At 37.6% G+C, this 57,896-nt stretch overlaps 3 protein-coding genes across 5 annotated transcripts; 2 read left to right on the top strand and 1 right to left on the bottom strand.

Annotated features, from left to right (window-relative positions):
* The first annotated feature begins 25,245 nt into the window (after window positions 1-25,245).
* Window positions 25,246-29,351, top strand: LOC147523446 (Pectin lyase-like superfamily protein). Its single transcript, XM_086598563.1, has 7 exons — window positions 25,246-25,722; window positions 26,395-26,526; window positions 26,709-26,939; window positions 27,036-27,080; window positions 27,169-27,376; window positions 28,241-28,431; window positions 28,753-29,351. The coding sequence occupies exons 1-7, from the start codon at window positions 25,366-25,368 to the stop codon at window positions 29,143-29,145; spliced, it is 1,557 nt and encodes a 518-aa protein (XP_086454689.1). The 5' UTR covers window positions 25,246-25,365; the 3' UTR covers window positions 29,146-29,351.
* Window positions 29,352-31,903: 2,552 nt separating this feature from the next.
* On the bottom strand, window positions 31,904-33,169 carry LOC147523445 (PRKR-interacting protein). The gene is made up of 2 exons (XM_086598580.1): window positions 32,430-33,169; window positions 31,904-32,039 (listed from the first exon to the last, which is right to left on the bottom strand). Exon 1 carries the CDS (start codon window positions 33,024-33,026, stop codon window positions 32,460-32,462), a length of 567 nt encoding a protein of 188 aa, XP_086454706.1. The 5' UTR covers window positions 33,027-33,169; the 3' UTR covers window positions 31,904-32,039; window positions 32,430-32,459.
* A 1,232-nt stretch (window positions 33,170-34,401) lies between these two features.
* ECHID (enoyl-CoA hydratase/isomerase D) lies at window positions 34,402-38,033 on the top strand. 3 transcript variants are annotated; one of them, XM_086598568.1, is made up of 9 exons: window positions 34,402-34,851; window positions 34,973-35,095; window positions 35,870-35,971; window positions 36,092-36,130; window positions 36,236-36,334; window positions 36,581-36,628; window positions 36,989-37,084; window positions 37,343-37,465; window positions 37,778-38,033. In XM_086598568.1, exons 1-9 carry the CDS (start codon window positions 34,591-34,593, stop codon window positions 37,892-37,894), a joined length of 1,008 nt encoding a protein of 335 aa, XP_086454694.1. In that variant the 5' UTR covers window positions 34,402-34,590; the 3' UTR covers window positions 37,895-38,033. The 3 variants fall into 3 exon arrangements, 2 of the variants coding, with proteins under 2 accessions (XP_086454694.1, XP_086454699.1); XR_015216057.1 differs by having other exon boundaries at window positions 34,458-34,851; window positions 37,181-37,465; XM_086598573.1 differs by lacking the exon at window positions 34,973-35,095 and having other exon boundaries at window positions 34,458-34,851.
* The last annotated feature ends 19,863 nt before the right edge of the window (window positions 38,034-57,896 follow it).

Below are 57,896 nucleotides of genomic sequence, written 5' to 3'. Positions count from 1 at the left end.
GTGTACATTCCCAAATTCACAATTTCAGTGGCACATATGGTGGAGTGGGGGACTACAGTCACCTGCTGGAACCACCTTGAAATTCATGGTAAAATTACCATATAATGTGGCCTAAGAGGATAAAAAGGGTTGACAGGGTCTTCAGTAGTAATCCAGAGCCTCAGCTAAATTCCTTGGGAGGAAAATAGTGCATTTTGATTAATGATTTACCTTACAAATTTCAATACACCATTCACAATGATTAAATCAGAAAGTTAACTTGGAGAGGAAAATAGTGCATTTTGATTAATGGTCATTCTCTCGGTTCGATCGTATGAAAGTCTCTTCAAAACTAAGGTTAAAAACCAATGAAATGAAAAAGAATTTCGACGAAAAAGATAATTCTGAACTCATAACTCTAAAGTCACTTTCATAATTTTGTACATGAAGTTAAATGGAATACTAGTTAGATGTTTCTCCATCAGTCGACTAAAATGCGAGATGGCAGGGTCACATGGATATATAGTTACATTCCTGTGCTGATCGATCATATAATTAGAGAAACGAAGAGAAGTTGATATCAAAAAACAAAAAGACCCTATCATACTGCAGATTGAATCGCCGCTCATTGTAGCGTACATATTATGCATTCTTTTTGTGATTTAATATAATAGTTATTATATATAATTCAAGTACACATATATTCTCATTCAATTGGGAAGAATTCTAGAGACATATTTTATCTTAACACGTAAACAAATTCAAAATCGTTAGGGCATTTATAAGTTTCGGATTGGACTAATATTTTGTAGATATGATCTCCTAACTATTCTAAACATTGTCACAAATAATCAAAAAATTCCAAACTTGTCAAATGTAATTAACAATTTACAAAATTTGGCTAATTGTAGACCGTTCATTTTCACCATTTTTTATACTATATTTGGTAAGTTTAGAAATTTTTGATTTTTTTATTATTTGTAACAATGTTTAGAATAGTTAGGATATCATACCTACAAAATATTAGCCTAATTCGAAACTTATAAATGTCCTAACGATTTTGAATTTGTTTACGTGTCAAGATAAAATATGTCCCTAGAACCCCCCCTATTCAATATTTCGATTACATTCACCATTCACCAGAGCAATTCTCAAGTATGGTACTACCTTGAGCTCATAATAAATTTCATCACAAGAATGACAAACAACTTTTTTTTTTTTTTTTTTTTGGTAATTAACATATAGATATATATAGATTGGAAATATTTACATGTCCAGGTTATAGACTTCTTTGAACCGATCCTTTCCGAGGATATCCATTAGTCAAGGTGGAGGAATTTCTAACCATTCCACATCCCTACCTATAGATTTTCCAAAACTTGCAATCTGGTGTGCTGCTACATTACCACTTCTATGCACCCAGTTGCATGACACTATCCCAACAGTAGACAATAAACTTTTTACATCATCTAATATTAACATTGAGTTCCAAGATAAACTGGTTTTGTGCTGCTTTAGATAGTTAACAACAGCTTTACAATCCACTTCTACTTCTAGTTCTTGGCATTCGAACTTTCTGCTCCATTCCAAGGCCTTGAGCAGTCCTTTGCATTCCGCTTCTTCTTCTGTACTTTTGGAATTCCCTTCAACTGTTCCTGCACCCAGAAAAAACCCTTTTGAGTATCTTAAAATATACCCAAAAAATGCTTTTGAGTCGGTTGTGTTATAGCTTGGATCCACATTCATTTTAAGACAGTGTCGTTTAGGCGGTTTCCATGCAATCTTTGTGGCAGATTTAATGATTTGAACCTGCAAGTCAGTGTTGCTCAGGCCTGCAAAGTAATCACTAACCACTTTTGTTAGTCTGAAAATATTTGGTTTTCTTTTTGTATGGTATATTTCACATCTTTCTAACCAAATTTCCCAATTAATCAATAGGCAGAAATGTTTCCAAGCATTTTTTTCAATCGGCCAATCTCTTGGTGGTTGAAACCACATATGAATCCAATGTTCCACCTTCATATTAGCAAAATGGGTTAGTCTGAAGTGCCAAGGCGTGGCATACCATAAAACCTGTGTAAAAGGACATACTAGCATAAGATGGTATATGGATTTAGTGTGCATGTTACATAGAAGACACTTTTTATCAGGAACAAAGAGAATATTAGCAAGGTGATCTCTAGTGGGTATCATATTATTATAACACTTCCAAGCAAAAAGTCCAGCTCTTGGATTGTTATCATTGTGCCAGAAAGCAAGATTAGTTCTTTTTGGATTCACTTGAGATCGAGTACTTAAAGCATTATACATAGATTTCACAGAGTGTGTGCCATTATCAGTGTGCATCCACATGATTTTATCATCCAAGTGTTTCCTAGACAAAAAGATATTTTCTATGTGTATACAAGTGTCAGGATCAAAGAGTTGTGATATAAGATTTGTTTTCCAAGTTCTAGTATTATGATCAATGAGGTCAGAGACAGTAGTGAAGGTAGTATTTACAATGTTGTTGTCCGGAACTTTTCCATTATTGAGGCCTGGTATCCATTGATCCTTCCATATGTTAATATGAAAGCCAAGACCTACTTTCCAAATAGAGTTGTCAATAATAGATTTCAAGCAATTTTGAAAGCTATACCAGAACCAAGAAGAACCCTGTTTATATATGGAATGCATGACAGAGGTTTTGTGGAAGTACTTACCTTTGAGTTGTTTAGCCAACAAGAAAGAAGGATTAGTTATAACTTGCCAGATAATCCTACTCAAGTGACCCTGATTGTTGATAGACATATCTCTTATACCTATCCCACCATATTTTTTTGACTGACATATGAACTTCCAACTTTTAAGATAAAGAGGGCGGGCTTTCCCTTTGGAGGTTCCCCACCAGAAATCTCTTTGCAAACCATTGATGGTGGAGGTGATATGAGTTGGTAACATGAAAGTGCTCATGTGAAAAGTAGGGATAACTGATGAAATGGATTTGATGAGGACATTTCTTGCTGCCTGTGAAAGTAATTTACTCTTCCAACTAGCTAATTTGTTGTTAACCTTAGTGATGATACCACTAAAAATCTCAGATTTTGGTTGTCCAAGAACAAGGGGGAACCAAGATATTTTTCACCAATTTTTATTGATCTCATGTTAAGGGTTTTCATGATGCATGATGCATGATGCAAGCTCAAGATGAATGTTATTACTAAAATGGATGCCAGACTTTTCAAAGTTTATCTCTTGACCAGTTATGTCACAGAAGGACCTAAGAGCTTATAAAAGCTCCTCAGCCTCAGTCATATTAGCTCTACAAAAAATAAAAGCATCACCTGCAAATAATAAGTGGGATATGGGTTTGCTATATCTTGGTATACTGATACCATGTATACTCTTATCATCAGTTTTCTTTTCGAGAATTCTAGAAAGAACTTTCATTGTAAGGATGAAAAGAATAGGAGACAAAGGGTCTCCTTGTCTCAATATCCTCTAGAGGATTTGAAGTAACCAAAAGGAGAACCATTAACCAAAATAGAGAAGTTGGGGGAGGATATGCATTGATGTACAAGATTAACAGAATGAGAATCTAACCCTATAGAACTAAGAATAGACAGAAGGGATTGCCAATTCACTTTATCAAAAGCTTTGGACATATCTAGCTTGATGGCCATGAGCTCAGATTTACCTTGTTTATGCTTCATGGTATGCATAATCTCATGAGCCAAAATAATATTGTCAGTTATCTGTCTTTTGGGGACAAAAGCACTTTGAAAAGGTGAAATACAAGGAGCAATGTATTCCTTTAGTCTGTTAGCTAAGAGTTTTGAAATTATTTTATAAGATATATTACTCAGACTAATAGGTTTATAATTAGAACAAGAAGTGGGATATATACATTTTGGAATAAGAACAATATTAGTGTGACCTATATTATCTAGAGAATGTGCATCAGTGAAGAACTTATTAACCATATTTACAATATCAGGACCAACAATGTCCCAATAGGAGTGGTAAAAGATAGCTGGGAAGCCATCAGGCCCAGGGGATTTCAGACCACCAATGCTGAAGGTAGTATTTTTAACATCTTCAGTGGACACAATTCTCGATATATCCAGATTATATTCAAAAGAGATGGATTTATGGAAGAGATTTTGAACATGTGTCAAACTAGCAGAGAAGGGATTGCAATTATTCTTATTTAATAGAGAGTCAAAATGAGAAACAAAGGATTGGCCAATGGCTTTATAAGAAGAAATCCACTTATCATTGTCAGTTTTTAGCCATTCAATTTTGTTGAACTTCCTATGTCTCAAAGTTTTGATGTGAAAATATTTTGTGTTCCTGTCTCCTGCAATGAGATCCTTATCTCTAGATTTTTGCTGCCATAATTTTTCTTCTTGAAGAAGAAGACTGTCAAGCTCAATAAGAATATTTTTTTCTAAGGCAACATTATTGCTAGTGGGTTGTAGATTATGAATATATAACAAATCCTTTTCTAAAAGATTAATCTTTTGAAAAACATTTCAAAACACATTTTTGTTCCAAAACTTCAGAGCTTTTTTTGTGGAAGTGAGATGAATTGGAATAAAGGTAGGCATCTTATGGGAATTCTGTATATTTTGATGGGTGTTTGATTTGTTCCAAGCCTAATGAATGATGTTGTGATAGTCTTGGTGTTCTATCCATATATGTCCGAACTTGAAAGGTTTAGGAAAATCCTGGGATTGTGGCTGGGTATTTAAGAGAATGGGTGAGTGATCAGATATAGTGGTAAGTGAGAAATCATAGTTTCTGGAAAAAGAAGGTTCCATTCAGAATTATTGAGTGCTCTGTCTAGTCTTTTTTGGATATTGTTAGGGGTAGTCCTCTTGTTGGACCAAGTAAAGGGGTATCCTTTAAAACCTGAGTCTAGCAGAGCCAAGTCTCTAATGATATCTACAGCAGGTTGGTAGTGTACAAAAGGTCTCCCACCCTTTTTTTCATCAGAAGAGAGGATAATATTTAGATCCCCAATAATAAGAATAGGTTTGATTTGCAAGATCTCTGATAGGATTCCAACTCAAGTTTCTGCAATTTTTGTATGGATTGCCATAAAAGATACAAAGTCCATGTAAGAAAAAGAGGTCCGAAGAGGATATTAGTTGTGATGTGATTTATGGAAGAATTTTGGATTGAGATATTTACACCATCTTTCCAAAAGATGCATAGTTCCCCTACAGTGTTATTGGGTTCTACTGCAAAGAAATGAGAATATGACAGATGATTTGAGATATATGACATGTGGTTAGAATTCGATTTTGTTTCAGAGAGAAACAAAATATCAGGGTTATGGGAGAGAAGGAGATTTTTCAGATGCCTAATGGTTGCAGGATTCCCACAACCTCTACAATTCCAGCTTAGGATCTTCATTTATTCACTACTAGTGTCTATTCTGGTACAGACACAAACCAAACTAACACCCTGTTATGCATTCATAATTGAACAAGAACCTTTGACTGTCTGATTATACCTTTTTATGAAATTTTGGGGTTCCTCCCACCCAAATAGAGCTTCTCCGGTGATATACTCTGAATTTTTTTGATAGATCCATTGTACCATATGAGTGAACCACAAACTATTTTTATTTGGTAAAATAATAATGATGTCATTATTTATATATGAAATGGTAATATTTTTACATAGTAATATATAAGACTTAACCAAAATAAAATCACCATGATGTACATACATATGTTCAGGAGAATTGCAAAGATATGGAGTAATCAAACTAGCTTTATATTTTGCAGAACAAGCCAGAGAAATGGTATATATGAATTCAAGAAACGAATTATAGATATGTATGAAGCAAGGTAAGAGCTCTAAATTAAAAAAGGGTGGATATGATACCTTTGTTGCTTGAATAGAAAGAACCTCCCTATGCAAGGCATAAGATGCAATTAAAGCTTGATTCATATCAGCATTAAGTTCAGCATTTAGTTCATCATTCAGCTGAAAAGGGACATTGGTTTGTGATGATTCAACTGTGATATCTCCAAAGGTATCACTTAGGATCTGGGATTGCTCCGTTATCTCCATCTGTAAGTTCCAGCTTTTCGTCTTCAAAGTTTGGGAGTTCAACCACCGAAGGAAGTGTTCCTGAGTTCAAGTTGATATCTCCCTAGAGGGAGTGCAAGACGACACCTTGGGAAAGTAAAATCTTATTTACAACCAGATTGGTGATCATATCCCAAACAAACTCCACATTAATATCAGCCACACGTATTTTTGAGGTAAAAGGTGCATTTTGTCCCAGATCTAATTTTCTTGGTAGATTAATTGATGGATTTTGAGGTGGAGGAGTTGGGATGTATGGATCTTCATTAGTGTTGAATGAAAGAGCTGGTTCATTGATTGAAAGCTGTATCTTTCTTTTCTTGGGTGGTTTTTAATCTTGCTCAATACACTTTCCTTTTCCCCTACTCTTGCGGTGTATAGCTTTTTGATTGACATTTCCAAATTGGATTTTTGTTTTTCCATCACATTCTGGTGATGAGATTTGGATGTAGGGTGGTGTTTCTTCAGTGATTTGTTTGGTTTGGATGGAGATGTCAGTGATATGGTTTGGTGGTGAGAGATTCTTGGTATGTGAGCTTATGGTTGGAATTATGATGTTGGTGTGGATTTGGGCCTGAAAGGAAAGAGGCTAGTGGTTGGATAAGATGACCCATAACAATAGCAGTTTCCATCGGTGTGGGTTCTTCAAAATGGATCAGCCCTTGTTCTATTTTGGATAAACCCCCTTCTTTTTTTGAGATACTTTTAGATGATGAGACCCCCACATTGAGAGTTAGGTTTTGTGGTTCATCCTTTGAAGTATAATTAACACATGGCTCAGCTCCTCCGAATAAGGGGGTGTGATGATTTCTAGCTTCCTCGGTCATGTTATTAGGTGTTGAGTTTTCAACCACTACAATTTGGGCATTTTGTAGTTGAGTATAATGTTTTAAGAGGAAAGGAGTGGGTTCAGTATGAGTTTCATGACCTGGTTCAGGAAGGTTGCAATAGTAGGTATCATGGCTGATTTTGAAGCATATTCTACAAGAGTAATATGGCATACCTATGAACACAAAGGAGATCTAGATTGTTCCTTGGCTGATTGTTTTAACCATAACTCCTTGGGTGATTGGGGCTTCGATATTAACTTCGACCCTAGCATAGTATCCAGCAGCATCTCTAGGTGTGTTGTCAGCGGGATCAACCTCTAGAACCCTTCCAGCAGCAGAAGCGATTCGTTCGATTACTATGGGGAGCTAATGTTTCAGTTTTAGACCCGTGAAGCTGATCCATATTGGTGTTGTGGTAAACCGTATCGTGGATGGTACGGTGTTTGGTGAAAATGCTTTCAAGACCATAAGATAACCTAATATTTGCCAAGGTTGATCCTTTATAATCTTTGCCTTATCAGCTTCCTTTTCAAATCGAAAAACGAAGAGATCTCCTCCAAGAACAATGATGTCCAGTTTCTTTTTCAAGTTCCATTTCGATCTCACAGCGCGTAAAATCTCATTTGGGTGATGTTCAACATCAGATATGAGTTTCCCAATGAGTGAGATTGTACAACGTGCTTGGGATTGGATTAACAAGTCTCTTGGAATGTCCATTATTTCATAAGGAAGTTTTTCTTCTTCAGTGTAAGCAAGAGTCAGTGAGTGGGATAAAGAGTGTGTTATGTGATCCATAATATATATACCCAGATCTGGATGCCGGAGATTTTGTTTAAATAATCAATCAAAGGTTGTGATGATAGGTTGTTGATTGTACCTAGATATTTTTAGGTTGGTTTGTATAGCGGGGTGATGGCTTGAAATGACAACTTGGTTTTTGGTGTGCTTAAAGACAAAAAAAGTGGGTCCAAGATTAGATGTTTCAGGGGGTTTAGAAAGTTTGGTATTGGCTATTTCTTTGTTGATACCGATTGGAAGAACGCTGAACTTTGAGGAAATGATGTACTTAATGCTGATAGTGGGCTTGTGGATCTTATGCCTCGTAAAGGAATGTTCTTGCAAGAGTGAAACAAAAAGAACAAGGAAGATATGTACATAACTAGTTAGAAAGTAAAGACTTCTAGTAATTAGCTTTAAATAGAAAGAGATGATGAGATCATGATAATGATTGGACTTAAAAGGATGAAGATGGAAACATTTAAAGAATAAAAAACACGTTTTTGATAGGGGGAGTAGTTTTCATATAAAATATGATGCTTATGAAAGAGATTTAAGACTTGGTATTGAAATGATTGTGCATCACTATCTGGTACAATGGATGTGGTTGAACTCAGATGATGCATTTTCTTTTCCCATACAACCTGATACAGCTGACCCTTCTTCATAACATGAATTGCAATGAAAAACTCTACTACCTTGACAGGGTTATCTTCTAAACAAATTTCATACTCCGACCAGATTCAGACCAAATTCAGACGAAGCTGATAAGCAACCTTAGTTATCAAGTTAAACATTTTTGATATACAAATATACTGAATGATGACTAGATTATCATTCTATTTAATTTGATGTCCATACAATCATAATCTGCTCAGCTGAGATCCTCAACTCTGATCAACTTCTATATATAACAAAAAAAAAATATCAACCAATAGGAGCACAGGACACAGTTGCATTAATTTGTTGGGGTATTTAGCTTTCAGGCCACATTATAAATGGATAATTTGCAGTTGGTCACCAATTGTTCATTTATTAACTATTGGGCCAAAATTGACGGTTGACTGTGTTGCCTTTGAGTTGACTGTGACTAAACTGTTGGTCTGAAAAATAGATTTTGTGTAATGCCTAAAACACCCCTTGCACGTGTCTATGATGTGAAATTTGAAATCAAACAAAAAATGGTAAAATTAAGAATTGATTCAACGGCCCCAATCAATATAGCTGTTAGAAGTTGTCTTATTCCACTCCATATATATATTTCGACCATGGGAGCCTACCTTCCCACAGAAGTAATTGAATCCTTTCAAACGACACACACTTAAAAAAATGGGTGGAAGTAAAATTGTGGTTGTCTCTCCTCCAAAGGCAAGTTTCTCTCACCTTGTCACCTATTCGACCTTTCTCTATAATGGCAATTCAGTTGGACCAAATGCAAAATAAACAATTTTAATTAGGACTAATCCCTAATGTGGTAGATTATTGTTGGCACTAATCCTTACTATGTGCTTTTTTTTCAGGTCTGCCAATTTTGCAAGGAAGAAGGGCATTATACCTCAACATGTACTTACATAGGTGTTCACTTCCCTAAAGCTTGGTGTTGTGGGTTTATGCGAGTGATTTTACAGTATAACGATGTTGGTACCCTAGAAACCAAGTTACTTAAGTGCTCATTCGAGGCTTGCAGTGTTGTGCAAGAGATCTACTCCAACAAAGAGGTGCTTCCAATTTGCCAATTATGCAAAGAAGAATTTCCTCTCTGCAAGAGCTGTCACTTGTGCCCACAATGTCATTTACCTACTACTACTTGTGAGTGGAGTGAGTGTGTACTTAGTGCAACATGAATAAACATGCTTTTCTAACAAAAATAGAGCTACTTATACACAATTGATAATTGATCATTATGCAAAAGTGAACTTTCATAATTTAGTATGCATAGGTTTAAAAGCATACAAAATAACAAAAAATATACTGATGCCCATAAACAGCCACGAAAGCAGCATTGCCTAATAAACAGAGTATCTCAAATAAATAGAGTATCCCAACTAAGCAAGACATCCAATACTGAGGTTGGGATTGAGTAAGAGACTCACTGAAAACAAGGCAAGGTGTAGATTGTCCTAGTGTCGAGGGTGGTTGTGAATCTTCACCCAACCACCAGCCTAAGCCTCTACCACCTCCTTTGCCTGTACCACTTCTTGTTCCATATCTCCTAACATTTGCAGTTTCAGCTCTTCCACCTCTCCTTGCTCTAGGTTCAGCTTTAACTTCAGGGACATCAATCACTGGCTGCAAATTCACATGTTGGCATGCACCTCTCCTACCACCAGCTCTACCAGCTCCTCCACCTCTTCTTGCTCTAGGGACATCATTTTACAGTTTCTCAACTTTAGGTTCAGGTTTAGCTTCAGGGACATCAATCACTGGTTGCATCACATTCACATTATTATCCCCACCTCTTATTCTACCACCACCTCTTCTACCACCTCTAGTTCTTGTAGGGTTATCATGCCCACCTTCTGCCACCACCTCTTCTGGCCGTTCCATATTTTGAAGTTCACCTTCATTGTTCTCTTCATTACCAACTTCAGGTTCAATGTCTTCAGCTTCATTGGCTTCATCTGCTTTTCTTGATTTATTTGACTTCTGATCTTTTCCTAATGGACATGTTCTCTTATTGTGCCCTGGTTCATGACATTTCTTACACTTTCTCTAACTTGTTGTCTTCTCTTCATCATCACCTCTTATCCTCTGTTTTTTAGGTCTATCTGGATGTCTCTCGAGTGGTGGAGGTTGTACAACATCTTCTGGTTTAACCTGTCATATAACAATACATAAGAATCCCAATGGAGAATTGAAAAAATATAACAATAATGATAAGACAAATCCAAAGTACCTTGCCTCAATCCTCTTCATTGTCAAATGGAAATATATAACCAACATAAGTTACTCTGAATGCATTCACATGATAAAATGGACTGCAATACCTGTTAACATTCAAATTTCAATTGGTATCTCACTTAAAATTCCATTAGCATATCAATATCTTACTAAATAGCAACTAAAAATATACCTTGCCCAACTTTTTTTTTTTTTTTTTTTTTTTTTTGTATCTTTCCTTTGTTTTGGACCCTTGCCCTTTATACCTTTGCCCTTATTTTTTTCCCATTTGATAGGTCTGTGAGACAACAACCAACAAGTGAACATTGTGTTACATTTTTTAAACATTGCCCAAAAGGTGCTATATTTTTTAAACAGTAAAATAATGTGACAACAAACTACTGTATAACTCTAATTTTAAAAATAAATATATTAAAAAAATATACCTATAGTATTCCAGATTACTTAAAATGCCCTAATTTTTTGTATTAAAAATTAGGTTTTGGGACCATCACTGTATTTAAGAATTGGGGCTTGGGACCACAACATAATAAAAAATTAAGGTTTAGGTCAATTTTTTAAAATCTCTTGAATTCTCTCTCTTATAAATTCTTAATAGTTTAGTTAGTTTAGTTTAGCATTAGAATCTACAATATCTATAATCATAGTTTTTAATCCCTCAAACCCCCTTTCCAATCCTGTCCTTCATATAAACATACACTTAAAAGTGGAACGATACCCTACTCATCCTTTACTTATTGAGAGATAATTAGGTTTTGATATGCTTCTATTTTGTTCAACGACCATCATCCATCTACCATTTTATCTCACACAAAAAAAGAGCGAGGTCAGCTCTCAGCAAGCAATACGCTTTCTTAAGCTAGCACACTCTCAATGAGCAATACCCTTTATTAAGCTAACACGCTTTCAGCAAGCACCACGCTTTCTTAAGCTACTACACTCTCGGTGAGCAACACGCTTTCTTAAGCTAGAACGCTCACTCGGGCTACCAGGCTTCATAGCCTATATAGTTCATACTAGGTGACGATTTACAAATCTAGGATCAACTAAATAGGAATGCTCTCTATGAGCAAAGAGCTTCCCTAAGCTAATTCTCAGACTTCTCGGTCACTACATGCCTTATTTATTGTGAACAAAATAATAGATACAAGCAGTTAAGCATAAGCAAAAGACACGCATTCCATAAACATCTATAATCGGAACTGCCTGAACAAACTCAGGAAACCAGTTCGCAAATCCACCGATCTGCTGGGACTACCCAGAAATCTAGATCGGTCTTCTTACAACTTTTGAAAAAAGCGAACTACCACTTACGTGGAAACCAATTCATATTGTAGCAAGGTAACTGTAAAGCAAGGCGAACTGCCCAGGCAAGTCTGAGAAACCAATTCTATTATTTCTACTCTCTTACAAAGAGATAAACAGACAAAACATTCAGTAAAATTTCACAACTTATATTCAAAAGACAAGTCCAACAATCATAGTCAAGAATCAGCAACAATGCGTTTATCATCAGTAGGCATAGTGGGAGCAGCACTGGTCGAGGGAACGTTCCTCGCATCTCTGGATACGACATGCATACCCGTACCCAAAGCCCCACGATCATATGTCTCCTTTAGCTGCAAGTATTTATCTTCTAGCTCTGCATACTCGCCGCATGCTCGGTCGTATGCACCTTGTGCCTTGCGTGCAACTCCCTGGTAATGCTTAGCGAACTCCGTCACAACCGCTAACTTTTCTTGCAAGTCCTTCATTGACCTAACCAACACCGACTTCTCGTCAACAACGTCCCGGTACTTTTTCGTCATCGCTTGAAATTTCTTCTTGTCTGCCCCCCATGCAGCTCACATGCAACCCAACTCGACCTTAGAACTGTCACAATTGTCAGCACGTTGAACACTATCTTTCAACTTATCATACCCAGCAAGAAACTACACATAAAACACCAAGGTTAGATTCACTCATCAGATAACAAGAAACCATACCAGATGTGGAGCTTACCAAACAACAAGCCATGTTCATAGTTCCTAATAGCTTCCCCACGTCTTCATCTTCAACTTCTGCTTTATCACCGTCCAGTACTATCCCTTCTAGAAGGCTAGTCGCTATGGGTGCCGAGTGGAAGCTACAGTCAGAACGTTTGACCATACGCTTCTTCCCCGTCCTCCCAACATAGAAGAACTCGCTCCCCACGTCACCAGCACATCGTGCCGAGCTGTCACCAACAGTATTGTGACTTTGGCCCAGGTCGCCATGTTCCTCAGCCGTTAAGTCGTCCCTATCCCTTCGACTGGGAGACCTGAACACTATACCGCCAGGTCGCTCACACGAACCAGCGGTACAGTGCCCCTCCACCTTGGAACGTTTGGCGTCCCTTGAACCAGAAGCAACAACCTTACGTTTGCCATGGTCACACCGGTGACGATCTATGAACTCAATCTCTTCCATCGTAAGGGGGGAGGTTTCCCTCGCCATCATCAGCAGCATTTCCACGTCGTTTGGCCATAATAGATTCTGCAAACAAACCAACATTTAACGAACTAACACAAAAGCAAAATTGTCTTGTTCAAAGAAGAACAGAACAATGAAAGACACTTACCTGAGATGTTCAACAAATTTGCACAAGAACTTTGGAGCAGCAGCATCAGGCAATGGTAGAACAAATACCCTTCAATTGATCACAACAGTTCTTTTATATTCAAGTAACGTACCTTCCCAAGGCGCATCATAATTACATCGAGATGCCAAACGTCAGGCCAGCTGGCAAGCATCGATGGATCTCCCTAACTGTTCATATTACTACACGTGTCATGCACGTGCTACGATCTCCTATCACTATAGCGCTCTATAAGGGAGAACATTTCATAAGAGCAGGACGATCACCCGACCTTTCACAATTCGAGCCCTACAACGCTAGGATTAAACAGCAGGATGCTCAATCAAGCTCACAGATTACTTAGTCTCACCCACTCTTACCAAGGGTCGTATACACAGCCAGACAATTACAACAATATCAGGAATGTCACATTCAAAGCATCAAGAAGTCAAGCAAAAATAAGAAACATGCATGTGATAAAAACAAAAGAACGAACTGAAAGCCAAACTCAAGCCCCAGTTCGTCTACTAGCCAAGCTACTGAGTCTACTCAGGAAATCTAGCTCGGCTTGCCACCAGTCATCATTTCTTGAACTCCCCAAAACAATCAGGGAGATCAGATCATCCAAGTACAACACAGAAAAACTACTCCTTAAAGCGAACTGCCCAGGTCCCCAAGAAACCAGCTCTATTGTTTCAAGCCAATGGCCACACAAAAACACAAACTTACACAAACATTTCTAAACAACATGTTCAAAGCTTTCAGTGATGAGCGATTCTAGCACTTGAGAAGAGCCAGGTTCTATGGATGCTGCCACAACTGAATCAGTAACGGTCATTTCTAGGTCTCCGATAACCTGAGGCAGGTCAGCCGGTACACCAATAGTAGAGGAAGGCAAGACATCAAGAACATTACTAGCATCTTCGGGCGCATTGTTCAATCGACCTCCTGAAGCACCACGTTCATGTTCTTCCTGCAGTTCCTCATATTTTCTTTCCAGCTCCTCTACTTCTAAACAAACGTCATCATATGCCTCCTTCGCCTGCAGCGTGACCTTTTTGCACTTCTCAGCGAAGTCATTCGCTATGGTCAACATTCTTTTCAGCTCCTCCACCTCGTTGACAGCCACCGTCTTCTCCAGAGTCACCGAAATGTGATGTACTTTCAAAGCATCTAGTTCCTTCTTCTCAGACTGCTGCACTTCTCGAAGAGACGATAGCTCATCCTTCAAGGACTCGACATCAGTCTTCTCCATCTCAGTGATCTAAGTCGCTATTTTCAATTTTTGGTACCCAGCAATGAATTGCATCAGTAAGATCACAACATAGCATCAGAACCAAGCAACAACATAAAATAGAACAAAGGACAACGAAATGAAACAAAAGAAGTACTTACCAAACAGCACGCCTTATCCATGGCCATCAAGTTCTTTTCCAGCTCCTTAGAATCTAAATTTTTCCTATCACCATCCAATGTCATCCCTTCCAGTAAGCAAGCCGCTATAGCCGCCGACTTGTAGCTACAATCCGACCTCTTAACAAGACATTTCTTACCAGACACCTCATCTACATACACCAAGTTGCGCTCCAGCTCATCTCTCCCTGTACCAGAATGACCCTTCCCAGTCTCCCTAACAATAGCCTTCCCTTTCATCTTACCAGCAGTATCTCCAGCTTTCCGGTCGGCACGACCTCAGTGTTCTCATCACCCAAAACACTAAAGTCGATCTGAGGCCTTGACCTAGAGCTACGAACTACCTTCCCACCGGATTCGCTGCGGTCGGATCCCAAGCTATCCCCAAGCACATGCCGCGCCGCCTTGACAACCTTAGCAGCGTCCTGCTCAACCATGTCAGCCTTCCTCTTTAGCAAGCTGCTACGCTCGTGAGGCTTGAAGCTGATAACCTCCAAGTCCAAGGGAGAGCTACTAGACCCCCCCCCCCCTTCAGGTCGCCTACTCATGACCCCCGAGGTACCAGCACCTCTGTTGGGTCGCTTAGGACCGACATGGCCTAGGTTCCTATCCTCCCTTGTCACCAGATCGCTTTTCCGCTTCTCCATCGCTACTCCACCAGAAGATTCACCAACAGCAAGGCCTCGAGCCCTTTCTTTCTGATTCCTCCTCTTCTCCCTGACCACGCGCCCTCCTCGCTCTACAAAATAATGCGCGACCTCCAGCAATTTCTCCCGCTTCTGAGCCTGAGTTAACTTAGCAAACTTCTCTATCACCTCTCGATTAGTTCGCTTCTTTATAACGAGCTCTACAAAAACAACACAAAACCATGTTAGTCAACATATCAACAATTCAAACATTGAAACAACAGAATAATTCACTCCTAACCACCAGAAAAATTGCAAACCCTAGTTTGCAAACTATATCCTCGGGCACAGAAGTTTCCCACTAACAACAACGACTTCCTCTCCCAAGCCTCATTGCTTACACCATCCAACACGCTAGATCTTCCAGTCACCATTTGCAAGCTAAAGTTAAAAGCACTAGATCACTTTACCAAGTAATGCTCAATAATGTCAGCGACCTCTATGCGGTATTCACCACTCGCATTCAACAGATCAAATACCTTAAACAGTCACCAGGTATTACCCACAAACTGGCAGGGTGCTTTCCAATAGAATGTCAAAAAGTCACAAGTCAGCTTCGAGAACGGTATCCTCATACCAGACCTCAGCTGCCCCTCGCAGACTATTATCCCGTAGTTCGGTGGCATGTACCTCTCACTGAACACCTTTACGTTCTTGTCCAATTCGTGAATCTCCAGGTCGCCCCCCGGGATACCGTACACTTCACGTAGATCAGCGAAAGCTTTCGTGGCACGTTTGTCTATAACCCTAGGGGAAACCCACTAGAAGATGACGACCTGAAATACTAGCTACAGCAGCAACAGATTCAGATTGTACTTCCTCCTCCACATCCTCACCCTCAAACTCTACTAATTCCTCCCTCTCCTTCTCCATTTCCTCACAACTCAATGATATTTTTCGAATCTCTTCTGATCGAGTATCGTCCGAATCAGACATTCCTTTTTTCTTAGTGATTACAAGTCCTAAACAAACAAGCTAAAGACGACCTAACAACTCAACAAAACTAACAAGAACACAATAAAAATGAGCAACAACAATCACTACACCATAACTACAATTTTGTGACAGAGGCTTTTGAGGCTTTGTGATGCCAAATTGGCGTCACAAATTTTGTGATGGCAATTAGGCGTCAATATTCAGTTTTTAGTGTCACAATAAATCAAAAGGTAATTTTTTTTTTAAAGAAAATTCTAAAAAAATTAGTGACGGCATATAGGCGTGATGTTATAAAGATTTTAGCTAATAAAAAATTGAACCAGCGCACGTGTTCGCATGTGCAGGTGTCAAACTCGAAAGCCATCGGGTTCTTCTCGATCTTAACTCTCTGAAAGAGTGGAACGAGAACCATTTCATAGTTTCTCCACCCAATTCGCATCATATTTAGAAACAATCGAGAACCATCTGTGTGAGAACCCCACTCTCTCTCTCTCGATCAAAACAGATCATCTAACCCCATCCTCTCCTCTCCTTCTCATATCTTCAACCCCATTTCTATAGCTCTTGCCATTTCGATGGAGTTTTAATAATTATTTCAACATAAATTAGCTCGATCTATTGAAGAAAGCCTGCTTTAACCAAGGTAACAAATAATTTGGGTTTCAATTTTTTGATATTAGGGTTTTGTGTAGGCATAAAAGTTTGGTTATTTATTATTAGTTATGTGAACCATTGGCAGATTGTAAAGCTTCTTTTGTAGCTAGGAGAGGACAAGGAGGAAAGTCCAGGTCTTGCAAGGTTGCGGAAGAGATGAGTATTAAAGGTGAGTTCGTTATTCAACACGTAAATGTCTTAAATGGTTCTTCTTGTGCTAGTGAAGAAACCAAAAATCCATACATAGTCTTAATATTGTGATCCCCCGTTAGACTTGATTGATCGATGTCGGTGTGCATATGTAAAGTAGCGGTAAATTTAGTTTGCTATAGGCTTTGTGACCAAGAACAACATTTTTTGTTCTTGTCATTGTTACTTTTTAATTCAAGCTATTCATCAACAACACTAGCACCAATAATTGTTACTGGATAATGGTGTTGTGCAATGGTAAACTCTACACAGTAATTATTTTGATTTATGAAACTGTTCAGCGTTTCATGTACTATCTATGTCAAACATTATGTTCTCCTGCCGATAACCACTACACTTTGTTGAGCTAAAACATGATTGCATGGTTTTTACTTTTTAGTTATGTGCTTGTTATAAAAATACAGTAGTCAGTGTTTAATAAAGAGGTAATGTACGAGGAAGTGTGGAACTAGTAATCAGCTTACTGTTTTCTCTTTGTGGCTTGGACTTGTTATGGTGCTAATTGCTTTTTGTTCGTTTTTTATCAGTATTTGAAATGAGATAAATTTTTTTTGGTATATGTTTAGATGTCACTATCTCAAGAAATTGTTGACCACATTGACTTAAGGGATTCATTTTTTTTTTTTTTTTTTTTTTGAGGGGATTCTGTTGGTTGTCTTCCGTGTAAATAGTTCTGAATGCTTATCAGTGAATTAATGAATAATTAAGAGTTTTTTGCTGCCTTCACAAAAAGAAAATGTTTTTTGCTGCCCCATTTAATATTAATAAAATCTGAGAGTTTTCAGAAAGGCTATGAGTATGAAACTATGAACACTCTACACTCTATCCATGATCAAAAGTAGGGATCAGAAGAGCATCATGTTCATAATAAGGAAAAAACATCATGTTCATAATTAGGACATTTAAAGCTTTTAGTGTTGACATTTCTTGAAATGCTTATGAGACCAATGCACTTGTAATCTAACATTCTGTTCTTTCTTGTTTCTCTTTACAGCTTTGCCAACAGCGTCCCTCTTTCTGTTTGTTTACTTCATGGTAAGAATAGATCGTTGCAAACTGAACCTTCATTTAAATGTTATTATCTATCAATTTGTTTTCATTGTAAATCCTCTCTTTGTATGTATGTAATGTTATCAATTTGATAGTGTAGAACTACGATAGAGCTGACCACTTACCTAACTAATCTATGTTGAATTGCAATTGATAGATTTTATTTCATTACAACTTGAGCTCACTTTATAAACAAGTCTCGTGGGAACTTTGTCGCCTGATCACTGTAGATGTTTGAGCACTGTTTTAACTTGTTAATTATTTTTACAGGGTTGTGTTCAACAGCTTGTTTTGCCTCAGTAGAAGCTTTTGGATGGCAATTGTTACAAGGTTTCTTCTTGGAACCATGAGTGGACTATTGGACTTCTTGGTACAGCGAAGGTACAACTTTTATTTGTTTGAGCGACCGAGCGTGTCTTCTCTCAAGGAAGAAAACCTATCGCATATTGAGTTTATGTGTCCTTGCATCATGCACTATTAATATTGCTTGCTGCTGTTGCTCCAGCCTTAAATTTTACTTATTACATTATGCACTTATCTATCTTCTGTATTGATAGGCTTATGTTTGCGAAGTTTGCCGAGAAGAACATCAAGCTCTTGGACTGTCACTAGTAAGAAACATTTCGATATTATTTGTCATCGTGGATGTAGTTTTTTGCCTCTGAGAATTTAATGGAACTGAGGATGCTCGCGCCTTGTTGGTTTGGAAGTACATTGGTAGTTTTGCGGCTTAAGTTCTCAAGAAGGCATTGGGATTCTGCACCATTCATGTAAATAACAATGACATCTTCTTCTTTGAATTTAAGCAGCATTTTCATTTTTTGGTTTTTAAGTATATGTTTTTTTACTGGTTTTGAAGGGTGGGTCCAATTAATATAGAATGAAGGAAAGGAAAGTTATGACTCGCGAAAACTTGGTTAGTGTGTGAGTGTGGTTTGGTCTTTGGAGTCCGGAAGCGGGCCGGGTGGAGTGTGTGTTGTGTGTTCTTTGTCATGGGATGGTACCGCGCACGCTTGCTCTTCGCTTGCTTCCATGGACTGGCTTGGTGCTTGGTGCTACCATGGACCTGCTGGTGCTTGCTGCAGCTAGTGGTGCTGCTGCTGGTGCCCTTGGTGTTTAGTTCTTCTGTGCAGGGCTAAGTATCAAAAGCTTTTGGTACTTAAGTCATGATGGCTTTTCTTGTCATTTTATAAGTCGTTGTCCACTGGTTCCTTATAAGTGTTAGAACTGGTTCTTTGTAAGTGTAGGCGTGTTAATACAATTGTTGAGTGAAATTTACTATGTGGGACTACGCATGTAGCAGGGTTATAATTATATTGTTTGTTGAGAATACAATGTTTATATATATTAAATATTTTTAATACAAGATTTCTTCTTTTATTTGTGTGGTAATCAGATGTGGATGGATGAATGCAAACAATTGTATAGTAGTGATTAGAGCACTTGCAGGTAGTTTCTAAATATATGGCAACGTGCATTATTATGTTTTTTTAAAAAGCAAAACGAAAATATTATTAGTGACGCCATAATGTCATCACAAATTCAAAATACCGTCACAAAATTACTGACGCCAAAATGCCGTCACAAATTCAAAATACCGTCACAAAATTACTGACGCCAAAATACCGTCGCAAAATTACTGACGCCAAAATGCAGTCACAAATTACTGATGCCAATATGCCGTCATAAATTTTTGTGATTTTAAATTGAGACCTTTAAACTGTAACGATTTATGGCGTCATTAATAATATTTGTGACGCCAAATAGGCGTCACAAAAAAGCTGTTTTGGTGTAGTGAATGGCGGAAGCACTAACCTAAAGAGTTCCCAAAAGCTGTTTTGCTGTTTTGGTGTAGTGAATGGTGCAGTCTCAGTAGTTCTGGAAACAAAACAAAAAATGACTTTTCGAATCTCCAAAAGTTGTTTTATACAACCGCCCCTCCAGTTCCCAATGCATCATGATTACAACCTAAGCCCTAGCCCGCACACGTCTACCAAGACCTGTCTTTTCAAAATTCCGGAAAAAGCAGCGACACATTTTCTCACCAACTGCCCAGATTCTGTCACGTGCCACCTATCACCCCACATCAGTTCGTCATACAACATGAACTGACTTCCATAGCACGGTGGGTATTTTCACGCCAGTTCACATCTTCACTCATGCTTAACACGCGCCACCGTTTTCTCTCAACATGTTGCTTCAATGAACAGGGCGCCCTACTGAGTGGGGGCTGTATGAGGGAGTGATATCCTCATTCAAGAATATCAAACACGTGTTCAGCATAGTGGAAATACCACACCGATCTCTGACCTAGTTCCCCAAACATCATCAACTCATATCTACGAGCTACGAGATCGTTCTAGAACAGATCGACTCACACATATTCACACAGAGCGTTCTATCTCATGACTCAGCCAATCTTCTAGAAACAATCATTGCCAAAATTGTACTTACACACTTCATCACCGCAAATTATGAACCACTGAACCACTGTAACCACTCCTCATCATTACAGAATTCCTACCACCACCATTTCAATACTCCTTCTCAATCTCGACCATATATTTGTGGTTGTCAATGCACGTGTTGGATAGAGATCCACATTCATCAGCTATAAATACCTCCCATATGAACTACGCCAGACATGATTCTTCTCTCCCCCCAAAATCGAGAGATAGATACGTAGGCAGTTTACTCAACAACGAACTCGGCCTTTCCCATTTCCAAATCCATTCTCCTCTCCTATCATATTTGTAAGGGATAACTAAAATGCTCCTTTACAGTGACCAACGACAAATTATCCATTTATAATGTGGCCTAAAAGCTAAATAACCCTAATTTGTTTGTTATAATTGTAATTAATTAAACTAATAAGACTGCCGACAGCTAGACTGTCTTCTTATGGACACCTTCATTGTCTACTAAAATAATACTTGCCGGCACCTCACTCAGTTTATGGGGATGAAAGGAATGACACAGGAGTACAGGACACAGTTGTTGCATTAATTAATTTGTTTGTTATTAATTAATAAAACTAATAAGACTGACTACTTAAACTAATTAGGTAGGCTGCATACTCAAGCACGGACATCTTCTGTTTTGTGGAAGCAATGAAGCATTGTTAGCAATCATTAGAATAAATAATTATCTACGAAATAATACTTGCGGTCGCCTCATTCTGTTTTCTGTTATAAGCATTGTTAGCATTCTATTTGCATATAGCATATCCATATACCGTTATCAGAAAAATTGCATCACACAAGAAGTTGTGTGTGTCTGTAAGTTTCGATCTACTGCGACAAATCGTGTCCATGGATAAGCTGGTGGTCATGGAACTGCAGTGTGCACATGGAAATGGCAAATTAAATGGGGGCCTTCAATTTTGTTGCAATAGAAGCCAAACAGTAAGAAAGACTTAACAGAACAAAGTCCGTTCAGAGCGTGTTTTCTCTCAACAATTTCGAGACTTTTAGAAACCTTCAGAGTAAGATCCGTGACTTCTAAGACTTGAGATTTGTAGGCCATGTAGCGATCGAGACAAAATTTGAAACAAAAAGGTAGCAGCGCTTGTCTTTCATAATTTAAGTCCAAGAAGCAGCACGAGTCATAAGACATAGGGAAGTAACAAAGCTCTGAATTCTCAGCACATCTCAAAGATCACATGCATTAACACCCAAACCACTAGAAAAGTAAAAAATCAAATCAACAAAAGATCCTATATAAGTACATATATGCCCAACATTGATATATATATATATATATATATATATATATATATATAAAAGACGCATTCACGCATTATACCAAGACAGTGATTGGAGAATTGCAAGCAAGGGTTGTCTTTAGCGGCTGACTACCCAGAATTTGCTATGTGGCGTGGCATTATTTCAGGACATTTTATCCATGCACATGTGTATGCTTGGTCATGGCCCATATTTGGCTAATCACCAAAGACACGTCACATTCCAGAATCAATGTGAGTGTATGATCGACCTTGTGTTTCAATGAAGAACAAAATGCCGTTCAAATTTTCTATTTTCTGTTTTCTGAACAAGTTCAGCGAGACTGCGAGAGAAACCAAATTTTCAGTGAAGAGAGGATTTCAGTGAAGAGAGGAAACTGGAAAGCCAATCTCTAGTTAAATGACATCTTTTGCATGCAAAAATGCGTAGTTTCAATAGTATCAAAATGACAGGGACAAGAGATTTGTTTTTGAAAAGAATCAAGTCATGCTTTTATTTTATTTTTAATTATTATTATTATTATTAGGGTAAATAAGGGTTTGTTAGACTTACCTCTCATTACTAGTTGCAATTAGTGTTACTTTTATTTTCAAAAATATTAATAATATCCTTCCAATAAAAAGATGACCGTTGGATCTTACAAATAGAAGATATCATTAATATTTTTGAAAAAAAAAAAAATAACACTAATTCCAACTAATAGGGGGAAGTCTAACTAACTCTTATTATCATTTTGTTTTTGATATAGAGCATCACTTGAAAGTTGAAACTGCCCTGCTGGGGTTCAGCTCTGATCCAAATATTTTAAGTAGAACACTATGGAAATCAGTGTACCTTCTTAAATATCTCAAGTTTTTCCTTCACTCTTCGACTATGTGAGAATATATTTAATTCAGGTAGAGTAGTAATCACGGGATCCCAGTAATCAGGTTCCTGTGTTCATAGTGTATTTCAAATTGCGCAGTCTTGTGGACTTTGTAACTCAAAGTTATCAGTTTTTTTTTTTTTTTGGTAAACTGCATTTATTTATGTGATCATTAAAAAGTTATCAGATTTTAATATGATTGCCAATCACTATTTTGACAATTTGACAAGATGAGATCTTCAAATCATAGATTCATAGTCTAACAAAGATTGTTTACTTGATTCTGAAGATACAAATCATTCCTTGATCAGACTATTAGCTGATGATACATGGAATACAGGAAAACCGACAATTTTTTTATTGTAACCCATGGATTCATGCGTATGGTAGAGTTAACAAAAGAAACTAATTAATGTAAAACAAAGGAACAAGAGCAACTCCAATCATCTAGACGTGAAGTTCATGAGGGCCCAAAAGATCACGAGCATGTGAGAACAAAAGGACTGCTAAGAAAGTTGTCTTCGATGTCTTTAAAGTCCATATCACATTCATTTATATATGTCGCTCACTTACTCGCTCATCACTACCATATAAAATCTGTGTAGATAATTGCACAAAAGTTGAATGTGCCTAGCTTTTATTTCTTCAGGTACACATATGGTCCATAAGTGACACGAATACCGTTTTGTATGTGATAAGAAGTTAACGGCCAGCATGCATTATCAAACATTATTAATTTAGAATGACAGTACTACAAATTTGTGTTCTGTTGTATAAAAATGTATGGTTTGGCATTATTTTTTGCAATATGTAACTTCAGCAGGTCCAATTGGGTGTTATATGGCCTTTAGCACTCCAAAAACCAAATAATCATTCTAATGGGGCTGTTAAAAGAGTTCTAAATTTGGTAACTAAATTTGTAGTCTTGTTTAGCAGTTATCAAATTTATGTTCGGGGAGATGGACGACACAATTGATGCCGTCTATGCGTTAAATTTCAACAGACCGTAGAAATTGTGCCGTCTCTCCAATAAAATTCGACTTAAACTTGCAAATCTAGAGTCTCTACGCCTTTACCACTTCAAAATAATAAACCACTATTGAAAAGGTTTTTGTGCTTTGCGATTGCCAAATTTTACACTCAAGGCCAAAAAAACACTCACGTGACATCCTTTAACAAGTTCTCATTGGACTTGCTCTTAGCGGGTACGTAATGGAATGAATGTGCATTTGTAGTTCACACATCTAAAAAGAGTCCATTATATTATCATAGAATGCAAGTTCATTTGTTGGAGAGTATCGTGGAAAAATACAAGTATATACTTCTCATTTTTTTTCAATGATGAAGTATGTACTTCTCATAAGACCATAGTTCTAACATGGGTGTATTTATATATGGTTAATGCGAAAACTGGGCAAATAAAGGTCTGGAAGAATCGATCAATAATGTAATTCTTCAGAATTTTGGAAAAAGCAGAAGCTAGCAATTTCAACGCTTGCGAATTTTTCAACAATAAAAGAATGTTTACTGTATGCAATATATATACATCTGTTGCACCTTGCAAAGAGGTGCTTAAGATTTTAAGAAGTTGTTCTTTAGAAATATCATAAGATGTTTTCAAAGATTTCCCACTTCTGATGCCACTTTTGGTGGATTTACAGATCAGTAGAGTGTTGATCTGGCATTGAAGTCCCTAACATATTATTACCAGGAGGACAATGTGTTCTATAAGTATTCTTCTTTGCAAGTGTTTTCTAATTTAATATTGCATAACATAGAAAATCCATCCAACTCACTTTACCCAATACTGTTACTAACATTTCTATTAGTGAACACAAGACCACATCTATATGAACTCTTAAGCGTTCCTGTCTTTTTCCATTCTTCTAAGCATTATATTGAACTTCACTTGTTGTTCAAAAAAAATAAAAATAAAAATTGAAAACTTCGCCTTATAAAAAAGAAAATGAGCGTGAGTGAGATGGAGAGAGGACTACCTTCAAATTTGGAATGCGTTGCTGGTTGATAATTGAGTAGACAAAAGTGCAAAACTTTAACCCGTGACCATTGCATGTGAAACTTCAAAAGACTTGTTATACTCGGTGTTACACTTGTCTACTACAAAGGAATTTTAAATAAGAAAATAAAAACAGAAAATGAAACCAAAAGAAATGTGGATCAGTTGAACTTTTGACAGCAATTTATAGCTTGATATCACTATATCAGTAAACCAAGATAATGTATACCACCAATTATGTACAAGTTATATTTGCATATGTTGGTTGCTTTGCCATTGCAGACAAGGTGGACCAAAATTTTACAAGTACTTGCATGAGGATATTCACATGCTAATAACCAATTCACAATGGTCCCCATAATAAGGGTTAAATAGTTCTCAACCAATTGTCACACAAAGATTAGAAAATGAAAAAATAAAAGGAAAAAGAAAGAAAGTAGAATGAAACAATCAATTTCTAGCATTATCAAACTATACTGCTTAGGTATGCATTGAGTGATTTGAGTCATAAGCTTTTGAGGTTCTCCCTCTATATAAAGCCAAGCATTGGTTGTCTTCCTCTCATCAATATATACAACATATACACTTCTCTGTTTTAAACAACCAATTACAAAGAGAAGAACAATGAACTGCTATAGTCTAAGAAACTTCACACTACTTATTCTAGTTACCCTTCTAGTATGGTCATCAACCTTAGAACCTTGCAATGCTAGAAAAGGCAAGCACTGGAGGCAAAGCAGAGCAACCTCTGCTTCTCTATATAAGAAAAGTAAGAGTCATGGTAACAGTCATAAACACCAAAGCAAAGGCAGCAATGGGTCCAAACAGAAACCACCATCACCACCGCCTAGTCAAGAACCTACCATACCAAAAGTAGCTCCACCACCACCACCAGTGAAAGGAAACGACGATGGGAATGCCCCCATGTTGAATGTGTTAGATTTTGGTGCTAAAGGAGATGGATATACTGATGACACAAAGGTGATCAATTCTTTTCTTTCTTATTCTCATTCACCTCTCCTATATCTTTGATAACCAACAACCTGGAGCAGAATGTGGTAAACAGAGAATGATGACTATTTAAGTGATTAGCATATTGATTTAAGTTATTCTCAGTCACCTCTCCTATATCTTTGAGAACCAACACACTTCTAGATGATCATGTATCAGCTGCATGAAACATGCATAAAGTGAGAAAAAAGCTCCATCTTTAGTTCCAGTTAAGGCTTTATAAATCTGTAGCTTAGCTACTTAGCAAGTTGTGAGTTTTACCGTGAGGAAGGACGAAGGAGGGCATCACATTGTTCATGAAGCTAACGAGTTCATCTGTTCTTTTTGCCAAAAAGAGGATTGGTCAGTCCATTTGTCATGTTTCTTCATTTGGCTGAAATTTCAATATTAACGAGAACATTCGTAAATAGACTAAAATATTCTTAAGAAAACAACAGGGGCATCTTAGTGGGTCCTACTCGATAATGATGATTCTAGTTACAACTGTTCGGTCAGTTCTCCAACACTAACTGTCTAACGCTCTATATTCAAACTACCACCCACACCACGCTATGTGGATTTAGATAGGGATACCTTCCAATAATACTATTTGTATTAAATAATAAACGTAACTATCTCTCATTTATTTCGGTTATAGCGCAGGCATTCCAAGCTGCATGGGCGGCTGCTTGCAAGGTGGAGGCTTCGACAATCGTGGTACCATCAGAATATGTATTTCTGATTGGACCAATTTCATTCTCAGGGCCATACTGTGAATCCAACATTGTATTTCAGGTGAAATTTACACCATTTTCTGCTGAAACAAGGAGCACATTTCTGATTGATTCATCAGCACTAGTTTAGATAATAAGATCGAAACCTAAAAACATCTTCCCATTATAGCAGTTCTTTTAATGATGAAAAATCTATGGCATTGGTTATTACTTAATTGATGGATGCAATGGAATCTCCTGCAGTTGGATGGGACAATAATTGCCCCTACAAGTGCCAGAGCTTGGGGTTCAGGACTATTGCAATGGATAGAGTTCACTAAACTGAGAGGAATTACAATTCAGGGTAAAGGTATAATTGATGGCCGGGGATCAGTCTGGTGGCAGAATTCAGTGTCAAACAATCCAATTGATGATGAAACACAATTGGTCATACCAATAGCTGATAACGCTGACGATGAAGGATTAAACACTCCAGTAAATATATTGCCTGTCTCCCTATCTGTTACAATTATCAAAAGTCCTCCCTAGTCCTCAACATACTAAAAACTTTCTGGTGACAAACTTTTGCAGATAGGCAGTGAGCTTAGCTGGAAAATGCCAGGCACCAAGCCTACTGTAAGAGCAGTAATCAAACTATTAAGAAGTTGAAACTTTCTAAACGATATACTGATCAAACAAATACTATTAATATTTTCATGAGCAGGCGCTCAGATTCTATGGAAGCTTTGATGTGACCGTTACAGGAATAACCATTCAAAACAGCCCCCAGTGCCACCTCAAGTTTGACAATTGCATCGGCGTCCAGGCATTCAACATAAACATCTCTTCCCCCGGTGACAGCCTCAACACAGACGGGATCCATCTCCAGAACTCCCGAGATGTGCTTATTTACAGCACCAGCCTCGCTTGTGGTAAATTCTGTCTCTTATATGGGTTAGTTTGCCTTTTTATATACCACCTGTACAGCAGCTGCAGCTGGAGACATGTCTAGTCCTAAAAATAATGGTTAGGAGATCCAAAGCCTAAAAGAGACAAACCTAGTCAAAATAAAATAATAAGTACGAGGATAGTAATACATCTACTTCTCGACCTTTCACTATAACATTACCAGATCAAACTTGACCAATGAAACTAGTCACAACACCAAGCTCTATTCTCCACACATTTGATACTCCAAATCATCATCTTCATCCATCATCCCATATAAAATAGCTTCTCAGGATCCATGGATACAACATCAAGCTCATTTGTTGTACTACTTTCTAGTTTCCCTTGTGTTCTTCAGCTCAAGAACCTGAACTCTCTTGCAACTCCTTGACTTCATCCATGAAAACGAAACAGAGCATTCACATATAACACTACTGTCATTGCCTTATTGGTGAAGAGCCATTCTTTTCCATCTTCATCCTCGCTTTAGAAGGGCAAGCAAACCTAAAGAATCTACTTTATTCAAGGGCTGGTGTACTTCAGTGACAAGAATGAAACACGTATCCTGTCCAAAAGTGCACTTTGAAGCGGTTTACAAACCTTCAAAGTGAAATATTAATCGGTCTATAGAGAGCACCATGGATCATGTCTACGGTAGAATATGATCCTAGAATATGCATGCATACAAGAAACAGACAACACAAAATAACAACAATAATGCTCTGACATTGAGAGTCCCAAAACCAACTAGCGAAGTGTTCTCGCACCATGCACCCCACAGAATGCCTGACACACTATATGAATGGGTAATGAGTAAACTCTCTGCTAACCTACGAACCATCCTGCAGGTGATGACTGCATATCAATACAAACTGGATGCTCAAATGTGTACATACATAATGTCAACTGTGGGCCAGGACATGGAATCAGCATTGGAGGGCTAGGAAAAGATAACACCAAAGCTTGTGTTTCAAACATTACTGTCCGCGACGTCATGATGCATAACACGATGAATGGTGTCCGAATAAAGACATGGCAGGTATATACGTAGATCTGTTTTTTCATTTCCCTACATAAATGATGTTTTTCAGTATCATGATCAATGGTAGCTGAGTAGCTCAGTACTTCCAACCTGAAAACATGGAAAAAGTAGAAGAGCGAAAGAAGGAGAAAGGTTTTAAAACAAAGTTGTCTCAAACTGGGAACAAAACTTGGGGATAAAGGAGACGACAACTTTTAAAACTTTCCCATATACCAGCTTAATACTTTTAGTCCACTCTGAGTTTTTGCTTTCTATCGATGCTTACTACTTTATACCACTACATTTACATGTTACTGATGAAAAACCTTACTACTATAGGGTGGTTTGGGTTCTGTTCAAGGAGTCCTCTTCTCAAACATTCAGGTTTCCGAAGTTGAATTTCCTATTGTGATTGACCAATATTACTGCGACAAAAGCACATGCAAGAACCAAACAGCAGCAGTGGCTTTATCAGGAATTACCTATGAAAAAATAAGAGGGACATACACAGTAAAACCTGTGCATCTGGCATGCAGTGAAAGTTTCCCTTGTGTGGATGTCACTCTGAACAACATAGAACTAACACCTCTGCAAGAACGCTACCACTTATATGACCCCTTCTGTTGGGCGGCATTTGGTCAGCTGAGTACTCCCAGTGTCCCTCCAATTAATTGCTTGGAAATTGGCAAGCCATCAGGCAGCCGAATTCAGTCGGATTATGATTCGTGTTGAAACATTGCTACTTGCTAGGATATAATGGTGTATTCATTGTGTGGTTGTGATTATCGCCCCTCTGCCTACACTGTAAATATGTAGGCAATACTGTTGTAAAAGGACTGTGTTTACTAGGGTAATGCTTCCCAGTTCAAGAAAGTGTAGGAGTATTCTAGTGTTCTAGTTATGTATAATTTTTCTAGTCTACAGGTATACTTGATACCTAGGTTTCAGTGAGTAAATATTACTACATCAATCACCATTAGACATGCATGATCATCCGTATCATGTAAAGATCGCAGAGCAATTTTGTTTTGATCCTTTCCCTGTGACCTACTTATGTGCAAGAAATGGTAATATACAGCTTTATTTGGTAAGAGACATGTGAAGGTTCAATTGAATGTCATGGAAAACTGAAATGTATATAATTGTTCCACTATTTACACCAGCTTCAAAATAAAAATAATAGATTCACAGCAGCATCCACATGTGCAAATACACGATAAAAATACCCTTCCCACTAAAAACACAAAACACATAAGCTGTAAGCACAGACAGATTATCATATAGAAAGCATGGCCTACTTTTAACAGAAAGATTTAGTGCGAAAAATCCAATATAAGAATACTTAGCAGTTGGTGCTATGCAATCTTTGCTCGAAAACTTCCACAGTTGATAATGTGTCCTATTTAAAAAAAAATGTGCGAAAAACCTCTATTTAAATTTCAGGAACTACTCTGAGGCAGAAACTTCAACCATTTTCTCTGATATGATCATATGATTACCACAATGCTACTTTGACAGATCTGTTTACTAGACAAACCAGTTATAAGAATAGTCAGACTTTGTTCAGTTTGGTGGTATGCAATAGTTGCCCTAAATTTCCACATTTCATATCTTCTTCCTTCTCATATCCAAAGTGTAAACACAAAATGTCAAAAAACACATCTGTTTAAAGTCTGTGCATGTGTGTGTTGGATATGTTGATATATTTTCCTTCCCAAACAGATGCTAGATATTTTCTTAACGCCCTTAAAGTGCTTTCCACAATCTGGTTCTTTGATTGAGTATATGTCAAGTTTTCTTGTTGTTCAATCATAACATATAAAACACTAAGAAGTGCCTAGAACATATGCTATTTAATGAGTCGATTCCAAATGCTTATACAGATTCCTTAGTTCAAAACTTCCCATACTACTCCTCCCTAATTCCTTATACAAATTACATTTCTATAAATATAGACGATATATTATATATAAGGGGAGGGATAGAGCCACTCCCAAGCCACCCCATCGACTTGCAAATTGAATTAAGACCCCATTTTTTGTGGATATGATATTCTCACAATGGATAGCATGCCCACAAAATTTCGTTCTATTTGGATATGTCTAACGTTGCAAAAACTAGTATTCAATTTTGAACGTTTATCGAACGGTCCAGAATTTTCCGATTTCATAATAACATTTGATTAGGTTAGACATATTTGAATGAGCCGAAATTTGGTGGGCATGTTATTCATGGTGGGGAGATCATATCTACAAAATATCAGCCCTTCATTCAACTGGTAGGATGAGATATGGTTTTATACGTTTTGGAAGTGGCTCTATCCCTCCCCATTATATAATTAATTAAATACAAGTTGTGGGATGAGATCCAACAGTAAGAGGATACAAACCAAACCAAAGCCAAGAAGACAGCAAAAACAAGTCAACAACAACTAAAACATGCAAGTGAGCTCCAGCCTACATAGTTCTACCCAAGAGTCTCATCTGAATACAGAACTACCAAAAAAGTATCCCTCTACTCCTCCCATCTCTTCAACCAAAGGAAGATAAAACCTTTGATCAAGATAATGGTTTCCTCAAGCTCTACTCTCAGTTTGTCTCTTGTTCCTCTCCTTAGGTCTGCCTCATAAAATCATATTCCACAGCTATCCATAGGAAAAATAATATGAGCTTTTCAAAACTGCTCATTTTCTAGAACACTGCTCAGAAATAAATGTCTCCCAATTCCAAGTAGCTTTTTAAATAACAAAGTTTCATTTTCATTTTTAGTAGATCACCTCAATAAAAGCTTAAGTTCTTTCACGTCTTAAATATTTCACATTTTGGAAGTTGAAATTGTCAGTCAACCAAAGCCATTCTTGTGTTGGAATTTACTCCAACTAACAATCTTGGATGTGAATTTCAACATAAAACACACACAAAGCATCAAGTACTTGCAAGCACAGCACAAAGATTTAGGTGGAGATCCCAAACATACAGAATTTTCATGTAGCTGCCAACGGGTAATCAGTACATGTGGCCCACTATCTTGAAAGCTATCCACTTTCTAGGGTCTTGACAATCACAAAATTTTATTGAGGCTGCCTCATATCAACATCAGCATAGAACGTCTAGGGAGAAGGAAATGACTGAAAATAGTCCTTATGAGCAATGATATAAGAAGTACAGAATATCTGTTCTAAAAAGGGGTTCTCACAAAGAACATGTACGCTAAAATTTACCAGTCGTCTTTGCTATTTTGTTGATTTTTCTCTTCCACTACCATTTCCCTGCTTAATATCTCTGAAACGCTTGAAGCTTACTTCAAAAGTAAGGGCAGTTATCAATAAGTAGGTTCATGATTTAAACACAAAAACTGATAAAAACTAAAAGGAAACAATAGAAGATTGCATTTAAGCTTGTTTAGCACTTACAACGTCTGCACATTCTTTGAGGGAAGAACAATAGCTGCATGCATTTTTTCAACTTAGACACCTAATACACCTAATGTCCTAATCATCTCTCTTGATCACTATATTCTATCCAATATACTATTTCCCTCCTCTCTTGTTTCCCATGGACTAAGGAATATGAACCACACAGGCGTAAATTACGACTTCCTTTGTGAACCATCGTGCACATTCCAACCTGTCAATAAGTGAGTGGTAGAATTCATGAATTCAAAACAGGCATGGAAATACCACAATTATACAATCGGAGGATTGGGCTTTTACGGTTTGTAAGCTAAGTCACCTGAGCACAAACATCTTATTAGCCACAAAGTAAAGTCTACTTTAACAGAAAGACACATTGTAAACACTCCAATCATAAGAATATACACAGCAATACACAACCTTTGCTACAAGACTTCCACAGTTAAAGTACTCTAAATATTCAAATACAAAACTAAAACAAAAATGTCAAAAAAAAACACACACACATCTATTAAATTTCATAAAATACTCAGTCACAGACATCCAAACATTTTTGCTTTCTAAATCAATCCCACATTGGTATAACAATAATCAAAAACAAAACCTGAAAGCAAATTCTGCCGACAAGCTCCATTCACTTTCTCCACACCCCATCGTCCGAATGCCCATCCCCATCCGAACCTCCACCATCCTCACTCTCGTCCTTGGACTTCTCCTCCCCACCACCACTACTAACTTTACATCTCTTCCCTTTCTTCTTCATCTTCTTCTTCTGTCTCTTCAACCTCTTCCTCGCCGTCCTGTCCTCCGCATCTCTCAACCTCTCATCTCTCCTCAAATTAAACTCCTCAACTTCTTTAACCTTCTCATAATGTGCATCCATTCTAGCTAACCTATCTTGTTCTTTCCTTCTCATTTGTCTATACTGATGAAAATCACCTGACCCAGAACCAGCCGAACTACCGGAAGTATTGTTTACTCGTACTGGAACATTATCTATAATTCTTCTTAATTTTATTTCTAAATCTTCCTCTTCTTTTACCGGTTTGGATGTATATTCTACTAATGCAGTTGATGGTGTGGGGTTTTTAGCTATAGGTAGTGGTGGTAGTGACGATGAAAATGATTGTGTGCGTTTTGGGACTGGGACTAGTTGTGAGTCTCCTTCAATAATAACAGTTTTGGAATTTGTTGAAGACATTTTTTTTTATATAAATAATAAATAAAGTGATGGAATGGAATTATAATAAGTAGGAGGGAACAGGGAACTTACTCGTGCATGAAATTAAACCATGTGAATTTAGGCTGAAATTTGGAGAAGAAAGAAGAAGCGTTTTGAGTACTGCCCTCAATTTTGTAGAGTGGAGTGTTGGGTCTGCTTTTGTTTATCGGATTTGGGCTTTTAAATTGGGCTTTTCTCAGAATCCAAACACTAATTACAACTACTATACTATCTAGCAGTGGGGCGTCAGCAGAGAACTGGAGACGAAGAGTTGGAGAGGGAGAAGAAGAGTGGAGAGTGGAGAGAGAGACGAAGAAAAGAAAAATGAGGACAGACATTCATAAACCAACCAAATCATTTTTTTGGCCACTTACCTCCCTCGGCCTACAACGTTCGCTCCGCTCACTTGACTATAATACCAATAATCGGTGGGCTGAACAAAGTAGAAAGAAAGAAAATGAAGAGAGAGGTGGAAGAAGAATAATGGAGGGGGGTGTTACGAGTGTATACTAAGTAATTTTAAGCGTCCTAGCCCAAAAACTCACTTCGTTCTCACCAAATTCGGTTACGGGTGAGAATTTTCATAGTGCAAATTATCAAACACATCAAATCAAATTAATAATTTTAAATTATTTTATTGCGAGAGTTTTGGTCAGGGCAATATATTTAGTAGTTTTACATTTTTAAAAGTTCACTGCCATAATCAATTTTGTCACTAAAGTTCGAAGTTCGGTAACCCTAAAAAAATGAATGTAAATATTCTCACCATCAATCAACTGTGATAACAAATAAATTGTAGTGACTTTGCTCTAGTAGCGTAGACTGCACCATCAGTTCTAGCAATTTGTCAATTTTTTGTCGTGAGAACAATTCTTTATCGGTTCATATAGGGATCCAATAAAACTCAAATTCATTCTAGCAATTCTTTATCAATTCATATAGGGATTTTGATGGTGTTGTCATTTGCAAAGGCCACAAAATTAATATTGTTTGAACTTTAAATCCCCAACTTTCCAGTATTTATATACGTTATAGTGCTTCTACTCTTGCCTCGCTGCTTGGATAATGTTGAGTCGTTGAATTCCATTGAATATCGCTTATCTCCATTCAAACCAACAATCCAGTTGGAGCTCTTGGTCTTGAAAACAAGCTGAGGAGGGCACCTAGAAACCTACTACAAGTTCCTTAATTAAGTCGGAGAGACCTACACAAGGATCTCCCTGAATGTACATGTAACATTGTTTCATTTTTGCTTAATACAATTAACCTTTTAGCAAAAAAAAAAAAATAAAAAAAAATAGACCACAACAAATTACCTATCCTTATAACTAACGGTCAACTGTACAGTTAATTTGGTTAGAGAAAAGAATAAACATTTTGAAGAACTTAGCAGCTTCCTCATCTTATCCAAAATCCAGATTCCACTCTACCAAATCCAAAATGCACCTTAAACCAATAACCAGAAAACGTGACAACCCCCTCTTATCAACCATTCTTTTCTGCATGAACCGAACCCATACTCGAAACTCTTCAAGTTTTTTAAATGGAGAAGATTGCAGATAAGGACCTTAAAACTATGACTAGAAGAGTAGAATCAGTACTTAACCACCTCAATCCACTTCACTTGATGAACTCCAAGTCAACTTCAGCTCAAGTCTGTACCACTTCCATGAATGATAGGTACCATCAAGTACATGGTGAAGTACCAACTCATGAAGCTGAGTGGAGAGTAGCTGTTGATGAATCAGGGAAAGAGTTTACTGATATTATCTATGAAAAAGCCGTTGGTGAAGCAATTGCAAAGGTAGTTCTTGCTCTTTACATAGTGCGAAAAGTCCAAAAACGTTACATTTTCAATTGAATTACTGCATGTGGATTGTGATAATTCTGAATATATTTGTTATTTATTTGGTTTGCTTATATAGGTTACTATAAATCGTCCGGAGAAACGGAATGCTTTTAGGCCACATACTATTAAAGAGCTCATACGGGCGTTTAATGACGCGAGGGATGATAGTACTATTGGAGTCATCATCCTTACTGGGAAGGTGCTACTCTGGGTTGTTTTGCTATTTCCTGCCAATACTAGTATTACGAAGTTTTAATACCATTATAAATGTGTGCGAGATTTCAGTTCTTTGGTTCTTAGTATAAAATCACATTTCCAGTTAACGTCAAAATTAGTATTGGTCATCCCAGTGCGCTCAAGGAACACTCAGTAAGAGTTAGTGCACCTTGGTGTAGTTTTTTTTTTTTGAAAAAGGATAATAGGGTTAGGCAGACCCTTACCTGCATTATAATCTTATATATGAATCTTCCCTCTTACATCATCAGCAACTAGATCTGACAGAGTGCTATCTAAAGGAGGACTACTACATATAAAATTTTCATCTACAGTTTCAGACAGTTAGCCAAATAATCTGCGCTTCTGTTGGCTTCCCTGTAAACATGAGTATAACTAACTTCTTGTAGTTGAGCTTCTGTATACTTGATCGTTGCCACTAGGTTAGTGCATGCCAAGGTGCACTTTCTAATCCTTGTAAGATTTTTACTGTTCTTTGAGAATCAGAGCACACAGAAATCCTAGTGAGATTTTGTTGTAAACAAATTTGAATCCCCACTGCTCTAGCCTTGATTCTAATGTATCTTCTCAAAATAGGAGTTACTAAGTCTGACCTCATTAATCCAATATTGAATTGGTCTGTACCTGTAGAGTAGGATTCCAATGTTTGGACAAGCCAATGCATCTCTATTTTTTATTCTTTTATTCTTCCGAAGCTTGTACTTTCAGTTGACGAGGTTGGAGGTTCTTTTTGATATAGGGAACCAAGGCATTTTGCAGTGGTGGCGATCAATCATTGAGAAGCACGGATGGCTATGCTGATTTTGAAAGTTTTGGTCGTCTTAATGTGTTAGATCTACAGGTGTACACAGCCACTCTAACAAAACCATTTCTTTGCATCTTAATTTTTGAGTCTTTAACATCAACAGATGACTTATCCCCTTTTCATAACTGTCTAATTTTCTATTGCAATCTTACACAGGTACAAATTCGTCGGCTCCCCAAACCCGTAATAGCAATGGTGTGTTCTTTGTTATCCTACCTTGTGTCTTTGTGTTCTCTTCTCCTTCCCTTTGATTTAGATTACAACATTGAAACAACTTTACCTTATCTATCTTACTACTAGGTTGCAGGTTATGCTGTTGGGGGTGGACACATTCTGCACATGGTTTGCGATCTAACAATTGCTGCTGATAATGCTATTTTTGGCCAGACAGGTCCAAAGGTGCTGTACCTCCACAGAAAGAATGTTTCGATTAATACTTTCATCTGTGCTTCCCTTTAATTCTTCAGCTGTTGCCAATTCACCATACATATTAACCAGAGCTTTAGGTTCATGTTTACTTCCATGCTGACATCCATAATTTTACAGAGCTTCACATATGGATAGGGTATATTATTTGGATGATGTGTCCAAGATAAGTTGGCTTTTATAAAATAACCATAAATTTTTTTCTGTTGTTATATTCAGGTTGGAAGCTTTGATGCTGGTTATGGAAGTTCTATCATGTCCCGTCTGGTAACTTTTGCAGTAACTATTCATTCAGAACCTAAATTTCCTTTTCCATGTTACGATTTCCAAATTACTGACATCCTCGGTTATAGTGCTCTGTGATATCACCTCTGGCATGATAAACTAGTATAAATACACAATCCAAAGAATTAGCACTATTTCCCTTGCTTCCTTTGATGCAAAATTCTGTCGTTGCATGTTTCCTCTCCTTATACTGTTTGAGGATTTAGGTCTGAATCTTCTATATAGCGGCTGACTAAGATACATACTTTGCATCTATATCTGGACTGTAAATATTGATATGTGATGAATGATAATGCGTACTTTAACTACTTTTGGATCTCTTGACTCTTTCTTGTTAACCAGGTTGGTCCTAAAAAGGCTCGTGAAATGTGGTTCCTGGCACGATTTTATACTGCTCCTGAAGCAGAGAAAATGGGACTGGTGAACACTGTAGTGCCAGTGAGTTTTTGAATATAATTTCATACATTTCAAGGCTATATATGCACATATAAGTCCACAAAGCATACCTGGAAGAGTTAAAAAGTTTTTTGTTAGTCTCAGGAATATAAATTGAGCACTCCACCTCTCACATAAGAAGTGGTAAAGGGCAAGTTGTTGTCATCAAAAGGAAGACCTATGATTTCATCATATTTACTTGCTTCAGTTATGATCTTTATCCTGTGGAGGGGCTTTCTTATATTTCTTGCTTATGAACAGCTGGATAAATTAGAACAAGAAACACTGAAATGGTGTAGGGAGATTCTGAGAAACAGCCCAACAGCAATTCGAGTACTCAAATCTGCTCTAAATGCTGTAGATGATGGTCATGCTGGCCTCCAGGTAACTTCAGGCTTGATTTCTAAATAGTCTCAGCACACAACTTGGTTGTTTGCAATAGTCTCAGCACACAATATTAACTTTTTACAGTGGGATAAAACATCAAACATCTCAAAAGTGTTACTCCATACCTGCTGTGACCCTAGCAATCTGCTAGTATACTTTCGACAGAAGGTTCAGATGCACTCTGGATACTTGATCAGTATATTGGAATAACACTTTATTATGGTTGATAATGAGGCAATCAAACATACTTTTAATATTCCTAGCTATATGCCTATATCCTAATTAACTTATGCTTAATCCTAACTACAGGAGATGGGTGGAAATGCCACACTCATGTTTTATGGTACAGAGGAGGGTAATGAAGGAAAAAGAGCATACATGGAGCGGAGACCACCGGATTTCTCAAAATTTCCACGAAAACCTTAGTGTTACTGGATTGTCTACAACAAATATATAACTCATTTGATTTGTCTGGCTAACTTGCTTCAATTCATTCGGCATTGTAATAGACCCTCTCACTGTCAATTTGTGAATAAAGGAAACACCATGGATGTAGTTGTTATTAGCTCTATTTGTCTCTAACATGGTGTCGGTTAGTAGTTCGAAATACATGCCCTCACTTATTAGGCAATCTCTATGACGCCTGAGACGCGGTCTTGAATCGGTCACGGGAAAGAAAATTCAAATGAGAGCCAAATGAATTGGGATCAATAGTTTTTAGCACAGAGTTTCAAATTATTATCCATTCTTGGACAAACAAAGGAATTCAAGAAACTCTCTCTAGTAACCATTCGCTGAACCTAATTCACAGTTGGCCTTGGTACCTGCCTTTGTTAAATCAACTAGTTGGTCAAAAAGAAGGAAGCAACAACATACGTACATACACAACACTTAACAGTCTATATATGAATTGAAGCTACGAATTATATAAAGAAAAATAATTAAATTGTAATGGCACGCTGAAGAACAATAAAAGAAAAACAAAATTTTCTCAGTAATCCATGGATGTTCATCCACTTTCCTACATGGGATCTTCTCCAACAGCAATCTCACACTTGTGTGTAAACTCATTCACAATTTTTTGTTCTTCATAGCGTTGACGAGCATCTTGAACACCTTTACGAACTACATCAAGTTTGAGAGTAGTGAAAGAACGTTCGACGTTAAGAAGTTGGACATAAGCACTAGGATCTCTAGGATGATTTTCTATAAGTTTAAAGTTATAAGCTCTGTGAAGTTGGGTTAATGTTAACTTGGTTCCTTGTGTTAATGTTAACCCCAAAGTTTTACAATGCTCCTCTATCTCATCCGCCCCTAAATGCCTCATGCTTACAAAATCTTTCTCACTTACACTCCCCAAAATAGGATCAAACAACTCGTCCTCCATATCTGTCCTCACTTGCACCAATACAGACTTCACTCCCTTCATCGTACAAGTTTTTTTTTTTTTTTCCGACTTCCGACGATGCCTCATTCTATATAGAGGCTGAAGTCAGTTTGGAAACAGAGGCTACGGGTTTGGGTTTGGGTTTGGGTCTGGGTGTTGTTAACCCGCAAACCATCCTATTCCCAAGCGTAAGACCGAACTAATACAACCCGAATTGCCAACTACTTTGGGCAGTTTGGGGTGAGCAATAAAACCGACCAAATCGAACCAAGCATTTTCGGTCATTTCGGTTTCAAAAAATTGGAAACCACCATTTTTTGTTGGGTCTTTTGCATTTTGGTCCTACTATTAATAGCGAATTTAGGGTTTGGTCCACAATTAATCGTTTATTGCAGTTTGGTCCCAAATCGACATAGGTCCGTCTATACTTTCTTAATACCCAAATTAACCTAACACGTGTACTGCACGTGAAACTAATCAACAGTCATCACTTAACTGGTATTTTGCAGTTTGGTCCTAGTGATAATAGTGATATTAGGGTTTGGTCCTAGTGATAATAGTGATATTAGGATTTGGTCCACAATTAATCGTTTATTATATTTTGGTCTCGTCAATCCATCTAAAATTTTATAATACCATATTTACCCTTAAAATAATTAGTCATCATTTAATCATTTGATTTTAATCAACGACTCGTCTTATACCATGTGTATCTCAACTAACCGAGTCCCAAACTTACATTTTATATTCTTCATATCTTACCACCATAACCACTACCACCTTCTTCTCCACTACTCAATTATCACCTCATTCATCACCATTCCACAATCACCGCCATCTAGCTTTCTCAACTTTATACAAAGATAAAAATCATTTGTCCCAGTGTAGTCAAGGCGCAAGGCGCGGAGAGGCATTTTTGTGCCTCACAAAAATTGACGTGTATACTAACATGAGGCGTGCGCTTTTCACGCTTTTGTGTGCTTTTAATTGAGGCACAAGGCGCGCGCCTTATTAACTTTTACAATTTTTTCATTTTTTTTTTACAATTTTTGCTATTTGTGACACATTTACACTCAATCCAATTGTTGTATGGTTCAAGAAATTTTACAAATTTAGTAAGTTTTATTCTGGAGTACACTTTCGGAACTTAATTTTGACTAGTTTTTGTTGTTGTATGGATTGAAAGAAAACACAAAGATGAATTAAATGAAGTTTTACGGGATTCTAAAATTTGAATCGCGTGTTCTATTTCATAAAGAACTCATTTGGCTTAATTGGATTGGTTCATTATTTTAGTTTATTGAAGTTGAGCTAGATTGTTTTGAGAGATACGAATTTTATTTTACTTTTTACTTATTGCTTAAGATTTTTCTTTTAAATGACTACAATGGTTTCATGTTTACAATCACATAAAATTAATTTTAAAGTTTGGCTAAGTAATTTAGTGATAATTTATGTCATATTTTATTTTTATTTTATTTTTATTTGATTTATCTATTTTTATTACTACGCCTCACTTCAATCAGCAAGTATACCAGCGTCAAGCCTTTCTAAGGCACATGAGAGAGTATTAGCCTTTAGGTGCTTTTAACGCCTTGACTATACTTGATTTGTCCTATTGAACTTAAAATACTATAAGACTACAAAGAATTAAAAAATAAAATAAAAATAAAATAAAAAAAAGATTTATTTAAGGCTTTTAGTCGATGAGCATTGACTTTGAAACGAGTCCTTCTCTTTATGTCTTCTACTTCAATAGCTCCAAAAGGGTGACATATCTTACTATTAGCGGTCCGAATCCATCTAGATCTCGACTTTCCAGTGGAAAATTTCTAGGCGAGAAGTTGTAGACCCAGAACCTTTCGGCCGTGTTCAAATTCTCTCTTAGAATTCTCTCGTCATGTAATGCTTTAGTCTTATCCTTGTAAATCCTCGACTTATCATAAGCATCACTTTCAATTCCTCTAATTCAGCGATATGAAGCTTCCTCCTTTCTCCGCTTGATCTAGGTTGAAATTAATCTCTTTCACTGCCCAATAGGCTTTATGTTCTAACTCAGCGTGTAGATGACACACTTTTCCATATACCAGCGATAGAGGCGACATCCCTATGGGTGTTTTGAATCCGCTCGTATGCCCATAGTGTATCTTGGAGTCTAAGAGACCGGTCTTTTCCTAGTTGGATTTGTCTTCTCCGAATACTCTTGATTTCCCTATTTGAAACTTCTCGCTTGACCATTAGTCCGAGGGATGATATGGTAAAGCTAGCTTGTGAATTACTCCATACTTTGCCATAAGATTTCCAAATACACGGTTTCTGAAGTGAGAGAACCGTTATCACCGATGATGGCTCCGGTGTTCCAAATCTTGGTAGAATGTTCTTCTTGAAAAGTCCATTTACGACTTTATGATCGGGCGGTCTTCAGTAGGAACTGCTTCAATCCATTTTGAAACATAGTCCACAGCAAGTAGAATGTAGGTGTAACCAAAATAAGGAGGAAATGGTCTCATGAAATTTATACCCCATACATCAAAGATTTTCGAGATAAGGATCGGTTGTTGAGGCCACTCGAACTTTTCGAGGTCTTACCCAAAAATTGGCATCTCGGACATGCTTTGCAATAAATATTTGCATCTTTAAAAGAGTAGGCCAATAGAATCTAGCTTGTAATACCTTTGTCGATGCGTTGTGGGCCAAAGTGTCCTCCTCGCAAGGTTGATCGTGATGTAATGATAGAATGGATTCTTGTTCCGACTCGATGCATCTTGAATAATCGATCGAACACTTCTTAAATAAGTATGGATCATCCCAAAAATAATATCTGGCCTTTGAGTAGAATAAATCTTTTTCTTGCTTGCTCCAATGTGATGGTACCTTGTCGATCACAAGATAATTTGCAATGTGGCTATACCATGGCATTTCTAATATCTTGAACAACAACCTGCTCATCGAAAAGTCTCACCGTGATTTGTAAATTGTCTTCCGTGATTCTCCACTAGCAATCTAGAAAGGTGATTAGCAATGACATTCTCTGTTCCTTTCTTATCACGATCTCCAAATCAAATTCTTGTAAAAGTAGTATCCATCGGATCAATCTTGGTTTGGCATCCCGCTTAGCTTAGTAAATGACCTTAAAGCGGCATGGTCAAGAGATAGACAATCACCTTTGATCCTATTAAATATTGTTTAAATTTGTCAAGAGAATAGACGACGGCTAAGAGTTCCTTCTCAGTGGTAGAATAGTTCATCTGTGCTCCATTTAGAGTCTTGCTAGCATAATAGATTGCGTACGGCACTTTCTTGTCTCTTTGTCCTAGAACGGCTCCTATAGCATAATCGGATGCATCACACATGATTTCAAATGGCGGGTTGGTTCAATCGCATACTAATGATTGGTGCTGAAGTGAGTGCTTCCTTTAACTTCATAAAAGCTTCAACACATGATGTATCAAAATCAAAGATAATATCTTTCCCTAACAGATGTGACAGTGGTCTTGCAATTCTGCTGAAATCCTTGATAAATCGACGGTAGAATCTCGCGTGACCTAGGAAGGCACGGATATCTTTTACAGTTCTCGGTTTGGGTAGATCCTTTATAATATCAATCTTAAATTTCGATCTACTAGAATTCCTTCCTTTGAAACTTGGTGACCTAGCACTATTCCTTCCTTTACCATGAAGTGACACTTTTCCATTCCGTAACTAAGTTGGTATCGAACAACGTTTAAGGACTAAGGAGAGATGGTGTAGGCAATCCTCAAAAGATGATCCAAAACAGAAAAATCGTCCATAAAACTTCCATGTATTTCTCCACTATGTCGTCAAAAATACTCATCATGCATTTGAAAAAGTGGTGCATTGCATAGACCAAAAGGCATACGACGGTAGGCTTAATGTTCAACGGACATGTGAATATGGTTTCTCTTGGTCCTCCGGGTGAATATGGATTTGAAAATATCCCGAGTAACCATCAAGAAAGCAAGAGTAAGCTTGTCCAAATTAATCTTTCTAACATCCGATCAATAAATGGCAATGGAAAATGGTATTTCCTTGATCGCTTATTCAAACTTCCTATAATTGATGCAAACTCTCCATCCAAATTCGAATCCTGGTTGGAATCAACTCATTGTTCTCGTTCTCGATCACCGTGGTTCCGGACTTCTTTGGCACAACTTGAACTGGACTAACCCATTGACTATCGAAATAGGGTGGTAGATAATGCCAAGGCCAAGGAGTTTGACGACCTCTTCTCTAACTACTTCCTTCATTTTCGGATTAAGCCTCCTCGGTGGTTGCTTAGAAGTCTTAGAATCCTCTTCCGGATGAATCCTATGTTGAACTATCATAGGGCTGATCCCTTGATATCATTAATTGTCCAACCTATACCGACTTGTGTTCCTTTAAAAGTGCTACTAACACGGATTCCCGCTCCAGATTAAATCTGATGCAATGATTATTGGGTAGGTTCCCAAATCTCCCAAGAAAAAACATACTTGAGTGTAGGCGGTAAAGGCTTCAATTCTAGCTTAGGTGGCTCTTCTTAAGCTCTTTAGGTGGTCCATCAAGCATAGGCGATTCAAGCTTTCTTTGAACTTGATGTCATCCATGACAGTGATGAATCCAAAATCGCATTGATTGACTCAACACTAAGTTCCTCACAACTGAAATCGCCGAGCTTTCAATAACTCATCGGCCGGGATATGAATGAGTCGATAATCCCGTGGTTAATGCTTCAATCATACAAACCTCATTCACGACATACCTCCCCGTGGGTTGCCGTAACATATGGAAAACATTGGTCTCGACTTTCATATTACCAAAGGATAACGCCATATTACCGTTTCGACGGTTGATGAGTGCATTTGCAGTGGCAAAAGAATGGTGCGCCTAGAATGATTGGTATCCGCCTACCGGATGTAGGTTCCGCGGTCGAAGTACTATGAAATCAACCGGATAATAGAAATCTTCGATCTTGACTATGACGTCTTCAATTAGTCCTCTAGGTATCTTTATCGATCTATCTCAAACAAAAGTAACATCACCGGTTTTAGATCCTTCAAGCCCAACCGTGAGGCTAAATATGGTAGAAGATTCACACCGGCACCCAAATCTAATAAAGCTTGTTCCTCCAAAGAGTCTCGGTCCTGCATGTAACAGTTGGACTTCGGGATTCTTCGCCACAACCGATAGATTCTCAGTAGTAATGCGATGAACATCTTTGAGCCGATAAAAGCTTCTTCGGAAATTGGTCTTCTTCTTTACACTAGATCTTTAGTGAACTTGGCATATGAGGGAACTTGCTTGATGGGCAAATGAAATGGGATATTAATCAGAATTCTGAAATACATCGCAAATCTCCTTTCAGATGGTCATCATTTCTCTTGGTATTCACTAGTTTCAAGGAAACGGTCTTTGTGGATTCTTCAATATCGGTTCTCTTCTTTCGCTTCGATTGGTTTGGTAACAAATAGTGGAGTGACAAGTGGAGTCACTCATGATGGCTTCTTCTTACTTAATTCCACAGTGGTTCCTTCAACTTCTTTTGCAATGCTTTTCCAAAGGTTGCACAACACTAGATATATATCGGAATGTTAGAACCGGGTGGGATGGTGGGGACATAAGTTACCTTAGGCTCCGAGAATCTTTTCCTGGTTCATAGACAATCCTGTTATCAACTTTCTTGCCTGACCTCAGAGTGGAGACAGAATTAACTTGGGCATTCGACTGAGTAATTTCTAGGTTATCCACCTGCAAGACACCTCTTCCTTTCGGATTTGGCTCTACGGTGGCTTTGTAATGCTCCTTTTGATCTCTCTGTCAAGGCGCAGCGATTTGCCCTATTTGGCCTTGAATGACACTAAAGTTATTCTCCAACCGGGTTCTTTGATTTTGTGCGGTTTTTACTCATTGACAATGGTGGTGATAGCTTCTTCCGGATGTGGGATAACCGCTTTGCTTTCGACGAGGCGTAGGGGCAATATATCCACTCATAAGATCTGGTACTAACTCTCGTTTGTGTTAGCTTGGTATTGTTGGTTCCGTATGACTGTTGATTTTCGTATGGTGGTTGGCGGTTTTGGAACGATCTTGGTTATTCGAGGCCGATTTGACTGATTTTGGAATCCTGGAGGGAAATTCCTCTGATTTGTATTTTGTGGTTTCCAATAATTTTGTCCCTGATTGAACTGGTTATTTCTTCCTAAAGAGTTGATACTACATGCCCTTGCATTAGTATCCAGATAGTCTTTTAACACTATTCAAATGGTGTGGCCTTCATCAGAACATAGCTCACAAATTACATAACAAGGCTTAGATGGCTGAGGTTTAGCTTGGAAATTGTTTGGTTTTGGAGGATTCATGGAGAACTGATCAAACTTCTTGTTTAGATTTTCAAGTCGTTGATAGGCTTGCCATAATTGATAGCATTGCTTGATTTGGGTCTTCTTGAATTTGGTTGCCAAATTTCTTCTAAGACTCTCCACTCTAGCTACGTCCTGGTTGCTAGTACTCCATCATTGTTGAAAGTGTCTTCAACTAAATTCTCGAGAAAGTTGTAGGCTTCCTCTCCATCCAATGATGTAAACTTACCTTGATGCATTGATCGTATCATTTGCTTGTTCATAGTAGAAAGTCCTCGAAGAAAAAATGAGCGGTGTGCTCTTATCATAACCATGATGTGGACATGAGACTAGCAGATTATTGAATTTCTCCCGGCTTTGATGATATTCTTGACCACCTTCCCTTTGAAATCAGTTGATGGCTTGCTGCATGGCATCTGCCTTCTAGGGTGGGTAGAACTTGTTCATAAACTTTGTTCTCAACTTCTCCCGTTGTTGATTGAATTGATCGGTTGTGCAGTTAACCATTTGGATGTTTTTACCTTCCTGAGGGAAAGTGGAAAAAGAATTAACTTGATACTCTCATCCCTGATATTCTGGTTCTTGAAAGTTCTGAGGACTGATAGAAATTTGTTCATGTGAACATAAGGTTGAACATTGTCTGAACCATTGACCTTTGGAAGCATAGAGATTACTGATGCTCTAAGTTCAAACTGATTAGCTTCTATCTCTGGAAAAACAATACTGCTAGGTGGGTCTCCAATGATTGGCGAATAGAAATCGCTCAGCTTCTTCCTCTGTTGTGCTTGCATGGGTGGGATAGCTTCAGGATTATTGGTGTCCAAAACACCTCTATCATCGTTAATTGGCCATTGTATCAATCTCGTCTAGTATTCTTGTGAGTCGGTTGTTAAACCTTGTCCACTGTTGTGTTCTTACTGGACGATGATATGGACGACGGGGAATACACTAGAAAATTCTATGCGAAAATAACAATAAACTATCCTACTATGCAACTATTCTAAATTATACTAGAATGTAAAACTACTTTTCTTCAACTGGGTTGGGCTTTGCAGCTAGTATCTCGCCCGTTGTCTAAAGCTGTCTCTTCTAGGGTTATGGTGAATCACTTGGATTGCTTAAGTACCACTGCCCACAGACGATAGTCCGTTTGTCAAGATTCAGACAAGAAACACTAGAGTTTGATGTTTCGCTGTGTTGGCTTACAACTTCAATTGTTGAAAAAGTCCTTAATGCAATTATACTAGAAAGCAATAAAACTAAACTATGATGCAACTATAATAAGAAAAAAATAAAAACAATGAAGATTTGACTAACCTGGATGGTAGATCTTGTCTTCAAGATGTCCTTCAAGCTTCTTTCTTTTTTAAAAGGATGGATGATGCGGCTAAAATTACCTCAAGATCTAAAATTCTAATCTTGAAAGAAAATGTTAAACATAAACAACTTAAAACGGCAGCGGCGCCATTTGACCTGCCTCTTTTTTGTATGTTAGATGTGTTATAGTCTTTGAACAAAAGAGAAGCGTATCAAAACCTAATTATCCCTCAATAAGTAAAGGATGAGTAGGGTATCGTTCCACTTTTAAGTGTATGTTATGTGAAGAACAGGACTGGAAAGGGGGTTTGAGGGATTAAAAACTAATATAGTAAAGATTGTAGATTCTAATGCTAAACTAAGCTAAACTAACTAAACTATTGAGAATTTATAAGAGAGAGAATTCAAGAGATTAGAATCCACCAATACTTTTAATCTATGACCTTCTGGCTTCATGGTTGTTCTTACAAGTAGACTACAATTAGGCAATCGAAATGGAGTGCGATGCCCTCTGGGCCGAAACATCGTTAACATTAATTCTACTTAAGGTTGTTCCTATGTTTATGCTATTAATATATTCTTTCCTTTTATAAGCTCGGGCAGCCATTCAATGTATTACCAAGAGCAACATCAAGGAGTACTTCCTAATAGGCTGACCCATTCAATGAATCACCACTTAAGGCAAACACAAAGAATACTTCCCCTAGGCAACTACCCCTTCTAAGGCAACACAAAGAATACTTCCCTAACTTTTAAAGAATTACACTACTAGAAGAAAAGTAAAGAACACTAGCATGATATTAATATTGCAAAACATAAACCCTATTCTATACTTCCATCCCGGTGTGGGCAATGGAACTAATAACTACAAACATAAAGAACTAACCCGATTGAAGAACACCATGAATCGGAAGAATCATTAAACCTTAAATCGGCTTCATCTCCTCCCTTGAAGGAGAAGATTAGCCTTCCATATAGAAGGAAGAACAAGAAGAAGAAGAGTTGAAAAACATAAGACTAGAAAAGACTAATTTATTAAGACTCAACTAGTTAAAACCGATCTTTTATTATTAATCTCTCTACGCCTCAAGTTTCGAGACAAGAATATAAGTGAATTGGCCCATTACATGAGGCACTTAGGTCCTCTATTTATAGGGGTTACAATGAGCTCTAGAAGCATTCCAAACCGTCATTTGTTTCCTAATACAAATAGACTTCTTCGAGTCCGACTTCGCCTTCAAACCGAGAAGGAATTGCTTACGATTAATGTCGATTCATGCGTCACGGACGCATTATTCATGCGTCCCGGACTTAATCAATGCATCGGACGGATTTCGATCTATCGTCCCGGACTTAATCAATGCATCCGGCCTTCGATCCATGGCCCCGGGACGCATAAGACGATTTCTCTCTTACGCTTCTATCCTTCTATCCTCTTTTGCGGGCTTTGGTCCAAGCAACGAATCCTTTGGCCTTGGGCTTCCAAATAGACTTTAATATAGGTCCAAGTCGCATCTTTAACAGCTCCAATTCCTTGGCCTTCTCCATGATTGTCCACGGGCCTCCCATGTGATCCTTAATGCTCCAAATTGCTTCGTTTTACCCCATTTTCTCTAATATTCTACAAAACTCTCTTTTTTACCTGTAGAATCTTAAAACACAACTTAAAAACACTATTAGTCCACTAAGATGGCTAAACAAGAGGCATAATCGAGGGTTAAATAGCACTTTTTGAGCACTTATCAGCAGACAAGCTCAAAGGGAAGCAAGCACAAAGCGAACCTGGAGAAAAAGTCAATTTGGGCACAAATAATGACACAAAGTTTGTTTATGTAGGGGTTGACTTAGATCCCAAGCTCAAGGAGCAACTTGTCAAATTTCTATCTCTTAATAAAGACATTTTTGCTTGGTTATATATCGATATACCAGGAATCGACCCTCAGGTCACTTGCCACAAATTGAATGTAGATCCAACTGTCAAACCTATCAAACAACGACCTAGGAAGCTAGCACTCAAGTTTCAAAAGGCCATCAATGAGGAGATAGAAAGCTAAAAAATGTGGTATTCATCAAAGAAGTCGAATACCCGACCTGGCTAGCTAACATTGCAGCCGTTTTAAGAAACGGCGAATACGACTATCATCGACTTCACCAACGCGTCAACAAGCGCCTAAAGGACAACTTCCCCTACCAAGGATTGATATTCTGGTAGATCAAACTTGCGTACATGAACTTCTATCATTTATGGACGCATATAGTGGGTACAATCAGATACAACTGGTAGAAGAAGACCAGGAAAAGGCGTCCTTCATAACCGAGCAAGGAATGTTCTGCTACAATGTCCTACCATTCGGCTTAAAGAACGCAGGTGCAACCTACCAAAGAATGGTCACTAAGATGTTCAAAGACTTGCTAGGAGACACTATGGAAGTCTACATAGATGACATGGTAGTCAAAAGCAAGAAGGCGGGTGATCACATCTCTCACCTACAAGAAGCCTTTGAAAGGTTACACCAAAACAAGATGAAACTCAACCCATCCAAATGAGTATTCAGAGTAGCCTCAAGAAAGTTCTTAGGTTACCTCGTTTCACAAAGACGCATCGAAGCAAACCTAGAGCAGATACGAGCTCTCCTAGAAATGCCAGAGCCAACTACAAAGCAACAAATCCACAAATTATCTGGTATGGTTTTAGCCCTCAACAGATTCATCTCACGAGCATCCGACAAATGCAGACCATTCCTGCAAATACTCAAAAAAGGCGCAATATTCACATGGACAGATGAATGCCAAAAAGCCTTCAACGACCTGAAAGCTTATTTGTCAACTCCACCCGTCCTATCCAAACCAGAAGAAGGAGAAACGCTTGGGCTTTATCTTGCAACTACCGACTTTGCCATCATCTCGGTCGTTTTTCGTGAAGACGAGGGAATCAAAAAGCCAGTCTACTTCACGAGCAAGACATTGGCAGATGCAGAGAAGCATTACTCGGCAATGGAGAAAACAATGTTGTCTCTGTTATACTCAGCTCAAAAATTCTGACCTTACTTTCAGGCTCACAGCATCAATGTAATAACCGATGTACCTATCAAGCAAGTTTTGAGTTCCAACAACAAAACCGCTCGAATGGTCAAGTGGGTTGAAGAGCTCAAAGAGGCCACATCGAGTTCGTTCCTAGAACGTCTCACAAAGGACAGGTCATTGCTGATTTCCTTGCGGACTTCCCCGTCAAAGACATCAACTGGGAACCCGAGCCCATCACTTCACTCCATCAACCAGCCACCCCAGACACATGACACCTCTACTTAGATGGAGCGTGCAACAACAACGGCAGTGGACTGGGGGTTGTGTTAACTTCACCAGAAGGCACCCAGCTACAAAAATCAATCAAGATTGATTTCGCAACGTCCAACAACAAAGCGGAGTACGAAGCATTGATCACAGGCCTCCGCATGGCACAACAACTACAAGTCCCAAAGCTTAAAGCTTACAGCGACTCCCAGCTCAAACAAACAAAGCTTTTTATAGCTCCGGTCTTAGTACGACCACAAATAGCAACCTCTGCAAAAACAAAATAAATAAGTCAGAACGTCCAAAGTATTAGCCTTACAAATAGTACGACCTAAAACAAATGACCTACCATCCAATTGTACAACACGAGTGTTCAACTCCCAACGAGATGGACAATATCTACCCACAACCAACAACAGCCTATGCCCCCATTCCTCCTTACTCACCCCCACAATAACAGGAGATTTCCCCTTACCGACCTGAAAACTGAAGTTCAGAATGGCCGACCTCCTCACAACAAAATGCTCCAACACATCTGATAAGCAGATGTTATAACCCCTCTCATTCAACAAATCCAACACATGGAAAATCCTCCAACTATTGCCTATGAACTGGAAAAGAGCTTTTCCCAAAAAATTCAACACCTCAACAGTAAGACGAGAAAACGACAACCTCATCCTAGCCTTGAACTGCCTATAACAAACCATTACTCCCCCACCCCAAGGAACGTAGTCATTACTATACAAATTCCTCTCCCCATGTAGGTCGTACATGGCCAGGTTGGCCTTTACCCAACCAAACTCCTCCCTCAAAGCAGCATAACAATCCTCCGACCTAGGCCTCCTCGCATCCTCAGCCACCATCTCCAACGATGAAGACGATGAAGCCTCATCACTACTACAAACCCTATCCTCAACTTCTTCACCACTTACTGTTCTCTCTCTCCACTCATCTATCTCAACTTCACCACTTTGACTATCACTAGTCATAGACATTGCAAAAACAAAAGAAGAAAAAGATCAAATTTTTAAAAGTTCAAAAACACGCACCTGATAACAAAGGATGAAAAAGTTTGTTTTTGTTGTTGTTGTTGTTGTTTTTTTTTTTTTTTTTTCACTCTATTTTTTTTTCCTTTGATTGAGGAATGAAGAGACGAAAACCTTTTACAAACCCAAAAACCCTTACCTGCCCACACCTCGAAATCTGACAAAACCTTTTTGTATTCCCACAACAACAATGATAACTCGCCCACAAACCACTGTGATTTTGGGCCCATGAATCCAACCCAACAGTTCTCGCACATTTTTCAAAACCCAATTAAAACAACCAGCTATCTGTCACGTGTTATAAAGCTTTATTTTAACCTTTCCTTTGTCACAACACAGCTGTCCAAAGAACGGAAAAAATAAAGGGGGCTGTGTAAGTACCCTCCGTTCTGCACTACAGTACACGTGTCCACACACCAAGTCGTACTCCATCAGCTCGTACCCATCCATCATAGTGTACCAACGACCCAAACCTAGGTTGTCCCCAACATCAGTTACAACCATTTATGGAAGCAAATCAACTAGCGCAATCTTGGAGCTCAGTTAACGCAACAATCAAGGAGACATTAACTTTGTAACATCAGAGTAATGGCGAATCATCAAGATAGCACACAATGTGGATCTACACTCCATAACGGCCTGGAGCAAATAAGGAAAGTCAGCTCAAACATCTATAAGTAGAGAGAGATGAACTACGTAAGACTTGATTCAAGTTTAGCCCGAGAAACTTGATACGTAGGCAACTTTTATCCCAAGGAGAGTGCATCCATTCCCTATTACACAAAGCATCAGGTCGTTGTCCAGTAAACACCAAACATCTACAGTCATCAACATATAGAACGTACTAAAAAAATAAACTTACTCCCACTGATCTTCAGGTATATACATTGATCAATAATGTTTTTAGTAAACCCAAAGGAACTAATGGTACCATGAAACTTTTTGTACCATTGTTGGGAAGCTTGTTTAAGTCCATATATTGATTTCTTTAACCTACAGACCATATTTTCCTTTCCTTCTTTTATGAAGCCTTTGGTTGAATCATATAGACTTCCTCGTCTAAACTCCCATTCAAAAAAGTTGTTTTCACATCCATTTGATGTAGCTTTAAGTAAAAATGAGCTACCAATGCCATAATGATTCTCAAAGAGTCCTTCTTTGAAACTGGAGAGAAGGTCTCATTGTAATCAATGCCTTCTTGTTGAGTGAAACCTTTGGCTACAAGTGTAGCTTTATGTTTGTCGATTTTACCTTGAGAGTCGTATTTGGTCTTAAAGAGCCATTTGTTTTTTACTGTTTTTTGTTCTTTAGGTAAATCAACTAACTCCCAGACATCATTAAGTTCCATAGATTTCATCTCGTCATTCATGGCATCAATCCATTTAGTAGAATTGCTGCATTTAATGGCTTATGAATATGTGACCGGATCTTTAGTAATCTCGATGTTAAATTCTGATTCTTGTAGTAAATACACCACATAATCATTTGAAATAGCTAATCTTTGTGGTCTTTGAGATCTTCTTAATGTTACTTCTTGTGGTGTATTAACTGGTTGTTCAATGGCGACAACTTCATTATGGAGTTATTGATCATTCATATGTTGCTCTTCATTATTGATAGGGTCAACAAGAGGAGGAACAACAATTTCATTAGTAATTCGTGGTATGGGAAATTGTACTCGAATTTCTTGAATGACAACTTCTTTAATTCTGACACTCCTACTGACTTTGCCATTCTTAATAAATTTAGCATTTTCGGTTTCAACTATTCTTGTAGTATGATTAGGACAATAAAACTAATACCCTTTGGACTTTTTGGATAACCAATGAAGAAACCACTAATGGTTTTTGGATCCAATTTCCTTTCTTGTGGGTTACTTCTGCTGGGCATCCCCAAATGTGTAAATGTCTTAAACTGGGTTTCCATCCTTTCCACAGTTTAAAAGGAGTCTTTGGAATTGCCTTACTAGGGACCCTATTCAAGATATACATTGCATTTTTAAGAGCATGGATCCACAATGATATAGGTAAGTTAGAATTACTCATCATACTCCTAACCATGTCCATAAGAGTTCTATTGAGTCTTTCAGCTACACCATTTTGCCAAGGAGAACCTGCCATTGTGTACTGAGCACATATTCCAAGACGCTCAAGGAGTTTAGCAAAAGTACCAGGACGTTATCCTGTCTCATCATACCTTCCATAAAATTCGCCACCTCTATCATATCTAATAATTTTCACCTTTTTATCTAATTGCCTCTCAACCTCAGTTATGAATATTTTAACAACATTCACAAATTGAGATTTATCATGCAAAAGATAAAGATAACAATATCGTAAAAAATCATCTATAAAGGTAATAAAATACTTTTCACCACCAAAAGATGGAATATCGAAAGGTCCACATATGTCTGTATGAATTATTTCAAGAAGAAGTGTACTTCTTGTGGCTCCTTTCTTTGTGTGTTTGGTTTGCTTACCCTTAATGCAATCCACACACACACACCAAAATTAGTAAAATCAAGATTCAAGAGAACCTTTTTTTTTACCAATCTTTTAACTCTTTCTCTGGACATGTGACCCAGTGTTTTATGCCACAAAAAGGACAGACTTTCATTCGTTAAGCTACGCTTAGTTCCAACATTATGATGCAGGGTAAGAAGGGATTTAGAAAAGGAGTGCTCAAGGTTGAGTTGGTATAAGCCATTAACAAGAAATCCCAAACTAATAAACTTGTCATTCTTTATTAAATTGAAGCAACCAGATCCTACTTGTAATGAAAAACCATCGCTATCAAGTTTGGATAAGGAAATTAAATTTCGGGAAACAAAAGGAACATAAAGGGTTTGTTCTTAATCTAAGTGGTAGCCAGAATCTAACACTAAATGAAAAGTCCCAATGGCTTCAACTGGTGCTTTTACCCTATTTCCCATGAAAAGATAGGCTTCATTTGGACTTGTGGTCCGGGTTGAAAGGAATCCCTGCATCAAGTTCGAAACGTGAATGTTAGAACCAGAATAAAGCCACCAAGTGTTAGAAGGAACTTTAATTAAATTTGATTCGAAACATATGAAAGCCAATGGCTGACCCTTCTTTTCGAACCAAACTCTGTGTTTCATGCAGTCTTTCTGAAAGTGTCCACTCTTTTTACAGGCATGACACTTGTCTTCCTTCCATCCTTTCTTTGGTGCGGGTTGATTAGGTTTGTTTTGACTGGATGGCCCACTGATAAGATCCCAAAACTGTAGTTTTAACCACTTAATAATATTATGTTTAGACCAATTATATTGATAATAAATATGAGTTAGTACTATTTACGTGCTTTTGTGTATTTCAGGTCTTGGAGTCAAATATGTGAAGAAATATATAACTTTTGTAAGAAAAAGGAGCAAAGGTTGGTTGCTAAAAAGTTCTATAGTTAAAGCCCAAGTTTCAAAGGGAAAAAGCCTTTTTAAAGCCTAGTCAAAGATGAAAAGTCAAAGTCAACGTGGGCAGAAATAAAATATAAAAGTCAACATAACTTCCGCAGGCCATATCTTTGGACGCAGACCTCGGAATTGGGCCTACTATATGTCAAAATGACCGTCTCGGAAAGAGCTTTATAATGGTTAAGGCCTTGATCTAATCAGAGGAGCAAAAGTAGATGAAAAGGCTGTTGTAGTAATTTCCAGCAGAAAAACACTTTTTGGACTTAAGTAATTAGGTTTTGGGTTTGATTTATTGGCCAAAAACATGGCTCCAAAGCCCATGCACCAAATTGTAAACCTAGACCTCTCCTATATAAAGAAGACTAAGGCCAAACTCTAAACTCTCTCCTTTTCCATTAGTTAGATAGCTCTCTAGAATCCCTTAATTAATTAGCATTCTCTTAAATTAGCTCCCTCTCTCTCTCTCTCTCTTTCTAGTAAAACCTAAATTATGTTTTATTAAACCTAGCCTCCATTAATAAATCCAAGTTCTTTATATTAATTCATTATGCTTTATTGTTCTTATTCTTCTATTAATGATAGTCTAATGAATCTTAGCTAAACCTCATTTAGAGGGGTTTGATGGAAGCTTTGATGAAGACTTGATGTGTTAGTTAGATTATTGTTCTTCATAGTTTATCAATCTAGAGGTTAGTTTATTCACCATGAGAATGGGTTAAACTTTCTCTCATGTTTTTTATTATTTGGTTAGAGATGCCACGAATAGTTAGGGATCAAATACTTAATCTTTATTGGTTAAGGTTGCAATAATCTACACTAGCATATTAGGAATTTATCTAGGTGAATACTAAATCCCCCTAATCCCTTCTTCCCATATAAAATCTTCGTAATTGGTTAATTTTATCATATTAGTCTTAATTACCTTCCATTGCTCTCATTAAGATACGTAGAGTTGTTAAAACTATTGAAACGGTTACATCTAAACAACTAGGAGTGGAACGAAAATTTATTCCAGTTATATTATAAGATAATCGATAGTAGAACTTTGATAGAATATAATCTAAAAGTAGTTTTTACTTCTGCCTAAGTTTAATTAGTTAAGTAGAAGTAAACTTTTATTTTTACAATTATCAAATGGTGCCGCTGCCATCTTAGTATTGTTTAGATTAGTTTCCCTTTGTTTTTAAATTTTCCATACCCAAATTCACCCACCCACCCATTGTTTGGTTCTAACTGTGTTTGTGTCTTTCAGAAAAATAGAAAATTGCTCCTAGAAATCTAATGGACTTTTCCGGATTTGTTCAGTTAGAGCGCGCCCGCGTCCTATCTACACTACTTAAAAGCGCGTACGCATTATTCTTCCAGTAAGTCAATTTCCTATTTTATTTTCTAAGTTCAAGGCCCACCCCATTAAGGAATAGTGCGATAGCTTGTTTCTAAGAAAAATTATAAAGAGCTCACGCGCCCTGGTTGTCGTATATAATTGCGCGCCCACGCCCACTCTGAAGAAAGCTCGATTCACAGGTTAGTTGCAGACTTTCCTTTTGTTCAAATTATATAATATTCAATTTTTCCAAATTCTTAAATACACTGAGATTGTGTATACAAGACGCTATTCATACGAGTAGCAAGGAGGCATTAAGGTATTCCTTCTTCCACTCCTTGCCTCTTCTGTCAGAGGAGTTTTAATTCTAGTATATCAGGTTGTTGTTTGACTGTTGTTAGCGTTTCTTTAATATTGGACTTAGCCTTGCATGAGATTAAGGTCTGGTAAGAAAAAACCGACTAACGTAATCTATCGTAAATGTCAACGCACACGCCTATCTAGAATACCACATAATACACCTACATCAATGGCTGAATAAACAGAGACTCCTCTCTCCAATTTTTACAAAGCCCTGAACGATATCCCTAAGTCATGAATCATTCTTGCAGACCCAGTGGGGGATTTTCAAATTCCCCAAATATTTTTAATTTGTTACCAGTTTTTCATGGGTTAGACCATGAGAAGCCTTATCAGCTGATAAGAGCCCAAAACTGTATTTTTAACCCCTTAACAATATAGCTGTTAGACCAATTATGTGATTAATAATATAGGTTTATCACTAATTACGTGCTTTTGAGTATTTCAGGCTTCGGAGTTGAATAAATGTAAATTCGTTACTAATTAGGCACTAAAAGGAGCTAAAGTGATTGCTATAAAAGTTCTATGAAGAAAGCCAAGTTTCATGGAGAAAAAACCCTTAAAAAGCCCAAGTACTGTTAAGTGAAAGTCAAACCGGATTAGAAAGCTGAAGAAAAGTCAACAGAACTTCAAAAGGCCATATCTTTGGGCTCAGACCTCGGATTTGGGGCCATTTTAGATCAAAATGACCGACTCAAAAAGCTCTTTCCAATGTTCCAGACCTTGACTTGATCAGAGCAGTATAAGTTGGTGAAACCTTGCGCTAGAGTAACACAACCAGAATTAGAAGTCTTGGATTCAACAAATTGGGTTTTGGGCTCGAATTTAATTTTCGGCCTAAAACATGGCTCCTCAGCCCATGTACGAATTTGGGGATCTAGCTCTTCTATATCAAGAGACAAAAGCTTAGCTCTTAAGCTATCTAGAGTAAAACCTAGTTCTAGTTCAAAAAAATTTAGTTTTTGTAATATATAATTAGTTTTAATTCATTAAATTAGTTTAGATAGATTAATCTAGTTAGTTGTCAATTTTATTAGTTGTTAGAAGCATTCTTAGCTTTAGGTAGCCATTAAGAGAATAGTTTAGATCTAGATTTAGACTTCATTAATTAATTAGTTTTATTATCTTGTTTTAAATTCAGTAGTTGAATCAGTATTATTATTTTATTCATTAAATCAATAAAGTTAGTTAGTTCTTCATAATATAGTTTCATTTTATTAATCATTGTAGTTTCAATTCATAGATTTAGTTATTTATCATTACTAGTTTCAATTAATTCTTGCATGCGTAGATTTCTATTTAGTTCGAATAAGCAAAGTTATAATCTTTGTATCATGTCTTGTTTAAATTTATATATTAATGATAACATAATGATTCTAGGCTAAACCTCTATTAGAGGGGGTTGAAGAAGCCTTAATGAAGCTTGATTTTTGTTAAGCGTAGAATAGTCGTGATTTTCCATTCCATTCTAGAAAACAATTAATTCACCATGAGAATGGGTTTGATTGTTTCACATGCTAGATGTTTGTTGGTAGAGATTACCATGAACAACTAGGGATTAGGAAGAACAAATTGTTATGCGAAAGCAGTTCAATTTGGATTACGACGATTCTTCGTTAGTAAATTAAGTCGAGTTAAGGTGGAATCAATCCCCCCTAATTCCTTATCATAGTATCAATTTAGCACTCCGTAGTTGCATTATCGTATCTTGTTAGTTTAATTTCTATCGTAGTATAGATTTCCGCAATACTCTCATTGACTTTGGATAGATTGATAATCTTAGAAAACGCTAATTCTAAAGAACTAGGAGTGGAACGAATATTCTATTCTCACTATATTGCTATAGAATCGAGAGTAGAAAACTTTGATAAATAGTCTAGTCCCAAGTATAGTTTTAGTTTTACTTGCGTTTAAGTT

The sequence above is a fragment of the Coptis chinensis genome, chromosome 1, assembly GCF_015680905.1.
Source record: "Coptis chinensis isolate HL-2020 chromosome 1, ASM1568090v1, whole genome shotgun sequence".
NCBI lineage: Eukaryota > Viridiplantae > Streptophyta > Magnoliopsida > Ranunculales > Ranunculaceae > Coptis > Coptis chinensis.
Note: the sequence above shows the minus strand (reverse complement) of the source record. Positions and strands in the feature narration are given on the sequence as shown.

What these genes read in the sequence shown, in the direction of transcription:
- LOC147523446 (XM_086598563.1), top strand. Translation starts at nt 25,366, where the DNA reads ATGAACTGCTATAGTCTAAGAAACTTCACACTACTTATTCTAGTTACC. An exon ending in AATCCAACATTGTATTTCAG is followed by an intron (nt 26,527 to 26,708) that starts GTGAAATTTACA and finishes AATCTCCTGCAG; the next exon opens with TTGGATGGGACAATAATTGC. An exon ending in CAGCACCAGCCTCGCTTGTG is followed by an intron (nt 27,377 to 28,240) that starts GTAAATTCTGTC and finishes ACCATCCTGCAG; the next exon opens with GTGATGACTGCATATCAATA.
- LOC147523445 (XM_086598580.1), bottom strand. Translation starts at nt 33,026, where the DNA reads ATGTCTTCAACAAATTCCAAAACTGTTATTATTGAAGGAGACTCACAA.
- ECHID (XM_086598568.1), top strand. Translation starts at nt 34,591, where the DNA reads ATGGAGAAGATTGCAGATAAGGACCTTAAAACTATGACTAGAAGAGTA. An exon ending in GTTCTATCATGTCCCGTCTG is followed by an intron (nt 36,629 to 36,988) that starts GTAACTTTTGCA and finishes CTTGTTAACCAG; the next exon opens with GTTGGTCCTAAAAAGGCTCG. An exon ending in ATGGTCATGCTGGCCTCCAG is followed by an intron (nt 37,466 to 37,777) that starts GTAACTTCAGGC and finishes TCCTAACTACAG; the next exon opens with GAGATGGGTGGAAATGCCAC.